The sequence below is a fragment of the Bombus vosnesenskii genome, unplaced genomic scaffold (genome assembly GCF_011952255.1).
Source record: "Bombus vosnesenskii isolate JDL3184/JDL3185 unplaced genomic scaffold, Bvos_JDL3184-5_v1.1 scf7180000016264, whole genome shotgun sequence".
Lineage (NCBI taxonomy): Eukaryota > Metazoa > Arthropoda > Insecta > Hymenoptera > Apidae > Bombus > Bombus vosnesenskii.
Window position 1 is genome coordinate 1 of NW_022884333.1, and position 59,202 is coordinate 59,202.

Here is a 59,202-nt window from a genome sequence, read left to right on the forward strand (position 1 = left end):
AAGTTTATCTTTCTGTGGTCTAAAAGAATCTGCAAAAAGAATATATCATTCTATTTATACCAATGATCTTGAAATCTCTGGAGAAAATGACCTTGTAAAAAAAGGTAATCTTACCGCAACATGTGCCATTTGATATATATAATATTTGACATATAGAATACAACTTTGTCCTAAGGACTTTTTCCATAAAAATTAGAAACAAGGGAATACCTAAGTGTTCACGTTTAAATGGACCACCCTATATATTCTAGATATTGATGGAGCACGATAAATGTAGGATACTTTAGTATCAGTTGATTTAATAATCGAATTTTACTTCGCGTGTCTCTACGTGTCGCAATACGATTTAAAGCAATTTACAAGCACGTTCTTCCGAAATATCGGAATATCTGACACAATTTTGAGGTTAACCAAGATCGCAGAAGGGTGCTTTCGCTGCAAGGATGAGCAGTGGCCACTTGATCTTAAGGTCAGCTCGTTCGATGGTCAGCGGTCGTACGCAAAGTGTGTGTGTGTGTGCGAGAGAGAGAGAGAGAGAAAGATACGCCTTTATCAGGTTTCATTGTCATTGAAATTGAAATCGTCCGGCTACTCCGGGAAAGAGGAAGGAAGGTAAGGACTTGCACAATTTCCGGTGGCGTGGAGGAAACGCGACAGAGATAGAAACAGAGGAGAGAAAGAGGAGGCGAAACGACGAGCCATCCGTGGGGACGGCTGCAACCCTCGTAATCCCACGACTGAAAGCTTCGTTTAATATTTATGATTTATTTCGGTTTAATTCGACGTGCAAACAGCAGGACGCATTTAGGATTCAGCAATGTTTGCGTACTAGATCGGTAGACAGTTCCCGACGTTTACTTGACATGTGCTAAAACAGAAATATCAACATTAAAATCGCCCGCTTTAATATTATCTTCTGCAATGTAAGGTGATATACGTCTGCCCGGTTCATACGATAGAAACTTCTTTCGATTTAACGTGTCATCTAAAATTCATTTATTCTATTTTATAAATTAAGATCGGCACGCGTGTATTAAGAAATTTAAATAAGCGATAGATAATTCGATTCAATTGAGATTTGTCGAATATTACCGTAGATAGAATGTTGAGTCGAGATAGAATGCGACTCATTTCCGCTTGAAATATTTTGCCTAATTTTGAATCTTATACAGTTAAATTTTATACGTTTATAGTTGAAGATATTTTTTTTAATTTGGAAGTAGTTTACAATCAATTCTCATTGAGAATTATAAGTAAATCATTCTGGCTTGCTACTATAACGTGAATGATAGTAAATGATTATCGTATGTTTGGTTCTAGCTGAATCTAACGTTTAAATCTAGAGGGTAATGTCTTTTTAGCCTGCGGATCTGATTCGTCGTGTCAAGCAATTGAGTAACTGGTGGGTTTTGGTGGTTGTTAATTCTTATTTTATATCTATTACTGAATTTGGATATTTCTTCTTTACCTTAAGATCGCGATGTATTGTTTCGTTGGTAGCATTGGTATGCACCTTGGTAGGTGCATCTATTAAGGATCTTAGAGTTTTTGATTGGAATCGTTGAAGAATATCCATGTTGGAATTACTCTCTGTTCCCCATAGTTGGATCCCATAGATCCAAACCGGTTTTAATATGGCTTTATATAGCATTATTTTACTCTGCACGCTTAAGTTGGAACGTCTGCCAATGAGCCAGTAGAATTTTTTTAATTTTAATTTAAGTTGCTTGGATTTATCTACGATGTGTCGTTTCCATGTCATTCTTCTGTCCAAAATTATGCCCAGATATCTGACTGAATCTTTGTTTGGAATTGGAATATTATTTATCGTCATCTTTGGGCAGGATTGTTTTCGCAGCGTGAAGGTTATATGACTGGATTTATTTTCATAGTTGAAGATATATGACGAATGAAAGCTTGCGCATTCTGCATTAGTAAATAGGAGAATCGAAGTTTTGAATACAGTCTAGAAAATTAATATCGGTATTGAGTATGCACGAACATATACCACATATGTTGGAAGTTTTATAGGATGATAAATAAGAGATCTTCGCTAGGATTAATATTATACAGGGTGTCTCCGAAATCATCTTACAAGCGTTCGGGTAGTGATTCCACGTGCAAAACTAAATCGAAAAAGAAAGAATAATATTTCTTCATTTAAGACTTCGTTTCCGAAAAAAATAAGTTTGGAATGTCAATCAGCTAGCCGTGTATTACCTGGAACTTTCGAATTATGAAACTTTTGTTTTCGCTCGTGTCTGTATTATTAACCATGGACGATGTCAAGACTTGTTTCTTGTTATTTTTGTTATCTTATCTCCGCCACATCGATTATTACTTTCCTTTATTCTATGTTTAATTTGAATGGCTTCACACATAAGGATAACATTGCTACTTTTTTAGAATTCTCTGATTAACGTACCAAGCGTTCAAAATGTTAACTATGTTGCTGTATACACAGCTGCACCCTTTGAACTAAATTATTATATACTAAATTAGTATATAGTAGTGAATTATGCATATTTTTTAAATCTTTGACAGCCAAAACGATGTTTGCCTTTAATTCATCAACGTCGTTATTATGCTCGGAGTACACTGTGGATCTAAATATACAAACACAAGCAGAAATAAGAGTCTCATACTTGGAAACTTGTAGTCAATACGTATCATTTTTTCAAAAACGAAGCCTTAAACGAAAAAATGTTATTCTTCTCTTTTCGATTTATTTCTACGTGTACAATCATCAGCCGACTTGCTGTATCATGGTTTTCGGGACACTCTATATAGAAGAATTGGAGAGTGCTCGTAGAAAACATTATAAGTGCCAGGATTGAAAAATTTTGAGTTTCACGTGGAAAATGTCCTGCATAGCAATGAGAATACCATAGTATACAATGGAATTTCAATTTCCTTTCCCAAAAAAGTTATTAACAATGGTAGAAGATAGTGTCACAACGTCGTTTCTGTGAAAAAAATATAAACGCCAATAAACGTTAGTTAATTGTTTCTTGATTTTTGTCCATGCCATCCATCAAGACGAATGGCACATTAGGTTTCCTTTACAACTAAGCGATGGCACAAGCAAGCTTTTTCTACAGATACATTTTTCTTTTTCATAAATTTGAACTTAATGTTAATGAACAAGTTGACGTTTCCTCCTGAGAAGCTTGTTTCTTGACGCTTACAGTGTTTTCTATGAACATTCTTCAATCGTAGAATATTAAACAATAATAAGAGAGAAAGTAATCTAATCAAAATTAATAGAAAATTGTACAAGTACTTAATAATAACCGTAAGAGTAAAAAAGTTTTTTAAATAATTAAAATAATCTGCAGTCTTTTCACGTAAAGACGATTAACGAGAGAGGGTCCTGTCAGTAAACGGCGATAAATTTCAACGACGTTACGATCGCACTTTACACGAGCGAAGGTGGTTCCGCAGAATCGTCATCGTCATTGTTCCAGCGACAATGCCCGATAGAAATGCCTTCACCCTCGTATCCGGTTCCTTGCGAACGCCAGCGGCCAGGGGAGAGAATTGCCCTCGGTATTAACTCACGTAATTGAGATTTATTAATCCGGAGGCCGGCTGGTGGCCACGTTGCAACCGTATCTCTCTCGCTCTCTCTCCCTCGTAGCTGGTTTTACGCTGTAACTTTATTATTATTACGGTTTATGAATTTATGCCTGTAATTGTGTGCGACAGCAGAGTCACTTTTATCGCGTTATCGAACGAAAAGATTTCTCTTCCCTTCTTACATAAACGAGTTTCTCATCTCTGTTTCCTCGTTTTATTATGTTTCCCGTAAAGAAACAAAAATGTAATTTTATCGAACATTCTATCGTTGATCGTTGTGATCGGTCGTTGAGCGTTGTACGCAACGGTGAATTTTTTAACGAGAGAATCAAAGAATTGGATCGAAGAGTTTGTTAGGGTTTAGTTACCCTATAACTACTATATAGACTCTATAATTGAATTATTGAATATAATTGAATTATAGACTCTACTATATAGTCTATAATTGAGTCTATATAAATATTAACGCGTCTAAATTTATTTCACATTGATTTATATGAAATTACGGATTTCATGTCACATAAAATATAAATAGTTTATGGTGCACAATTACGCGGCTGACATTTATGTGGACAATAATATAATAATAATAAAATAATATAATTTCATGTAATATATAATTCGTAGAGTTTCGTATTTTGTTTGATAATTTATAAAATCTATAATATGCTACAAAATAAAATATTTCTCTGAAGATTCTCACACAGACTGTCCTATAGAAATCTCCATATTATGTACATGGAGAATATAAAAATAATAGGAACTTTTTTTTTATTATTTAATTTGTACTTTACAATTTGTCCAGCTGGACATTTGATAAATTTTTCTAACATTATTGCTAAATAACATGTGGACGGTTACTCCCAGCGGGATCTTCGAGTTTGTCTATTTTATTTTTTTAGTGATGTCAGTGGAGTATTTTTTTTTTTAGTCTTCTTTCTATGAGAGTTTTGCTCGCATCAGCAGCCAGCTGATGTGAATGTGTTGCCGTTCTTTCCTTGTATTTTTCTGCGTACCTGTCAATTTCGAATAATAGGAACTTGAATGTAAAGTAGCAAACGCTAAAAGCAGCAAATAGAACATAATTTACTCAACTAATCTTTATTATAACACGAAGTATGTACTTTGGCAGTTATAAAATCCTCTTTATGCACACGCAACCGTAGAGACAGCTCGCTTTAATTACATCAGCTACGTAGGAGCACGTTTCGAGAATATTACAACGAAATGTTCGCGGATTAGTAACGATGGTGGTCGCTGCCAAATATCGGATCTTCTCCCGTGATTAAATCTGGTTTCATCGCTGGCCGTAATCTAAACGAGACAAAGCGATCCGTCATCTAGCCGTTTAATGAAAGTCGTGACCATAACTTAGCAGGTTCAGGCTTAAGACACCGAGCAAGGAAACAGAGGCAGAGTCGAAGGTGGAAGTTGAACGCTTAATCCAGCAATATGAAACTCCCTTGCGGCTTACCCTGTCGCTGCTCCCCTTCTCGCTTTGTATTCTGTTTTCTTATTCGCATTATGCCACGCGCTGGTAAATATTCGACGCGATAAAACAGGTCGTTGGGATAAATAACGATATCTATACGATAGGATACACGTTGCCCCTGTCCTATAAATTTTATTTCGTCGCTTATGGTCGTGATCATATTTAGAATCTTTGAATATTCTGCTTGTCAGTGAATAAAATTAATGGCGAAAGAATCGGAGAATTTGTTAAAGTTTGATAATTATTTACGAGAAGTTATCCGCCACCGATTTCAATGAACTTGAAATATGTTATCAAGGACATGGCTGTGAATAATTTTTCTCTATACATGTATACGTTCCAGGTATACGTAAAAATATTTTTATTATTATGTAATTTTAATATTACGTATTTCTTAAGATTTTCATTTAAAGAGAGACTAATTTGTAACAATCTGTATATTAAAATTTATGATTATTGAATTTATTGCTATATATTATAATTCATATCATGTCACTAGAAACATTTTTGCTATTATATCGAGAAATACAGTTATTCGATTATCAAAATTGTATTAGCGTCGAAATAAGAATTTTGCATTATGACTAACATGATGTTGTTTACGAGTACATTTTGTTTGTCTGTTCATATTAAATGTACATGTGTATGTATTAATTAGAGCCAGTAGATACAGCGCTGTGAATAATTATAGACTCAAAAATATTTTCTGCATTATTTCTCCGATATTTTCAAGAAGCCACCGATCATACCTGGATATGTTAAGCGAAATTGTTTTTCTAAAGGATAAATTAAACGCTATAGGATATCGGGAGATGTTACATGATGAATTATTACCTTTCATAGCCGAAATAGGAGACAACAAGACAATTTTTCAACGACAGAATACTTTTCTTCGTACAGCAGCTACTGCAAAATAGTGGTTACAAGATTTGAAGCTAGAAAAATTGACCGAATGTCCAGCTGGATAAATTGTAAAGTACAAATTAAATAATAATAATAATAATAATAATAATAATAATAATAATAATAATAATAAAAGATTTGAGTCCTGATCTGAACCCGACCGAGAGTCTGTGGAGGAACTTCTCAGTAAGAAAAATTTACGGTCAGAAGAAACCACCTATAGAAAATATCGTTCAATTTAAAAGAAAAATACAATCCACGTGGGCGGATATTCAATAGGAAACTTTAAATAAGTTAGTGGATAGCATATCAAATAGATTAATAGCAGTAAAGAGAAATACAGAAAAGTTCACTAAATATCGAATGAAAAGCTAACAAAATTAACATCGAATTTATATTTATTCACACCAAAAGACACAACCATAAGAGGAAATTTAATTGTTTCCAGATTTCGAAAGAAGAAAAGTTTTCTTCATTGCATCTTTAGTTTTGTTTTGTATCATAATATGAAGTTATATAAATAGAAAATTTTCGTCAGTTTTTGGTTGAATATTATGAAACTTCTAAAAGTAGGGTTGAGTTTATAATTATTCATGGCGGTGTATGTACGTATACATGTCCCCAGCACGCAACCTAATAATAATCACGCACGGCCTTAGTTTTCGCGTTATACATAAATTTACATTTAGTGGTACGTATAAATAGCAATGAATGGAAATTACTAATTGAATTTACGATACTCTTACGAAATCAAATGAAATAAAAATTAAATTATGTTAGCGACCGAATGTTATTTAGTTTGCCATCTAGCCTAATTATAACCCATTAATTTACCTTTTTCTGTTCCATTATATTCCATTATATACTAAAAACCATTAGCATTAGTGAGTTGAGTTTAAGGTGGGCTATATAAAGATGCGTGCAGCGACCACCCACACCAGCTGTGAAGTGTAATGGCGATTGAATTGAAGTTTTTCTGGATATCTCGAAACCAAAATTTACCGAATGTGCAGGTGAACAAATTGTAAAGTACAAATTAAATAAATAATAAAAAAAAAATCTCGGTACATAAGGCTGAGCGACGGTAATGTATTTAGGGAAAAGTAGTTCAGAATAACGAGCTTCACAACATATTTCAAGATCATCGAAATGAATGGGGGAGTCATTTCCTGTGATCAGGAGTCATCATGTTTGTAAATAATTACCTTTAGTGTGTATTTACGTCTTCGCTCGTAAGTACAGTCGGACCTCAGTAACTGCAACCTCGAGAAAAGAGCTAAAACCTTCGAGTTCTACAGATTTTAAAGTTTCGACTTATCGAAATTTCCAAGTGAAAGCAATGTAACGAATGAAAATTCGACATACGGAAGCTTTGTAAGAAGACACAGTTACCACACGGTTGGTCGTGTGTTAGTTTAATAACGAGATTACTCGATGTTGAAACTGTCAAATATATTTTAAAATAATTATAAATACAGAGTCAACCGTAGATTGCTCGCTACGGGTCGTTAAAAGAACGTTCGCTAAGACGCTCGGTGTTGACTGACTCGCTAAAAACTGTTGATTGCTGAAAATCAATGAAACTGAAAAACTGGTCACCTTACGATCGTGTTCGTTTATTTATACTGGTCGAGGTGGTATCGAAATGTTTCCATTCACCTTTGTTTGACGGTTACATGTAGCGGCGACATTGTTTTGCCCGGAGTTGGTTTATTCTTACATTATGTATATTCTATCGATGTTGATACTCCAGGGCGATACAATAACGTGACTCGAATTGTCCTCTAGTTCATGTGCCGCTACATATATATAATTTATATAATATATTATAACATTGCTCGAAACATCCTAATATCCCGGAATATATGTAGTTACAAGTTATTCATGAAAAAATAAAAAATTCGTTGAAGCAAATACAACTGCAACATAAATCCTAAAAAACTGTTCTTCGATAAATAACAGAGTTCTGTATTTATTTTTATAGAGGGATGGCGAGATTCAGTGTTGGGGGCTTCGCGTCGGTTATTGGTGACTCTCGGCAGTCTCTCCCGGGACAGTTCGCCATGTCCTACCAGGGTAAGTACTCGCATTATTTATCCTTTGTTAGGAAAATTGGTAAAAATGGTGGGTCTTATTGTTAGTATTTGCTCCCATTCTTTCGTCGACTAGAAAATTAACAAAGAAAAAAATAATTAATATTTCTTCGTTGAAAACTTGTTTTCTATTAAAATTACAAAGCGACATCAGCGACACGTGAAACTTGAGCAAACGTTATTTACTCTTGCCATTCTGCTTAAGCCACGTTAGTCACCTGGGGGTAGAAGGACCGTTTCGATACTGAAATGTAAATCGAGCCGCGGTTGCCACCCTTCTGCATTTCGCATTGCCAAAAGCAAGGATCTACTCGATGCCTCCGGCTGAAATATGCAAATGACACGCAACGCCGTCAGATACGATCTCGTTACCAACGCTACCGAGGGTGGATAATATTTATCGTAGGGAGATCAAGGTCCACGCGATATAGGATTCTGCAATCCTTTCTGAATTAAAAATTTCATACCAACAGCACCAACTTACCGTAATACACATTTGCTTACAATAATACTTCGTCAAGCTACGGCGTATTTTGCCAGTTACAACGTACATTTTTCCTTAGAGGAAACATTTGCAGTTATTTGATCTTATCTAATCTACATTCGTTAAGTTTATATATGCAGGGTGCCTTTGAAATCACGGTACAAGCTGTCGAGTGGTGATTCTACGTGTAAAAATAAGTCGCAAAAGAAGAATAATATTTTTTCATTTAAGATTTCGTTTTCGAGAAAAATGAGATTGAAGATCGGTCGGCTGACCGTGTACTAATTATGAGTTTCGAGGTATCCGACTTCTCTTTCTCCTCGTGTTGATATTTATATACATGGACAATGTCACAATTAATTTCCTATCATTGCTGTTATCTTATTTTCACAGTATCCGCGTTTGAAATGGTTTCATAAATAAGGATAAAAGTATTACTTTTACTAATAAAATTAAAATTAAATACTAATAAAGTAAGTATTACTAATAAAATTATCATCAGCACGAGCAGAAAGAGAAGCCGGATACGTCGAAACTTACAATTAGCGTACGCGTACCTGAAGGATCTTCAAACTCATTTCTCTCGAAAACGTAGTTTCAAAGAAAAAATTGTCATTCTTTATCGTCGACTTATTTTTACACGTAAAATCCAACCACCCAATCGCTTGTACCATGAGGACACTGTGTATATGATAATAGTAAAATAATTATTCTACATTAATCTACGCTATCTCTGTCAGAAATTAATTTTACAAAATTGAGTTTAAGTTTCGAACCAACTGGGAATATAAAATAATCTCGATTTCCTGGCTGTTGGTTTATTGAATGGCAAAGTATTAAGATTGACTTATCCTTCATCGAGGTTGCATTCTCGGTTTACATACCTTGGTTTTCATATTCAACATCTCGCTGGGTTTAATCTCTGCTTAGATATCATCTACGTCTATACATTTCTCGGATTTTCATAGTATTCTTTTACCTGAAAAAGATATTCTAAACGCGACTGATGGTAGCGAGAGTAATATATGATTCTGTGATGTGTGTGAAGCTACGTACGTTTTTATATTGATGGATAATGTATGTTTTTGGATAGAGGATACGGTAGATTTGACAATTTTAACGATGATATATGACCTTACGTCACTAGTCGCTAAAAGGAATTTTATTATCGTCGAGCATGTAACGACTTCACTTTGTTAGATTCTTTTACGATAAATCGAAGACTCGTAACAAAAAATTTTCCATGTTTTTAGATGATAATTTGTTCTTTAAAAAATGATTTATATGTGTCTTGACTTATTATGGAATGAAAATTAACAAATTGTATAAAAACTTTTGTTGTGAGATCCACAATTTTATGATCCAGGTAGACGTATTTTTCTACAATATATAGGATGTTTCAAAAATCATGATACAACAGACCGGATGGTGATTGCATATACGAAAATAAATCGAATAAGGAATAGCATTTTTTTCATTTAAAGCTTCGTTTTTGAAAGAATGATACGTATTAACTGCAAATATCGAAATGTGAAAAAGGTGATTAGTTTCCAAACTCATTTTTTTCGAAAACGAAGTCTTTAACGAGATAATGTTGTTCTTTTTCTGATTTATTTTTGCATGTAGAATAGAATTTGCATTCGGCCGATTTTAGGACACCGTGTAATGTATGTAATTACAGATATACAAATTATGTATCATTTCGTTTAACAAAAATTAGAATATGTTCAAATATATTTTTGCTCTTCTGAAGATAGACAACTATAGACAATAACGTGATATTTTATATCTTTTAAGCATTTAATGTTTTGATATTAACCTGCTAATTACGGAATTTAGTTTCAAAACTCCCTTACGGCGTGCGTAGTTAAAATCAAGCAATTAATTAAATAAAATTTACGAAAAAAAGTAAAGCAAAACAAGGAAGGATTACATTGTACTTCAATAGAAAATTAACATTTCATTGTTGAAAGAGGCATCGTTATTAAAAACTTAAAAATTACCAAAAAATAATAAAATTCATAAACGAGAAAATTTAAAAAATTCAGTTAGTTCACTGTGGTAACGTGGCTCCGTACTGATCCCATTTTTTTAGCAGACGGCAAATCTTCGAAGTGGATTTGCTTTTCATGATATAGGTGATATAAAGTTACATAAGCTGGTTATAAAGTTATACGCAGCAGAGTATACAAAACAATTCGAGGAATAAACGGTATACGCACTAAAGAGAATAATCAAATAATCAAGCTTTTTGGTATAAAATACACAATGGGTTTATTGGAAGTATAAAGGAAACATACCACTAAATGTTATTTATCTTACTTTTTACTAAAATTTTGAGTTTTTATAGTCAATGGTAATTTTTTATTTCACACGACGAGTATACACGTCGAACGTAGTTAAGGGAATCCTTTAAACATCGAAATAAATTGTTAATGGAGAAAGCAATATTTGATACGAATCTGTAAACTGATTTTCTGTCAACCATTAAAGAGATACATACGTGGCTTCTCATTGTTTCATTGAAATAATTCTTTCCAATACGTCCAGCTGCAAAGTAATATTATTTGGAATTTATCGTCCGATTCTTTGTCAGGAATAATACCAGGTTACTTTTAAAGTTTGCCAAATGTGTAACATAATTTGGGAGCAAAAATTCACCTTGGCAGGTGTTGGTGGCACATATATAGTTCGCTTCATATTGGGTTTGATTATTATTAGCTTGAAATTGATTGCAACTTTAACTGTTACGACCGTTCGCGGAGAGACGCGGTCGCGAGGAAAACGCGTCAGCGAGAGGCGTAAATTCTCGCTACGATTCGGTGAATCGACGCCGCGAAGTAGTCGTTCCCCTGTTTCGTTTAGGATAACAGAGGTAGTTGATTTGAATATGACACAGTAGTAAATTATATTTCACCGTTTATTCCACAACTTATAACGAGGATAGTTACACTGGTGCGTATGTACGAGATGAGTGAGTGACTGAGTGATCTGCGGGTGTGTATACCCGCTCGAAGGATGTTGACCGTTCGAAGGATGCAAAAACAGTACTCTTGGAAGACGATGCTGTCTCGGAGGAGAGCTAAGGATGAGTGTGTCTAGCGCACGGGACCATCGGATTTGTTGGTGCCGATGTTATTTAGGAGAGTGAGGGAATAGGCTTCGTTTTTAATTGGTTAAACGAAGGGCCTTAACCGCCCTCGAGAGAAAGTGGTTAGTGGGAGGAAAGTTGCAGCGGACGTGACAAAAACTGACTTTCCCTTGTTAAGCCGTGGTAGACAATAGTGTCTAGAAATTCCTCCGAACCAGATGTTTGTTTCGTTTGAAGGACCTTTTCTAGGAAATCTATGTGATTTATGGAAGGTCCTTGAAATCATGGAAGATACGCTGCGAGTATCCGAAGACATCTGGCTGCCATATTGCCCGCGGTGTGTGGCCTCGGCTAGGTAGAGTGTTACGCGACGTAACATTAACATTAGTACTACCAATAAATAGTTTACGCGAAGCTATTTCTACCAAAACCAGTCAAAATGACTGTCTTTAAAAAAATACGTAACAATAGAATATTTTTATATTTATTGATTTATTACTTTCTTACAGAAGCAATTCCATGTTATATAGTACATTTTTGGTATTATTGATCCATCTGCGACCATGGACCTAAACGAGGGTCGACACATTTATAAAATTGTCGAACCAGTCGTTTTGACTGGTGTGGTATTTCTAATGTTAGCATCTAGCGATCGAATTTTCCTGATAACTGATATCATCATATCGAATGATACGCAGTAAAAATTTTAAAAACGTGTGCGAAGTACAAAACGGGGAAACTGGTTAGTTGGGGTTCGATAAATAGATTACAGCACCCTTTTACACTTTGACAAGTACCAGTCATTTTGACTGATATTGGTATAAGTAGCCTCGATACAAAATTATTTTGATACAAAAAACAAAATAAAATTCATTATATTATTCTTGTAGTTATCGTTGCGAAACTCGTTACAACATTGCGGAAAAAATGTAACACGAAGTAGGAATTTGAAAATAAATTTGTAAAACCAGTCACTTCGACTGGTGTGATAGTTTTAGTGTTTAATCGACGCATCAGGTTTCTCCTCGGTCAGGTTTTTATGGTTATCATACGGTTTTGTGGATGATGAATTATGGAAAATCTCATTCGCGAAAAGTACGACAATGTATCACTGTCCGTGGTGGAGTGAATATGGGAAAAGTTTTATAAGAGTTGACAAAGTGGATTATGATACAGCAGTTCGGTATAGTCGGGATCGTGACAGAGGATAAGCGGATTCACCACTTGCTACTCTTAAGTTTAATAGTTTTTACGAATACTACCATTCCATCCGAAATAAAAAATCTCTTCCTATAATATTTTCCTCTATGTTGATACAAGTTGAATTACAATGAAGTTAGAGGTTCTAATATAAATGTTCCATTTCATTTGTAACTCTCAGATGAAAAACCTTATATAAATTATAATCTTTAATTTTTTTCCAATTTAATATTTACTTGTATCTGTATCATAAAATTTACAAATACTTATAAATGTTTATAAGTAGTTAGTATAATTATTAAAGTTAGTATAGTTCATAAATAGTTATAAATAGTTAGGGCAAAGAGTACCTGTGGCTTCTGCTACTTCAAGCAACAAGCACTCTAAAAGTCACATGAATAATATTATTTACAGCAGTATTGTTGTTTGTATGATGAATGGAAAATTATGTTAAGAAAGAAATTATATTAAGTCTAAAGAGTGTTTTCGTTTCAGTCTTTTAAATGTAGTAAGACTAGTGTAACAATGTCAGTAACAGTTTGCCATTGTAGTTTAACTGCAATGTAATAGTTAGTAAAATGCCGCAATTTGCCACTGAGGAATTTACGTGAAATTTTTTTTTTTTTTTTTTTATTTATTTGTTGAAATTACAATCAATTCTCGCGTTGAGAATTTTCAGTAATTTTTCTGGCGTGGCGCAGTGACATGGCTGTTTATTTACAATAAGTTAATACTTATTATAGATAGGTATAATTTATAAGTATTATAAGTAAGTGCATATGCTTAATTTGGATAATTAAATAAATCTGACGTTTAGGTCTAGCGGGTAGTGCCTCTTCAGCCTGCGAGTCTGGTCCGTCGTATCGAGTAGTCCAGTGATTAGGGGGTTACGGTGTTTGTTGATTCTTTTGCTGTATCTGTCGCTATATTTTGCTATTTCCTCTTTGACGGTGGGTATCTTGAGGTCGCGGTGTATTGTTTCATTGGTTACATACCAAGGTGCGTCAATTAGGGATCTTAGCGTTTTCGATTGAAAGCGTTGGAGTATTTCAATGTTGGAGTTACTTGCTGTTCCCCATAGTTGGATTCCGTAGGTCCAGACAGGTTTTATTACGGTCTTGTAGAGGGTAATTTTATTCTGTATATTTAGTTTGGAGCGTCGGCCCGTGAGCCAATAGAGTTTTTTTAGTTTGTCCTTTAGTTTCTTCCTTTTATCTGAGATGTGTGTCTTCCACGTTAGTCTCCTGTACAGGGTCATGCCCAGGTATCGGACTGTGTCCCTGCTAGGAACTGTTGCATTGTTGATGGTGACCTGGGGGCAGGTTTGTTTTCGGAGCGTGAAGGTTACATGTGTGGATTTCTTTTCGTTGACTTTGAAGCCCCATTTGTGAAACCACTTTTCCATGGAGTCGAGACTTCGCTGGAGAGTGGATGAGGCTATTACCGGGTCAGCGTGGGAAGCTAATAGCGCTGTGTCGTCTGCAAATGTCGCTATTGTTATATCATTTGATATAGGTAGGTCGGCAGTGTAGATGGAGTACAGTAGGGGTCCGAGGACACTACCTTGGGGTATGCCGGCTTCTATTGGGAATGTTGCGGAAGTGGCGTCTAGGTATTTAACCATGAATTGCCTATTGGTTAGGTAAGATTTTAGGATGGAGTAGTAGGGGTGGGGTAGGATCTTTTTAAGTTTGTATAGTAGCCCTTCATGCCATACTTTATCGAATGCCTGTTGGATGTCTAGGAAAACCGCTGAGCAATATTTTTTCTTTTCGAGTGTTTGGCTGATCGTATGAGTTAGGCGGTGGATTTGCTCTACTGTAGAATGATGTTTTCGGAAGCCGAATTGGTGATCTGGGAGTGTTTTCAAGTTCTCTAGGATTGGAAGGAGTCGGTTCGTGAACATCTTCTCGAATAGTTTGGACAGGGTAGGTAAAAGACTGATTGGGCGATAGGAGCAGGTTTCGTATATCGGTTTACCGGGTTTAGGGATCAGGGTAATCAATGAGATTTTCCAAGCCTTAGGATAGTGCTCCAGGCGAAGGATAGCATTAAAAATCGATGTGATGAGTGCTATCCCTTTTGTGGGAAGTTCCTTGATTGCTCTATTGCCTATTAGGTCGTGTCCTGCTGCTTTCTTGGGGTTTAGGCGACTGATTGTTTCTATAGTCTCAGCAGAGGAGAAGGGTTCGATAGGAGGGGACATTTGGAAGGGGGTGTGCAGGTATTCAGTAACGTCCGCGGCGGTTTGGGGGGAATGGGGTTTGAATACTTTTGACAAGTGTTTTGCAAACAGGTCGGCTTTTTCTATAGGGCTTCGCGCCCATCCACCTTGCGGACGGCGGATAGGTGGGATTATTTGTGGGGGGCGTGTGAGTTTCCTGGAGGCCTTCCATAGTGAGTAGTTGGCGTCGGCTGTGGGGGATAAGCTGGCGAGGTATTTATGGAAACAGTCGTTTTTATAGTTTCTTAGGGTTCTGGATAGCTTTCTAGTTGCGTTGTTAAGTTTGCGTTTGTCCTCCGGTGTTCTATGGGTCTGCCATACTCTTCTTAGTCTTCGTTTTTCTGCTATTTTTTTTAGTATGTAATGGGGATATTCTTGTTTGCTGTTAGATGGCTTTGTCGGTGTGGAGAGGCGGATTGCGTTTATTATGCTCGTGTTTAAGTATTCCGTGGCTGCTTCGATATCTTCCTTTGTTTTTAGTGGGGTGAAGGCTGAGGTTGAGTGTGTAAAGACTTCTCTGAAGAGCTGCCAGTTGGTGTGTTGGTTGTGAATGGTGCCATTAGGTGTATTCTCGATGATTGTTGAACTGACTGTTGCTATCACGGGAGAATGATCAGAGGAGAGATCAGCCGAGGAGTTGATCTGGACGTGTCTTGATGGGATATTTTTAGTTATGAAGAAGTCGAGAAGGTCGGGTATTTTGTTGGTGTCAGTGGGCCAGTATGTGGGTTCGTATGTGGTGAGGTAGTTGAGGTTGTTGTTTGTTATGCTGTTTAAGAGGTTTTTGCCTCTTGCTGTAACCAGTCTGCTGCCCCATTGGATGTGCTTGGCGTTATAGTCTCCTCCAACTATGAATCTGTTGCCCAGGGTGTCCAGGAAGTTATCAAAGTCTTCTTTGGCGATGGAGTGTCTGGGAGGGCAGTATACTGCTGAGGTGGTGATTGAGCCATGACAGTCTTCTATTGCTACGTTTGTTGCTTGGAGGTAGTCTTTCTGGAATGATGGGAGTTCGTAGTGCTTAATACTTGCTTTGATTATTATTCCGGTGCCACCGTGGGCCTTTCCGCTGGGGTGTTGGGTATGGTAGAATTTGTAACCATTTATTTTCAGGTAGCTCTTGTCGGTGAAGTGGGTTTCTGACACGAGCATTACGTCGATTTGCTGGTGTTTTAAGAAGAGTTCTAGTTCAAGTTTGTGTTGCGCTAGACCGTTGGCGTTCCAGAGTGCTATGCGCCTTGGTTTTATTTTGAGTCGGGGCGTGCTAATTTTTCCACGATGAGTGTTAGTAGCGATAGCAAGTGATTTATTTGCTCCGATTGTTTCTCTATTAGCTTTTCAAGCCTTGAGGAGTTGTCTGTGTTTGGTGGGTTGGGGTCACTGTTTTGGGGAAGGTTCCTTTGGCTGTTCGGGTTATTTTGGATGCCTTGTACTGCTTGGGCAAAGGAGGTTGAGGTGGAGATGAATTTGGTAGGACTGTGCGTTTGGTTGGTTGAGGGGGTTGGGGTAGTCGTGAATTTCGGCGGGCTGGGCGTTTGGTTGGATACCTCTTTTGCTCTGGGCTTAGGGTACCTGTTCGTGTATAGTGTTTTGTATGCTGGGCAGCCTTTGTAGTTGGCAGGGTGGTCCCCTTGGCAGTGGATGCATTTCGCTGGGGTTTCCAGTGATTTGGCGCACTGGTCAGTGGAGTGAGAGCCTGCGCATTTAACGCAGCGGAAAGTATGGTTGCAGTATTTCTGCGTATGACCGTACCTTTGGCACCTTTTGCACTGCACTATTTCTTTTTTCACGAGCGGTGGTTCGATCTTTACTATCGCGTTCATTAGGCGGCTGATGTTATATATTTCCTTATTGTTCGGTTTTTGTTTAATGTCTAGGAAGAATAAGGATAACGGGTCTTTCGAGACTCTATGCCTTATATTACTTACGTTGACGACTTCGTGGCCGAGTTTTGAGAGTTCGTATTTTAGTTCGTCTATATCTGCTGAGTGGTGTATGTTTCGTAGGACCACCCGGAAAGGCCTTTCCTGTTTAAGTTGGTAGGTGTGGAAGTTGGCGTTCAGGGTCCTGAGTGTCTTGGTGAGTTTTCTGTAAGCTTCTGGGTTCGTCGGTAGTATTTTCACCTTGTTGTTGCTTATCTTAAGGTTATATTCCTCCTTGCTGGTATCTCTCTCTAGGGACTTGGTCATTGTCTGTATGTCAATGACGTCGTCCACAAAAATTGGTGGGGGAGGGGGGATTCTCTGTGAGTGTTGGTTTGATGGCGGTTCTACGATTTCCATGGCGTCGTTTGAGGATTCCAATACGGCGAACCTGTTGTGTGTGTTTATTTGCGTTGCTGGTTCTATTTTCCTCTTCTTTGTAGTGTTAGCGTCGTTAGTGCGGAGAGTTCTGCTACACTTCTGCCACGGGGGGGGGGTAGCTCGGGGTAGCTGCGAGTCTGCTCCGGAGAGCCTGGTCGCGGTTGCTGGGCCATCATCGAGCTAGTTAATTCGGAATGAACAACTAGTCGTGAGGCTGTGAGGCTTGTATTCGTGTTGGGGTTAGGTGCGTGGGATTTTCTTCTCCCTAGGGGGTAAGGGGCACTTAGCTGTGTTCTCTTTCGACGGTTGGGCGACACGTGTTGTTTTCGAACTACGCTGGGCACTAGAGACACGTCTGCACGCTTCGGCACTCCACAGCGAACTGCGATTACAATTGTGATCCTTAAAAGTTGAAATAAAACTCACTTTAACCCCTTGCCATACCATTTAACTCGAAAGAACCCGGGCCCAAACGTTGCGCCTGAATGGTCAGGAAAAGAGCCGAAGTAACGGAGACAGAGTGCCGGAACTTGAAACATCGGATCGTGTGACTGAGTGCGTAGATAGTTGCACTCGTGTTTAGAAAAAGGACACCATCCCATACATTTATACTTGGCTCGAAATTAAGACTACGAGTGAGACTCGTGATATTCATGTTTGACATGAAATTAGACGAGCCTGACTCGTGATATTCAAGTTTGGCTCAAAATTCTCATCACGACTCAGACTCGTAAAAGTATAGCAAGGAGTTAACTCGAATTATTTGCCACGTACCCAGATGCGTATTTTACCTCTATAACCTCTAATTTATTGGGTTGGCAATCTATTTGATTGCGGATTTTGTCATTAGGTTGTAATTACTCAGTTACCAACTCAATAGAATAATCAGAGCTCTACAGGTCGAAGTTTACCTCCATAAATCGAAGTTCTCTGGCCGCTGCCTCTGCAACTTGAAGTGTGCCTGTAATTATGCCGTGTGTCTCAAGATGCGAGGAACCAATCATTCGATGTTGTCTTCTTTCTTCCAATCGTTAGCATTGTCTCGAAAACCAAGACAAGCGATATCCTGCTTCTTTGGCCTTCAATTCCATCCATATCCATACAAGGTAATTGTTCTTCGTCGGCCGAACGCGTAATTGCCATAGTCTTCCGCGTCTTTAACTTTCGCATTTATATACATCGAATAAAATGAGCTCTAAGAGAAAGCTTAAATTGCCAACACTTTATGAAAGGGTGAATGTAATCTTGGTGTAAAAACCGACTCGAACAAGTGCAGATTTTAAAACTGAATCAAATACGACTTTTTTAAGCAATCACGCTAATATTTCGGATGTAAAAAGACATTAATGTGACGAATGATAAAAAAATGATATCTATTACGTTTTTGAAAAATGTCCCTGGGAAATCTTCCTTGATATTTGGACTTGCCCGGTTCATGTACCAAAATACTGGAAATTTGAAATGAAATATTTCGTTTCTTCGCATCTTTATTTTTGCTTCACCTTTTTTCGTATTCCATAATCAGTTTCCCAAATAAAACACTGACAACTGATTGGCACGTATTTACTGCCAGGTGATTGATATAATTCTTGTCAGCCCGAAAAAATTTCGAATCGATAAGAAGAAAGACAGGCAATTAATAGAAAAGATTTACTAAACGTTTGAAACACATTGGCTGATAGATTGACGCTACATTAACACCATCGTTGACGCTGTATTTGAGAATAAAAGCCGGGTGTAAGTTCTGGACATGACCGATTCTTCTTCCCAAAGATCACATGGATAAGTCCAGGAATTGTTATGAACGCATTGGACTTCTCTGATTCTTGTACGGATCAATCGGCGATGTATAAAAATATATAAAACTTCAACAAGTACAATCTTTGTAAAAGATGGACTTGCCCGATTTTTGTACCAACATCTTCCATTCTATTCAATTCAATTGAATCCTGTGTGAACATTAAAATTGTCAAGAGGGATTTGAAGGGCTACAATTAGAGAATGACAAAAGTAGTAATTTAGCCATTAGTTTCTAAAGCCTACTATCTTATTCGTCCGAGAACGTTATATCGGGATTCTGTAGTGGCGGGCGAATAAAGAGCAGAAATATATGGAGCGTTTATTTTAATAGTGGTGTAAATCCATTTTGGTAAAAAAATGAGATGACATAATTTGTGATTAATTTAGTGTAAACTTTTTATTTATAGCTAGTTAATATTTAATATCTTGAAAAATGCCAATGCTTTGTTCAATTTAAAATTGGCCAATGAAAGACATTGCGTAGCGATTGATTATGAAAGTGGTGTAAGTCCAATTTCCGTAGACATATGCGTCTATTTCTTATACACACCACAGGATTATGATGTTATAAAACATTGTCGACAAAATAAAAAATTTGCTTTACACGAAATGGGACGGGCGAATTTCGTTTCAGCAAAAAATTTACAAAACGCAATTCAAAAGTGGGCAAGAAAAATAGTAACGAAGAAAAGGTAAACTGGCTGAAAATATATTGGATGAGGTTTTGCAAAAATGGACCGTATACTATTTTATATAAAATATCGATGAAGGACACAGAATTTAAGACGTTAGATTTATGACCTACATGTCGAGAAAGACCGCAAAAATTTGAAAAAATCGCCTTGGTGTCTTTATATAACAATGCAAAACCTATTACATACGAAAAATATAAGTTATGCCAGTTATTACCTTATATATCTCCTGTGCATCATGAATATTTCAAAACACTGCCACATAAAGAGAAAAAATAAATAATATCAATATCTGATGTTAAGTTTAACAATTTATAAATATAATTAACGTTCAAAATAAAAAATACTACTTCTATTTTATTTCTTGTTCTTATTCATAAACAAAATTGGATTAATACAAAATACATTTTGAGTGATATTTAATTTTTCATAATTGAAATTAAATGATTTTTACAATCGACTAATTATGAAAATGGTGCAAGTCCATTTACAGCTCGTAAATATACAGTGACGAGCAAAAGTGTAAACACACTCCGCTGATTTTATGTAAAAGGCGATACTACGACTAATTTTTCAAGTGATCGGTAAAGATTAGGTAACAGTAACTACAAGCTACGTCTGATTAACGAAATGTAGTAGTTCATTTTCATTAACATTAATAATGTACAGAATATTTTATAATAATTGTGTTTTGAAACAATGTTTAGTTTTGCACGTTTCGTCAGAAACGTTTATGATAGCATGTAAATGTCAGGGAAACGAAACTGTCAATAAGCACTGATTGCCCACTGTTTCGCAGTCAACTGTTCCACACCATTGTTAGATTACTTTTCAGTTTGATATGCTTAATCCAAGATGAAGCCACTTAGTGAAGATAAAAAGAACGGTATTATTTGTTTGTGTGATAAAGGTTTGTCGTTGCGGCAAATTGCAGAGAAATGTGGTGTCTGTCATACGATAGTTGCAAGAATAAGGAAAAAGTATGTTAGTGCACCAATTTCTTCACAGAACGGTAGACCGCAACTTATTTCGGATAGAGCAGCACGTGAAATTGCACACTGTATTCGGTTGGATAGTTACAAAGCACCAAAAATTGCTGCTCAGGAAATCGAAATAAGTGCTAGCGAGTGGACTATTCGTCGCTCTTTAAAGAAAATTGGTTTACGAGCGAAGGAAAAAGAAAGTAAACCAGAAAGAAAGTAAAAGAAAGTAACTTTCAAACAAAAATATTAAATTACGAAAACAATTTGTTGACACCTACAAAGAATGGACGACCGAAGATTGGAAAAGGGTTATATGGAGTGACGAAACAAAAATTAACAGATTCGAATCCGACGGAAGGTCCTGCTATTGTACTTCATCGGAGAATAATGATCAACCAGATGGTATAAAGCAAACTATGAAGTTTGGAGGTGGCTCAATTATGTGTTGGGGTTGCTTTACTCACAGAGGTGTTGGTCCCTTAGTTCGAAGGTATAATGCGAAAAGAGCATTATTTGACCATTCTACAAAGTAATTTACCTTTTGTAGTTAATTCTATTGGATATAATGAACGTGAAGTAGTATTTCAACAAGACGGATCCTAAGCATCCTAAGATCACTTGAAAAATTAGTCGTATTATCGCCTTTTACATAAAATCAGCATAGTGTGTTTACACTTTTGCTCGTCACTGTATATTGTTTTAGTTAAATTCGCCTAAAAGACGTTTATATAATCAAATTACATATTAATAAATTAATAGAAATATTGCCAAACTTGACATAATTAATTTATATCTGTAAATTGACTAATATGCTAACCTTTAATTTTCCCGAAGCAGCAAGAAAATACTTTACCACTTTCAAAATAAACAGCTCATATTTCGTTTTGGCATTCGATGTTCATCGATAAATAGAAGCACACGGTCGCGTATATACATGTTTTATTTTTAGAAAAATTTAATATAAAAATTTAAATATCCAGCTGGACAAATTGTAAAGAACAAATTAAATAATAATAAAAAAATGTTTTATTTACGTACGTCTTCAATCAATCGGCAACGTATAAAAATACATAAAACTTTAATAAATACAATTTTTCTAAAAACTGGGTCTGCTCAATTTTTACACCCAGATCTTCGATTGTGCCTTTGTACAAAGTTTCTGTGCGTTAAATTTTTGTTCGTTAAACTTCCTTTACTCGGAAATTTCGCTGAGTCGAAACCTCTATAACTCAAAGATTTTAGCTCTTCCCTTGAGGTTCGACTCACAGAGGTTCGACTATATTATTAAAACTTCTTTATGGCTCTTAAAAGCACAAAACTCTCGTTCGATCATACCGTATAGCACATCGAAGAGAAATAACTGCGACTTCTGTTTTGCCAAAAGTTTCGACGTGGTCGTTTGAAATGTTGTTAATTGATAAGTGGGCGTGGTGCACCTGGCTTGCTGATCGATAACAAAGACCCCTACGCTCACGTATTCTACTCTATTTCTACCTCTATTATCCGACCATTCTATATGTATTCTATCCCTCTTTTTACCATTTTACCTCGTATTCGTTGAAATGGACAATCATCTATTCCGAGTTCTGTTCTTCGAAGAAAACTTAAACTGAAAGAACGCCGTCGAGTTGTTTCAATCGCCGTAAAACACGACCGAAAACCCAATTTAAAAGCAATATCGGATGTGACATTTTCGCGAATATATCTCCCCTTTTCTTGGAACGTGTGCATTCCAGGTGCACGAGATATGTCGATCATCATTAGTAGGAAAAATAATTTTTTACGTGGAATTACAGTTTATGACTTTTGGCATTTCTCGCTTAAAACGCCTGGACGTGGCAAAATGAAGAAAATTGAATTGAATGCTGAAGAATTAAGATACGCGTGAAGACGAGTATAAAGATGGAATTATAGAAAGATAAATATCAGACGAAAGGAGATCTCTTTAGCTTAGAGAATTACGTTATTTTCATTTCAGTTTGGAATTTATTTTTGTTACCTTCGATTATTTATGTTACCTCCTTATGATAAATATATCTATAAAGTTAATATTTCTTTTTTTTTGATGTGGAATATTAATTGAAGAGTGTTTGTGAAAAATTACCTAAGTACGACGAAACAAGTTTTTCAGGAGGAAAAGAAAACTGCTTATGCGTTTAAAGTAGTCCAAATTGATGAAAAAGAAGTGTATCTGCAGAAAAGCCTGTATGTGCCACCTCTTAGCTGTAAAAGGAAATGAATGATCAATTCATTTAGGTAGATGACATAGACAAATATCTAAAAACAATTAACTAACGTACACTGACACTTATATTCTTTCTACAAAGGCCACGTTGTGTTACTATTTTCTAACATTATTAATAACTATTTAGAAATAAAAATTGCATTGAAACTCATCGCTATGTAGAACATTTTCTAACAAAAAATCAAAACTTTTCAATTTCATCTCCTATCATTTGTCTTCTTCACTTACTTTTCAATGATACATATACCTGAGTAGCCTTGTAATAGTAAAAGGTGCAAATAATTGTGTACTCGATTCTCAATGGGTTACTTAATTACCGTGATTCGAAATTAGAAGGAAACATAAAATTGACGGCGTCCGACAATGCGGTGGATGGAAAAATGATCGTTGTTAAACGGCGAACCGCAAAGTCCACTTATTCTACCTGAACGCACCCCGATTCACGAAGCGGCCCGAGTCGATCCCTTCTATTGCATTAAGATTAAGCGAGCCGAGCGATCAGCTTTACCTGCGGCCCGCCACTTTTTCCTAAGGGTGCACCGTCACGAGCTGACCATAAATAACGCGTTATCTCGAGATCCGATAGAGGCTAATTTATTTACGAATCGCTGCCGCGACGGGGTGGCTCACGGAGTATATCACGGGAGTGGTTAACGCGTGAGTCACGTGCCATCTGCTACGCACTACCCACTCTATTATGACGTGGACTGTATATATCATTATTCTCAATGACTCGGTTTTTCGTGAAGACAGTTTCTCGTCAGCAATCGTGAGCGGTGGAAAATCTAAATATCATTTCTTCGTTAATTGCTATCGATTTTTATCAACTTTTAATTTGTTAAAAGCGATATCCTCGTCTATATGAATTTCTTTAAATTTCAATCTTAACCCTTTGCACTCGACAGCCTTTTCGGTCGAGGTGATTTTGCGATTGTCTTGTAGGTAATATAAAATGATTTTATATAAAAATTAACTTAAAAAACATTATATTTTAATAATTTATATACATTTACATCTTTCAACATAACATCTTTTAATATTTTTTTTGTATTTTCTTTACGATGATTTATAAAACATCTGCCAAGATGCATCCCTTTGCTTGTCGGGACAAGTATCGCAATTATAAGTTGTGTCGTGTCCTTCTTCTGCTTTGTTTCGGTAAAAACACACCTTACAATTTTGTTTTCTTCCTGTTAAAATTACATGGAGCTTCTCATTTAACCGAATTTCATCACAATTAGCAGTCGACGTGAAGCTCAATCTTACGGCTGTCGAATACCTCCTCTCAACTGGTCTACTAAAGTTTTTATAAATCGCAGGTGGTTCTTTCGTTCCTTTGCTTTTTTACAGTATATATGAATTAATTAAACAAGTTTCCAAATCCATTTTTTTAGAGCTTCTAAATTTACGAAACTATAATACTTCTGCCACGATCGTCGAATCTAAATTAATGTCGCAGACGTTGCCAGAACCATAGTTTCGGAAGAATTTGAGCATAAATATTTCATCTCAATCTTACAGTATAACACTTTACACTTCATAACAAACAATATAAAGAGCTAAGGAACCTATTTACGCAGCAATATTGCGCTCTCATCAATTGGAGAGGTCGAAATCTAGCATAAATAGGGATTGTCGCCTCTCATTGTCTTCTCGAATTGCCATACGAAACGCCGTGGTGACGGAAAATAGCCTCTCGAGTGCAAAGGTTAATCCATTGCTTCTCAGAGTTGTATAATTCTCGTTGAAAGTATTTTGGGAAACGCTATACATCCGTCTTATTGTGTCTTTGTCCTTCTTCGGATGGAACTGTAGAAAGACTGACTACTCTCCGATTTCGACGATTTTTGGATATACTGTAGAAATCGGTATTTTGCACAACTTTTTCCTATATGACTTCACTTAGACAACTTATATGGAAACAACATACTAAATCAATTATAAACAAAATACGAATAAGAGGAAGACAGATGTACTGGCTAGTTAGTGGAAACTCTAAACTCAGGATAAAAATAAACTAAAAATTTACAAAACGAGAATAAAACCAATTTGGACGTACGAAATACCGCTATGGGCGACAGCAGCAATGAGCCACATAAATAAACTAGAGTCGCTACAATCGAAGATACTGAGAACAATAGTCAATGCCCCATGATATGTCATAAACAAGGACATACGCAAAGACTTAAAAATACCAACGGTTAAAGAAGAAATCTGCAGGTACGCAGAAAAATACAAGGGAAGAACGGCACCAAATTATATACTGGTAGAGGAATGCAAATTAATAGAAATGAAAGAAAAAGCATTAAAAAGAGCAGCGAGGTACGAAGAGAAAGGCCTTAAATCAAAAAAGGAATTAGTAAAGGAGTGCATAAAGGAAAGAGAGAGAGAATGGGGGAATGGCCAGGAAGGGAAAAGAGCAAGAAAAAGAAAGAAGGGACTAGAAGAGGTGAGAAAAGGAGGGACGCAGATAGAAACAAGAGAGGAGCAAGAAAAGATGACAGCAGATCAAATTATAGAAGAAAGAAGAAAGAGAGAAACAGAAGAGAAGGGGAAAAGGATAAGGGAATCCAAGTATAATATACACTACAGAAACATAGCTAAAGAGAAATTACCAAAGTACTTGGAAGGGAGGATGAAATGGAAGGACAGAAGAATACTGGCAAGATTCAGACGTGGAAACGAGACCAAAGCAAGGGAATACTGGAAAGAAGAGAGGGGAAAAAGATGCAGATTATGCAGAAGGAAAGAAGAAGATCTAAAACATGTAATAGATGAATGTGAAATAACGGGAGGATAAAAGGACATAGGAAAAACGCTGAAAGAGACTGAAGAAGGTTTAGCAGAACTGAAAGCAATAATAGAGAAGATAAGGACAAACGACAAGAAGGAGGCACAACAAGGAGGCTAAAGATCAAAGGTACAATAGTTTTTAGTAATTAGTTGATAATTTATAGTTCCTAATGCTTAGTTTTTAAAGGTAGAATAAGCCAGATAGTGCAATAGAATAGAGTGGAAAAGAGGGGAGGTAGACATATAAGAAGAGAATTAGATGTAAGAAATGTAAAACCGAAAGTTCGTCCAAAGCCGAAAGGCACGGACTAAACAATAATAAATAAATAATAAAATAATATAAGGGAAGAACGGCAACACATGCAAACCAACTGGCTGCTGAAGCGAGCAAAACTCTCATAAAAATAAGACAAAAAAAAAAAACAGCCACTGACCTCACTAAAGAAATAAAATAGTCAAACTCGAAGATGGTATCTCGCTAGGGGTAGACATCCATATGTTATTTAACAATCAAGTCAGAAAAATTTACCAAATGTCCAGCTGGACAAATTGTAAAGTACAAATTAAATAATAAAAAAATTTCCTCTCTCTATTTCGAGATAAAACCTCAACAATTAATGCATGTATATGCGTTATTAATAAATAATGAATAAATAATGTTCGCTACAGATTTTAATATCTCTACATCGTGATATAGCGGCTGTTAAAAGTTTCTGCTGCAGTCGGGACTACATTATGCCGTTGAGATAAAAGATTTTTGAAATTAATGCATCGTACGAGTGCAGCATATAAATTTACTTTTGTCCAGTTTTAGCAGTTGCAGCATATATTTCAAATTTTACCAAGTTCCTTCTAAGACGAATGTTATTAAAGTCTTAAATGGATAATGATATTAAGAAAGACATTTCCAAGTTACTGTTTTAAAGCTAGAAAAATTTACTGAATGCCCAGCTGGACAAATCGTAAAGTAAAAATTAAATAAATAAAAAAAAAGAAGAAGTTACTGTTTGGTCAGAAACTTTTTAAAATTACCGCGTGTGCAGTATTTTACGATACTTCTTAATAACGTATAAATCCTATAATGCGAAAAGGTATTATAAAAAGTAGTATTATAAAAGTATTATAATTTGAAATGCATAATGTGCAATTTCAAAGAACAGGAGCATGAAAAAGATAAGGGTAGAAAATATTTTCTGCAAGAAGCTACATGTAATACTGCGCTATAACATAAAAATAAATATCAAACAACGAATTTGTAGCAAATTCACATAAAACTTTACACCTATACGTTAAGTTTATAGCTTACTGCATATAGGTTCATTACATTTTGTGATGTATCATAAACTACCTTTTTGCGTTAAAGCAAAATGTAAAAAATATTGACAATTATTAAAAAGAAATACAGAGAAATTCAATTTACTTTATTTACAGTTCCAATTATCTTTTCCCATATATGCACGGAGTATAATATTTGATACTCCAGGACGTCATTTATTTTTATGCGATGTTTTTTCTGTCAGGAAAGATTTTTTTTTCTTTTACTTCTTCTTCTTTTTTATTTAATTTGTACTTTACAGTTTGTTCAGTTGGATATTCGGTAAATTTTTCTAGCCTGTCAGGAAAGATGTCGTCAACTTCACGTAGCTTTAAAACTCTTCGTCTCCTTTATTAAAAATAGAACAAAATGATGTTCCAATAGAACAAAATGGATCATACATAATTTAATAAAATAATATAAAACAAAAAATGTTGTGCATCTATTATTTCCTTTTAAAACAAAAGAAACTTTTGGAGCAACCTAATACTTTTCAATTCCAATATCATGTCCCGTGACATTTCTTTTCGCCATTAATTGAACCAGAGCTTCGCTAAACAATCCATTGTGATTCCTTAATTTAAGCAACATTAAGAAAATTACTTTTATTGAAGCTTGGGTAACTGTGTCATAAATTGCTACACGATCAGGCGATACGAAATTTATGTCGAATCAGATAATAACTTTGGAAACATGGTACGGAGTACGATTTCTTGGTTTTTCTGGTTGCGTGGGTTGCATTGCAAGGAAGCCTTCGAGAAATCAGACACGAAACTAACCGACTACGACAGTAGGAAGAATTCCAGCTACTTCCGAATCTAACACGCGAATCATAATTGTCAGCGGCGAAATTTCCACGCTAGGTGTGTTAAAATTAGTCTGTCTTTGACTAGTTATTATACAATGCCGTGAATAAGTCATAAACATAGACTCGTTTTTACATTTTTTGTATTATCAAAACCGGAAATCGACAAAACCGTTTATATAATTTCACATTAAAATATAATACAAAAATACAAACTAAGATTTTCTTCTTTCAAAGTTTCCAAGAAATGAAATTTCCTCTTGAAACTGTGTTTGTAGAATATAAACTCTAAACTAGAATATAAGAATATAAACTCGATGTAAATAAAATTTTGTTACCTTTTCATTCAGTATTTAATGGATTTTTCTTTATTTTTGATTATTTTTATTAATCTCTTACGTACGCTATCCCCTAAACTCATTTAAAGTTTCGTTTTGAATATTCGCCCACGCGGATTTTATTCTTCCTTTAAATTGGTATTTTTTTTTTTATTATAGGTATTTTCTATAAGTGGCTTCTCCTGATCGTAAATTTTTTTTGCTAAAAAGCTCCTTCACAGTTTCTCGAGCGGAATCAGCTTACGATTCAATGCTGGATACGGAAACAATTCTATTCAGAAATCTTGAAACCACTTTTTTGTACTGACTGCTTTATCAAGAAGAGCATTGTTTCGTTGAAAAATTATCTTTTTTCCTTCCATTTCGGTTATGAAAGGCAATAATTCGCCATGGAGCATCTGATATCCTACAGCGTTCAATTTTCTCTTTGCAAAAACAATTTCACTTAACGTATTCAAGCATGACCAGTGGTTTCTTGGAAATATCGAAGAAATAATGCAGGAAACGTCTTTGAATCTATAATCATTCACAGCACTATATAATAGCCATTCCTGTATGCTGAATACCTGCGTGTAATTAAAAGTAAATTCTCTAATTTGCGAAAGATCCGATCACTTGCACGCAAGAGATTTGCAGTTAGCGATGAGAAGTGTAAAATATTAAAATCGTGTTACAAATATAATTACATATCTAGGTGTGAGAAGTAAAAGATATCTTGGTTGAAATAGGAACATCTCTACAGTAAATACATCGTTGAGTATGAAGCTAACGTAGTGTTCATAAATCGTATAAACTTTTATAAATTCATAGAACTTTTGATAGTATAATGTTGTACGCGTATTGACATTTAATTAATTATCTTATCGGTTGAAAATTTGATTACCTGCTTTCACAATATCTGGCTGTTAACACTTTCGTACCGCTCGTGTTAAAATTTTGGAAAAAATGAAATTACGCTAAAGCTGAAAACACCTCGAATAATACGAAACTTCGGCAAAAATAAGACTCGCACAAAGAAATTTCTTTCATTCAGAAATCGATACAGCAAATAGATGTAACAAAGAGGAACAGTGAATATCCCATCTACATATATAGCCACTCTCACATTAGTTTAATTAAACGATTCTAATTATTCAAATCGTCCTACGTCAGTGAAAAGGCTGATTTTATCTGAAAGCTGTTCGATACCGGAAGAATCGGTCGAACAGGTCGAGGCATTTTCGCTAATAAGCACGATCATGGATGGAAAGAGGGAGCACTAGCAAAGCTCGTTCAACTTCAAAGCGCATCGAGTGTCACTAACTAAAGTTTGAGCGGCGTGGGCTGGAGAGTTTGCCATTTCCAATCCAAGTCCATTTCGTGATTAAGGGTAAACTTCTGAAGTTACCCTGGAGGACGTACGCAAACATAACATGCGTACACGCGACCGTGTGCTTCCTTTACACGAACGAGGACTGTCCATTTGTCGATGAGCATCGAATGCCACGAAATATATTTCTGCTCTTTATTCGCACGCCACTACAGAATCCCGATATAACGTTCTCGGACGAATAAGATAGTAGGCTTTAGAAACTAATGGCTAAATTACTACTTTTGTCATTCTCTAATTGTAGCCCTTCAAATCCCTCTTGACAATTTTAATGTTCACACAGGATTCAATTGAATTGAATAGAATGGAAGATGTTGGTACAAAAATCGGGCAAGTCCATCTTTTACAAAGATTGTACTTGTTGAAGTTTTATATATTTTTATACATCGCCGATTGATCGGTACAAGAATCAGAGAAGTCCAATGCGTTCATAACAATTCCTGGACTTATCCATGTGATCTTTGGGAAGAAGAATCGGCCATGTCCAGAACTTACACCCGGCTTTTATTCTCAAATACAGCGTCAACGATGGTGTTAATGTAGCGTCAATCTATCAGCCAATGTGTTTCGAACGTTTAGTAAATCTTTTCTATTAATTGCCTGTCTTTCTTCTTATCGATTCGAAATTTCTTCGGGCTGACAAGAATTATATCAATCACCTGGCAGTAAATACGTGCCAATCAGTTGTCAGTGTTTTATCTGGGAAACTGATTATGGAACACGAAAAAAGGTGAAGCAAAAGTAAAGATGCGAAGAAACGAAATATTTCATTTCAAATTTCCACTATTTTGTTACATGAACAGGGCAAGTCCAAATATCAAGGAAGATTTCCCAGGGACATTTTTCAAAAACGTAATAGATATCATTTTTTTTTATCATTCGTCACATTAATGTCTTTTTACATCCGAAATATTAGCGTGATTGCTTAAACAAGTCGTATTTGATTCAGTTTTATTCAATTTCCCACGACTTTTAAAATCTGCACTTGCTCGGGTCGGTTTTCGCACCAAGATTTTCGATTATTTCGTATTATGACGCTCCTAAAATACACGTTTCATTCAAGACATTGAATGAAATGGAAAAAATGCGAGACAGGACCTATAACGACGGAGGCCAGTGCATCAGAATTAATTCGGTGGCTTTTCACAGACGTTAGCGAGCAAAATCGATAAGCAACAACGAAATTTTGTGTTGTCCCTCTTTAAACGATCCAAATAAACTATATCAAAGGCGAAAAGTTCCCTCGCAACCGATCCGATATCGGGTTGCTAATGACGAGAGCCGACCGTCATGCTGCAGCATAAAAACGTACGCAGGGATAATTGAAGGGAAGGATAAGGCTATGTGTATATTATTTAGCAGCTTTCTATACCTTCCGTACTAGCTTCGACTCCGCTCTCGCCATTCTCTCTTAATTGCTGGCCAAATTACTTTTCCCGTGCTATAGTTAAATCGTACGGAAATTTATGTTTCCGTTCGATAGAGGCCGGATATGTTCTTCTGTAGTCCTATCATCAAAGCAACAGAACATTATACGGTGCACAGGATGTGAACGCGAGACCCGGTTCCTCGGGACTATCTGTTTAGCGTAAGATTTCATGGCATCGCGATTCTCCATAGTAATAACGACGAATAGTAATAATGAATATAATAAATAATAATATAATAATAATAATATAAAAATTGATACATGTTAGTATTATTTGGGATTGCATTTGAACTTCAAATTGACATGGAAGAGGCACATTATCGTAAAAATCCAAAACAGATTTGGTTGAAAAAGAGATACGTGGCGTGGCTGATCAACGAAAGAGCAAATGCTCGATGTGAGAAATAAATTGCAGATCTATAAAATTATAATAAAGTTAATCTAGCCATATGGTCAAGGTTTTCCTCGAAATAACTAACCGGTTTCTGGTCCAAATAAGCAACTGGTTTCTGATGTGAAATAAATAACTGCTTTCTGAGTCAAAACAAGCAATTGGTTCCTAAGTCGGAGTAAGTAACTAGTTGGATTCCAAATAAGCAACTAGTTTCTAAATTCAAATAAGTAACTCTTATTTATTTGGAGTTGTCGACAGACTGAGAGATCCAAAAACGAATAGAAAGCCATAAATTTTGTGGTCGAACGAACGGTGACATCGTTCAGTCGAAAGAGAATAGAATATACGGGGTGGTTAGTAACTGGTAGTACAAGCGGAAAGGGGGTGATTCTACGCGAAAAAAGAAGTCGAAAATATAGAATGAAAATTCTTTTTTTTATTTTTTTTAATTTTTTTAAAAATCTATAGTGAGATCCGTTATAACGAGACGCGATAAAGTGCACGCGTGCCGAGCGAAAATTCAAAGTCGATTTTCTCGAAAACAAAGCCTCAAACTAAAAATTTTTATTCTATATTTTCGACTTCTTTTTTCGCGTAATTAGTAGCTTGAGGATGTTTATGCATTTGTATATTTTTATGAATATAATTAAGGAAACGGAATCTAGATAAAAATTAAAATAAGAAATAAATAAATAAAAAATAATAAAAATAGTAAATTTGAAGTTAACAAATAAATAATAATTACTTAATAATTAAATAAATAAATAAAAAATTAATATATATTTTTGCATATTATATGCGCTCTGTTGATTTTTGAAACCTTAAGGTTCCCAAAAATGGAGAAACATCCGTGATGTGGTAATAAACAACTGATCTGTCTCGAGCGTGTTGCTTATTTCGAGGCGAAACTGTATGTCACAATGGGAGTGTGGCGGCGAAAAGCAACAACTTGAGGTCCAACAGTCTATTGTCTGACGCCCAATCGTTTGCGCCGTACGATTCGTTAGAAACGAAGAAATGAGGAAAGATTTGAATGTCATTACAATAAGGAAAGAAATAATTAAAGCAACCAGCAGTTACAAAGAATGAATAGAAACTCGTGTTAATCAATATGTTAGTCAATAACATATACGATCGATATATGCCGCGTAGGCTTAAAAGAGCACAGCCTACTGACCTAATAGACGAATAAACATCTGCAGATAAGCCAGATCGACTGATTATAATAATAATGACGTTGTCTCAGTGCAGACATTCATTGTCGTGCTGTTTTTTCATATTTAAAACAATTTGCTTAACGAGTATTGACAACTCGCAATATTTTTTTCTTTATTATTTAATTTGTACTTTATAATTTATCCAGCTGGACATTTGGTAAATTGAACTTGCAATATAGCGCATAAAAAAATATTAACGGATGCATAACTTTTATGTTCTCAAACTAAAGTAACGAGTTTTTTATACAAATTTCACTATTACTATGGAATAAACTGGACTGTAGAATTAGTAGAAAACAACAACAAACGCTAAGGAAAAATAATAAATTTGTTTAACAAAGGAATAAACTACTGCGTCGATTACTAATAAAAGAATAACCTTCGACGTACTAAATTTATTAAAACATGTTATTGAACAAAAAGGACACCGTATAAAATATTGAACTTCAAAACAATTGCCATTTCAGCTTTCTCAACATCAATTCCTAAAGCGCCTGAATATTTTTGAGACATGAAAATTCACTTTTAGTCAACTTTTTTAAAAATATTTGAACAACGGTTTGTTTTAAGTCAAAAGTATTTTACTTTCTGGTTATACTTCGATACACTGCTGTTGTTTAAAGGCAGTAAATAAAAAGATATAATAATTCTTGTTGTAATAAATATATAATTTAATTAATTTCTTGTTGACAAAGGCAAGTCTATATTTCTGATTTACTCTTCAAAAAACTGACTGTTGCTAATCAACAAAAAAAAAAAAAAAAAAAAACGGCAGGAAGTCGTCGTCTACTCATACTAAATAAATGATTGCCATGCTCCTGTCCCATTCGTGTTACAATCCATGCGTAAAGGAACATTTACAGTACGTTGATTAAATTTTCCCAGTCACACACACACACTCGCTTCTTGCAATAGTCCAACACAACTGCAAAACATTTTTACTGTTTCACCCGCATCTATTTCAAATATAGAACATAGAAGTCAACGTTGTGCTAACATACGAATATGTTCGAGGCTCGAGTGTTGTAATTATATGTTTGTGTGTATGCTTGTAATTGAACAGCAGCATTTACTGTTTTTTTCCTTTTTTATTATTTAATTTGGTACTTTACAATTTGTCCAGCTGGACATTTGGTAAATTTTTCTAAGTTAATTGCTAAATAACATGTGGATGGCTACCCCCAGCAGAGGACACCATCTCCGAGTTTAACTATTTTATTTCTTTAGTGAAGTCAGTGAGGTGTTTTCTTTTTAGTCTTCTTTCTATGAGAGTTTTGCTCGCCTCAGCAGCCAGTTGGTTTGGATGTGTTGCCATTATTTCCTTGTATTTTTCTGCGTACCTGCAGATTTCTTCTTTAACCGTTGGTATTTTTAAGTCTTTGCGTATGTCCTCGTTTCTGACATACCATGGGACGTTGACTATTGTTCCCAGTATCTTCGATTGTAGCGACTCTAGTTTATTTATGTGGCTCATTGCTGCTGTCCCCTATAGCGGTATTCCGCACGTCCAAATTGGTTTTATTATCATTTTGTAGATTTTTAGTTTATTTTCTATGCGGAGTTTAGAGTTTCCACTAGTTAACCAGTACTATTGAATACATCTTAAACACGTTTCGATGTAAAATAATGGAATTTCCAAGACCAGTTGTAGTGTATTTTAGTGAAAATATCGGCGTATCAATGCCGTAAAAAGTAGATTCCTAACGATATGATAGTACGTGCAGTGAAACACGCGTGGCGTGAAAGGGAAATAAAGATACAAATCTGACGCCAGCCTGCATGTATATGTATATGTGCGGTATAAAAAGGTTTATCGTCAATCTAAAACGCAAAACGGCGAAAATAAATTCGAGAAGGGCGTGAAGCATACTTGTACAAGGGTCAAGTTCTCGGTCGTCTCATTAGAAACGCGAGTATAATCCCCCTGTTGTCGGTTCGCTCTCCAATTACTGTTCACTCGTTCCTGATTCGAAGCAGGTTCAGTAGGTAGCCAGTGGCGTAGGCAGCCATACACATTTCATCACCGAGCGTACGATTATGAGCACATTTACAATTACGTCACGTTAAACAGAAATATGTCGGTGTCTCGCTTAATTAAAATTAATACAGATTAATATTTCTACAATTACTGCTATTGTCTTCGTCGTTTTAATAAAGAAAGACCTGCGACTTGGCTGCGGATGTCCACGCGAATTTATCATTTTGTAGATGTATTAGGTTGTTCGGAAAATGTCTTTTTTTCGCAAACGTATTTTTTACAACACTACACCTTCATACAAACGTGAAACCAAGTCTGTGATATGTCGCGGTGTTTATCTCAACAGAACAAGATGTATCATATGTAATTCGACAAAATAATATAAAACAAAAAACGTTGTGCGTCTATTACTTCCTCATAAAACGAAAGAAACTTTTCGGACAACCTAATAATTTGACAAGCGTAAGCTAGGTATGATGCTTGCACCGATTAAATGTTCTCATATATTATTACTTTCATCGTATATTCTTATTTACATTTTATATTATTCATATATATTTTATTATATATTTATTATATTTTCGTTATGATATTATATTACGTACATTAATTATATATTTATTATATATTTTTGACTATTATTCTTACAGTGAGATGCCAAAATCCGGCAATATTTGTCCGATCATTATCCGAAACCAATTATGCATAATGGCTTGGTCACAAGCTCTTGATCCAAATTATTATTAATTAGAAATAATAACCAGTTTTAAGCAGCATACAATTAATCGCCGAATTAATTAGTCGAATATTAAATTCTGACAGAATTCAAAGTCTAAGTGTAACATACATATACATTCCCAATATGCAATATAACAAAAGAAACACAAAATTGAATTGTAAAATTCTGGAATTCACGAAGTAACTCTTTTTCTGTTCGATTTAATCTTCCTTTGCTACCTTTTATCGTTCATTTTTGCTATTACATGAAATTCTTCTAGATCGATGGGCCCTCGCATTGATTGTAAGAAAGTGAGAAACGCACTATATTCACAGGCTGATTCTCCTCTTTTTTTTCAGAATTAATAGGAAAGCCACTGGGCTACGCCATTGTGCCGTGGCTCAAGGAAATTCTGTCGGTCCTTTTCGCGCGTGTATAAAGAGTTTGCACGCGTCGTTCACGCAAAATCCGTAATTGCTTCGCACGGTTGCACATCGCTGACTGTTTGCCAATTTGTTCGGTTTGCCGGTGTTTGCGTTCCGCTCCTTCCGCGACCCTCCCTTTGCTTCGGGGATTTCGCCATCCGCTATGAGCGCGACGTTATTTCTATCAGACGTATGACACGACACGACAAACAATGTTTAAAAGAACTTGCAGTTTGTTGGTTGCTAAGGAATTCCGTCGAGTTAAGGCTTATTGCTATGCACCGCTCGAAGTCGAAGTTGGGCGACTAAATTTATTAGTTCGGTATAACTTTGATGATGCGGACCTACTTCGGATAATCGAAAACGTGGATAATACGGATAGGTCTATTAGTGTTCATAAATCGTAGAAAGACGGAATAAACCGTACAAAGCATAGAATAAAATCTTAGAAAACATTTTGATAATGTAATGTTGCGCGTGTATTTAAGTTGAATTAATTATTTAATCAGTTGAAAGCTTGATCAACTGTTTTCACAGTACCTTTCTATTTACATTTTCGTAGTTGCGTTAAAAGTTAAATTTTTGAAAAAGAATGAGGTTATGGCATAGTTCAAAGCACCTCGTATAATACGAAACTTCGGTTAAACGGGACTAGGATAATCGAGACTCCGCTGTATTTGGTCGTTTGAAAAATCTGTAAAAGTTAAGGAAATTTGAAAACTTCTCTTACCTTTCTGTTATCTGTTAGGTAACCTAACGATCGTTTCTCGGAGAAATCTTCGTCTTTTTCGCAATATAGGGTAAGTGAGCCAAATCTCGTCCACTGATTAATCTCTGTTATTGATTGCTGCAGTCTGCAAACGGCAATTGGAAATTAAAATAGAAATGCCGTTAATTAGGCGACAGCAAGAACATAGGAATTCTTAATATTTGAAGTCGTATTTCAGCGTCTGAAGTACGTAATTCTAGCATTTAGTTTTGGTAATGCATAGTATGTTGCTTCTATTTTCATATTGCGAAGTGGTCACATCTCGTCCTGTCATTTATCAATCAGAACTGGCAATTATATTAAAAAATGGCTTTGCGCCTAATGTCGTGCCCCTACGTAGATGGCCGGGGACGAAGTTAGCAACACGTTTTTCGGAAAGAAATTCGAAATAGAGTCATCGAGTGAAAGCGAAGCGGATCAAAATGTGATCTGTTTTATATGTGACGAGCAATTTTCAGACGATGCTTTAGATGGTGTTATATGCTGTGCACATCTACATCTCAAATTAAGAAATCTAATGTAGTTTCATAATAAAACATATTTCGAGCGCATAAGAGACGAATAATATAAACATTTTCTAACTGAAACTGAGGAGAAGGAAATAGCTTTTTTAACAACCTAAAACGCATATGTTTACATATATTTTTTTACTTCGTTTGTATGGACTTTTATAAATTGACTTTTATAATCTGATTACAGACCTTCGTTGCTAAATTTTCAAGATAATTACACAAATTTTGTTAGATTAAGAAACGGATTCAGTTTTGGATAAATGTTAAAAAAATTTTCAGAGGATGAAATTTGAGCAGCTTATCCTGTTCTTTCAAATAGTTTTTGCAAGACTATAGCGTATTTCAAACTGTTCAAAATAGTTACAAAGACTAGATTGTGAGAAAACTATGCCTATGGTCAGGTGAATAGATGGTGCAGAATATTCTGAGAATAAAGTAAGGCTTAACGCTTATTGCTTGCACGGCTCTTTATCGTCGACTTATTGACTATTCTTAGATATTTTTCTCTAATTGCCCCACTAAACGTCCAATTAGGAACGTTATTTATTTGGAATCCTTTTTTTTCGTGGAGGAAACCTTCATAGGCGCTCCGCGCCCTCCAGGAAGAGGGCGCCGGGTAGTGCCGGATTCGTACCGGCTAAAACCTCCACGGTGATCGTCCTGACGATAGGTAGGAAAGCCCCGAGGTCATCTTTTCGTCTCGTGCTACCCGCGTCCGTCCTCCGGTCAAGACCAATGTGTCGTTTGCGTAACACACCATGCCTGAGTCTGGAGGCATGGGGCAAAAAAAATTTTTTTTTTTTGTTTTTAACGTGGAGGAAATCTTCATAGACACCTTCTTACCTCACCTGCGGAGGCGGGCACAGAAGGTAGTGCCGGATTCTTACCGGCTAAAACCTCCACGGACAGGACGGTAGACCAGTGCGAGTGAATTCGTCGGGCCCCTGTGTACTTATCCAAGCACATTTAAACCAAGCACTCCTAGAAATTAACAACCCAACAAACGCAACGGAGGGGCTGGCCGCTTGCCTGTTGTATATTGGACTTCAAGAGAAATTTTGGTTTCTGTGCCGTACAATTTATCCTTATAATACCGAGGACTCGAACTCGCAACGCATCGACTTCAGCTCTGAGCTTTAGTGACCGTAGCTACCTGCCCCGCTTGTTTATTTGGGATCTAACGTTATGTTATAGAAGTCTATAATACATAATTTCTTCATCTCAATCAAATCAATTTTTGACAAACGTTACGATGAGCGATCTGTGTGTAAATATTCTGCATATAAAGTTGATTACTGTAGCTACACCATATTTGGCAATTTTCATTTTTATGTGAATTAAAGTTTGAGCTTATAGATTACAATTAGAATTAAAGTTATATATACCTGCATATATGTATAAACTTTATGGCAAATGCAATGCACATTTACAAAGTTTGAATTATTTTTGCCATGAGTATAAACATTGAACGTTAAAAGCGACAAATATAGAAATGAAGTAAATTATAATCAAGAAAATCTTTGGTTTACTTAATTATTCAAAATTGATGTGGAGGCGTTTTTCGAGTCGATACGACGAGGTGCCTTGTTTATGAATCATAATTGACATTATTTCAAGATTTTTAGACGATAAATTTTAGGGAAATGAATCTACTGAAATGTTTTAAGATGCTTCCGTAAAATATTTCTCTTATTTAATATGAAAGTGAGATAAAAATATGTAGTAAAGAAAATATCTTCATATTTACCTATCTTTAGATATCTTATTTAGATATCTTTAAATATCTCCGTATCTTCGTTCTGTACATTGCGAGAAATAGTGAAAGAAATAAGCTAAGAAGATGCATCAAATAGCAAGAAGTAAGATTAAAGATGGCGAAGTCGAATGAAATTTCCCTTCTGAATTTATCAACGTAGATAGACAAAGAATATTATTCCTTTTAAAGAATAGCGATGATACTCGAGGCCGCGTAAATCGTCTTTGATCGTCATTCCATGCCAGAAATTGCCGCGAGTTTTCACAGCTACCAAGAACCAACTCCCTTTGCCGTTTCCAAAACAGCGGGGAAATTTATTTTTTCCCTCGAAGCGTCTCCTTGGTCGTTCTTCGGAGGCGAAGGAAGAGACTTTATTAAAGCGTAAGCTAGAATACTCCCCGAGGACCGACACGATTATATCAAAGACCCGAGCCGATTAGGCATCGAGAAAAATTGAACACTCTGTCCTTTTCCTCTCTCTCTCTCTCGCTCTTTCTGTCTCTCCCCCATCTCTCTCTCTCTCTCTGTCTCTCTCCCTCCCTCCCTCTCTCTGCCTCCCTCCCTCTCTCTGCCTCCCTCTCTCTGTCACCCTCTCTCTGTCTCCCTCTCTCTGTCTCCCTCCCCCCCCTCTCCCCCTCTCCCCCCCTCTCCCCCTCTCTCTCCCTCTCTCCCTCTCTCTCTTTTCCAACTCTTTTTTACTTTATCTAGATTCCTCTTCTAAAACGAGTACAAAACATTTTCGCTCCTTCTATGCGAAGAATTTTTTTTTTTTATTTAATTTATACCTTACAATTTATCTAGCTGGACATTCGGTAATCTTTTTTAACTTTATTATTAATTAACATGTGGATGGCTATACCCAGCGGGATACCATCTTCGAGTTTGTTTACGCGTAGAATTTAACTTACAGTTAGAAAGGAACATCGATAGTCGATACACGTCGATTGTAATGAAACGTTGCACAGTTGTTCAGTGGATCAACCAAGGAATTTTATTAATTTTGGTTAGTGTTACTTTTTTGTTTTAAAAAGAGAATATTGCATTGTAGTATCAGGTATTATTTAAGTTCCTGTAAATTGTAAAGGACATATTGAGAATTGTAGATCTTAATTGCCGAAATAAGAGTAAAGGTTACACTTAGAATTCGTAATAAAATAGTTTTAGATTTATTTAATAAACGATTTCCAGGATCTTCGTCGATACACATTTGCACGCATCTCAGCAGTCTCTATGTCTCAACATTTTCCATACCACACAGCCAACGGAACAGTTACATTCATCTGTTTTTTTAGACGCCGCGCACACACATACTTCCACACACTCATATTCACATACGTGTATCACTACTACGGGACCAATCTAATCTAGCACGCAAAATTATACATATCTTAATAGGACACAAGATATCAAAAAACAGTTCAAAATCTTTGTAATTCGAAAATTTTTTAACAACTCAATTGTTCACTTAGAAACTACACTCGGCACGTAGCTATACAGAATGTTTCGTTTAACTGAAAATGTTAGAATATCTGACTTAATTGAAGGATATCAGACGGTGGAAATTATTTTTTTGCAGATCCAGTAGTGGGGGCCAGGGTTCAAGGTTAATTTTATTTTTAAAGAAGGCATCATACATTTTTTAATACATCAATCGATCCATCTCGGATTATCTTTGACTTTCATACGTTACAACGTATATGTGTCCTTCGTCTTTCATTTCACGCGTCAAATGAAAGTAAAAATATCTGCCAAACGAATAATTTTTCGACATAAATAGGTTAATACCATTTTTTATAGGAAATACCGAGATGGATCGATTAGTGTAAAAAAATAAGTTGATCTTGAAATCCCTTTCATTACTGCAAAAACTAATCTCCACCGTATGATGTTCTTTTTCGAATATTTTTTTATAACTTCGATCCCTCGTGAGATATTTTGCCGTTTCTAGTTAAACGAAACGCTCTGTATATCTACGTATCTCTACGTGAATAGTATAGTCTCTACGTGAATAGTTGAATCGTTGGAGAAGTTTCAAATTTCGAACTGTTTTTTGATACCTTGTATCGTTTGCAATTTGCAAGTTTGCATCCTGCTACTGGATCTGCAAAAAAAAAAGAATGATTTTCATGATGTCCCCCTTCGAGTCGAACAACTTCTCTTAAAACATTGATAATTAAACATTTGATAACTTTAATCCCTCGTGTCATATTCTACCGTTCCCAGTTAAGCGAAACGCCCTGTATATGTATACAGTGTGTACTGCGAAATTGTGTGCGCAATTTTTGAAGCACTTGCGACTACGTAGCGAAAAAATGTCATAAACGAAAGTTAATCTGCTTCCAATCAGCTACAAATTACGTTGCTTGAACTACAAAATGCAAACTTAAAATCACAGGCAAATGCTTTCTTCTATAACTAATCAAGGTCTTAATTTTTTTAAATAGCACGATGTATTTTTGATTTCATGGTATCACAGCTGGTGTTAAAACGATTTCAACAACCCAAATACTATGACTTCCATACATGAGTTCAGAAGTATTGAATTCATTGATTCACTGATCGTTAAAGTGTGAAATTTGGTTTAATAGCGTGTGTTAGGTCAGACGTTTGCAATAACGTTTGTGCTGTCAAGAAAGAATAAAAATTAAAAAAAATTTTTTTTCTTTTTAATTCTTTTTAAGATCTACAGTGAGATCCGTTATAACGAGACGCGATAAAGTGCACGCGTACCGAGCGAAAATTCAAAGTCGATTTTCTCGAAAACAAAGCCTCAAACGAAAAATTTTTATTCTATATTTTCGACTTCTTTTTTCGCGCAGAATCACCCCCTTTCCGCTTGTACCACCAGTTACCAACCACCCTGTATATCGTGCTTATAATTAACGTCTGAATTGCACGGCACTTTCCAATTTCACGACGCAAAGTTCCGCTCTGTTCACTAAAGTTTGATGTGTAAAAGAAAATGAACCTCGTGGATCTACTTCCCCGCATGCATGTTTTATTTTATCTTGAAGCTTTTCTATAGAGTTTGCTGTTTTGCCGTCAACAAAGGAGCATAAATATCTAATGAAGATAAATCTGGTGAAGGGAGCAGTAATTTTTACTATTGCAATATGTTGACAACGTTACTATAAATGTGTATGAACCAATGAACTCAAGATTTCTGAGCTCATGGCCATCCGAAAGTCATGGTCGTTGTTTAGGTCGTTGAATTCGTCTTCACATCAGCTACAATGTCATGAAATCAAAAATACATCGTGCCATTTAAGAAAGACAAAGTGAAGTAGATTTTTTATAAAAATAAGTATTTTTGATGATTTTTAGTAATTTATAGATGATTCAAGACGTATCAACTTTTCTCGAAAATATTTTTATCATATTATAAGAAATATTATATATATATCGGTCTATATATACCGTAGATCGATAAACAGGAAACTTTTTCGAGAAGCGTCTCAATTTTTAGTTTCAAATTTATAAAGCGGAATCAGAAACAATTTCGAAGACGAACCTGTATGGTGCGATACACGTTACTTGGAAGAATGCGTGAAATATTAAAATAACAGCATACGAAATAGCAGTATTTTCCGCGTCGTCTTGCGGTAGCGCACCGAGCCGCGCGAAATTCGAAAACTAAAAATTGTGTTTCGCGATGAATATCGACGCGCGATTTATCTTCTGGTAGAATATTTCGGATGCAAATAACGTCGACGTGCTCGTAAATTCATTGAACGTGAATTTGGCAACACGAGATAAAAACACTTAAAAAAAAAAAGAGAATGGGAAAAGGGAGAACGTCGAGGTAGAATACAAAATGAAATAATTTTCAATAACTCTTCGAATGACTCGTTACAGGGGTTACATCGGTATGCAAATATTGTCGAGTGACGCGTCAAAGAAAAGAAGACAAGAGATTATCCGTACAAAGGGTCACCGCAATTTTCAAACAACAAGCAATTTCCATCGATCGATCGTACCGCCAGATACAGGCATACAGTCAGATGAAACAAAAGTTCGGGGAGGAGTGGTTGGTTCTTCTTATCGATGCAAAACAGTGCGGAGGGTCGTAGCAATTAAGAGATAACAAGGTTTCCCCCTCGGCACCCCTCCAATTAGTAACACCCAGGGCCCCCTTACCGCTGTCAGGCCAGCAACAACCCCCCTTAGGCTTCCTTTATACTTTATAGTCACTGTACTACCCACCATCCACGTCTCCCTTTTTCGTTCCACTTGCTCCTCTCCCTTGTTTCGCTATTGTTCCTTCATTTTTTTCTCGTAATTATTTTCTGCCCCCCTTCCTTCCTTCTTTATCTTGTATTTCTTTCTTTTTGTTTCGTGCCGATTTCCTCGCGACAATTTGCTTGTGGTAATTGTTTCGGTAGTTATCGATATCGATGATTTCCGATGATTTTCCATAATTTTCTGTTGGATTATTGTGAGATGCGAGTACGTGTGTATGATGTGTGTGAAAAATTTAATCAACGTATTATAAATATTCCCTTAAACATGAATCGTAATACGAATAGGAAAAGGATGTGGCAACCATTTATTTAGTATGAATGGAGGGTGATTTTTTGTCGTTTCTTTCTTTGGCTAGTAACGGCCAGTTTTGAAGAGAAAATTAGAAATACAAACGTGCTTTCCTCAGAAAAAAATGAATCAAATTAAATAATTATTACAACAAGAATTATTAAATTTTTTAATTTATCATCTTTAACCAACATTTTTGATTTTCGATTTTTGATTTTTGAATACGTTGCCAGAGGCGTTATACTGAAGTACTTTGTCTTAAAGCAGAGTGTACCTATCTTTGATGTTCTGACAAAAAAATACTGCAAATAAAAATTAATCGGTGTTTGGCCGGCTAGAAGCTGTAAGAAATGTCCAAGAAATTGTTTCTTCCATAATATACGAAGTTTTTAAATGGCACAATATTGTTGTAGCTGATATCAAGAGGAGTTCAACGACCTAGTATACTGTAGCCTTGAAGTGAACGTACAGGAAGAGGCGTAGCTTCATGTTACCTTTGTCTGTTTAATTACAGCAAACTACAAATGATCCCATAAACGTAATTGCGACCTATGCAGTAAGGTTGTAGCAGTTGTAATACAATGAGAATGAAATCCCATGCGCGCTGTACAGATTCGCTGCTTTGGCTGTTCAATATTTTGAATTGACTCAGACTATAGACCTCAGACTGTAGACGAGCCCATTGAAAAAGGTCTACTGGTGATCTACGATAATATAAAGTCAAAAATATCGTGTCATTGAAAAACATCAAGGAAACCTTCCTATCTTATAAAATCCTATAAAAATAACTTGCAGGAAATTTTTTTTTTTACAACTCGTAGTCCACCAAACACTGATTAACTTATATTTAAGACATTTTTCTGTCAGACTATCAGAAGTACCCAACGAATCATGGCAACGTTTACGTGATACAACCTATGTATGTCACCACCACTCGACCTTGGTTTCCAAAATATTCGCAAAAGACTGTCGGTATCATTGCAGTGAGTTCAACCAATAATTGGGCGTCTAATTATGCATATAATTATGCGGCAGTATGTGTGTACGTGAGGCCTCACGGCGGCTGGTAACCAATACTGAGATGAATTTTTTACAAGAATTTAACGTAGTGGTACCGACAAATTTTGGCGACTATCTCGCAAATAAAGGCCGAGCGGCAGTTACATGTATAGAAAAAAATTGTTCAAAATGTTGATTTCTTCAACATATCTAAAAAATAATAAATATATGATGGGTGATTAGGTGGGTAAGAAATTGATGATTGAAAACTTCTTGTAGACTACACTGTAACACTGCTAAACACCGAACTTTTTAGCAGAAGGAGAAATTTTCTGTGACCTAAAATTATTTTCGAAATTGGACTTTTTTTACTATTATTTTTTACTATTATTATTAAGTGTGCAATAATATAACATAATAATAATACATATAATAATAATAATAATAGCACACAATAATCCAAATGCATCATAGAGTTTCCTACTTTCCGCACTAACATAGTCAAAATTCATAGGAAGGATTGTATTTGTAGAAAAACCACCACCATGTACCATTTTTAGTTGTGTCGAAAATTGCAAGCATTATAAGCACCATTCCCGTTTGTAGACAATTTTTCGTTTCCCATAAAATTAATTCCCCTCTTTTTATTAAGTTCCACTTGTACTAATTTTTTAAATTTTGATTTTTACTGACGTTAGCCCAAGATGTAACAAAAAGATTTAGAGCGACTTTTAAGATGTACAATTCGTAAGATACATATATTTTAATCGTGAATCAGGATTAAATCTGGTGATAATGCAAGGGAGTGTTTATACTAGGAATTTTGCTTTGACGCGAAATGTATAGATGGACAGAATGACACAATGGCGATTGCATTTATTTATGTCAGACACGTTCTGTATTACTAGAGCTTTGCTCTACGAAGACAGTTTCGAGAAATAGCGGGAATAATATCGGCCACGATGCGATGTATTAAGCCTTTGCGCCCCGGAAACATTTTAATTGATCTATCCTTTTCCAATTCAGTAATTCAAAACTGGATTTATGAAAAAAAGTTTAGAATTATTTTATCGTTACGTATTGTGAAGACGAGTTAGAAGGCCAAGTAAACAATAATTGAAAGGCGTTTATGCAATGGCTTGCGACAAATTGGTATTTTTCATATGAAACGCAGCTACGATTTCAATTATTCGATTGTTATCCAACAAATTTCTATTATCCGATGTTTCCATAACTGATTAGTAATATATTAAAATTTAATTAGTATTTATTAATTAGCATTAAAACTATACTGTACAGTATAGTCACTATAAATTTATACACCATAGTTATTACGTATTCAGTTAAAATCAGATTCCGAAATGCTTAATTCAGTAAAGAAGATGCTTTATATGAACTAATAGACAAAACTGTTTTGATAATGGAATTTTCCGATAATAGGACAATCACTTCTCTGGCATGAAATTTCACTTGTTCGAGTACAGATTAAGATTAACTGAAAGTTCCTTTAAATATTTATGCAGTCTGTATCTTTCTAACTGCTAAGTCATATAATTCTTTCAACGCAAGTAACTGAGTAGAGTTACATTCTTTTTTTATTTCGAATCATCGAAGCTCTTTTTCGAACGCTACGGATGCTTCGCCGTGAGAAGGCACTTCTCCGTTACCACTTTCGTTCGCTGTATCTATTTGCGTAAATATAAAAAAATTGTATGTTTAAGGATTTCTTACCGTCACCAGGATCAAAGAAATGAATAATTTTCAGTACCATGTTTTTGTTTTTTAATACCTGCAACCGTGGCTTTTCCAACACAGTCTGTTTTCGCTAATACTGCTGCAGTTGCATCACTTTAGAGTCGTTTAATTCTGTCGTATTTTGTTAACCAGAATTCATTGTCAAATCGAATAAAACAAAGAATACATTATATATGAACACTAATAAAATATCTAAAATGGCTAAAACGGGAAAACGCATCCGTTACTGGGAAACATTATCCCGGAATTTCCTAAATACTAAATATTATAATATACCGGCAATTACTAATATAATGCAATATTATTATCCGGATAATACAAGTTCGAATATTGAGGTACCTAAATAAAGGAGGCTCTACCGTATGTTTAATATTTTTTCTTTCCAATACATTTTATTTACTACGTTGAAAATGTTTTTTATATAAAGAATAGAGTTAAAGGTTATTTAGCTGTCATGAAGAGGAATGGCGATTTGAAAAGGCGTTACAAAACATTGAGCTACACAATACTTTTAACGTTTTACCGTTTCTACGAATCTCGATTTGAATCTCCCCATCTCCCGCTGTCGATTTTCCTTTGCATCCCGCCTGGTCCTGTTTGCATAGAATAGAGGTCCGCAGGGAATTACGGCACAGAGGGAAGGATCGCAAGGTGCCACTCGTGATGGAAGGTACATATTATCCGGCGCGCGTCCACGCGACGACACAACGAAAGGGAAGTGCAAGGAAATTGAGCGTACGTAAAATTTCCGCTCAGAGGAAATACATGGAATCCTCGACGAAGCTTCTACCCTCTATCCTATATGCCGTGAGACTTGATCGTTTATTGCGATTGCACGACACAAGTGTGTGCCCTTGTAATCGAAATATCTTTTGCGAACATTTCCGTGTATAACCGTCGGATATTATTGCGATTTGGAATACCCAAATATTTGGAAAAGATTTATTTTTCCATTTCTTTGATTCGAGACGCTTTGCAGTTGGAAAAAGATATGTGCAACTGAAGGACACTAAAGAGAAATTTTATGTTGTACAAGTAAATGTATATAAAAATAGATGTTTACAGTTATATAGTTGTGTATAGTATAACATTATATAATATTACGTTATAACGTATTACGTTATATAGTATAACGTTATGTACTATTACGTTATAACGTATTATATTATATAGTATTACGTTGTAACGTATTACGTTATATAGTATTATATTATATAATATTACGTTATATGATATAGCGTTATAACGTATTACATTATATAGTATTACGTTGTAACGTATTGTGGTATATAGTATAACGTTATAACGTATTACGATACATAGTATAACGTTACAACGTATTATATTATATAGTATTACGTTACAACGAATTACGTTACAACGAATTATGTTATATAGTATTATGTTATAACGTATTACGATAGATAGTATAACGTTACAACGTATTACGTTATATAGTATTACGTTACAACGAATTACGTTATATAGTATTATGTTATATAGTATTACGTTATAACGTATTACACGATATAGTATTACATAATAACGTATTACGTTATATAGTATAGAGAATCTCTGTAGCTCGAAAACCTTTACGTTCTTGTTCATTCTCTTCCGCTGTGAAAACATTCTGGAAGTGGAGAAAGTTACTTTAACTCGAATTATTTGCCACGTGCTCAGATGCGTTGTTTTATTTTTGCAACTCGAATTTAGGGCAACCAGAGCTGTACGGATCGAAGTCATGTTACGTGTTACAAGATGTAAGAAACTAATCGTTCGATATTGTATCCTTTCTTTCAACCGTTAGGATTATCTCGAATAACGTAAAATGACATAAGCCCTATCTCTAGTTCTTCGCCTTTCGACCACGTGCATATCCGTGTAAGCTAATCGTTTTTCGTTAATCGAACGCGTAATTATCATCGTCTCCTGCGCCTCTAACTTTCGCATCTATGTACGTCGAATAAAACGACTTCGAAGAGGAAGATTAACCTCTTAGGTACGGCTGAATGTTGCACGGAGCTGTTTCTTTGTACAGCAGAGTTTGAGAATTACGCGTAAATGATACAGCACTGCAATATGTGACGGATAATGCTGTTCCCTACGCAAGCACATTGGAACGAAGTTTTTGATAACTAAATTATGATTTTTTTTAAAGATATGATGCATATACTTTTAACTTTAATAATTTACTTTAATAATTAATAATACAATGGAGTGTGATATATTTTAAAGTTTTTCAAATTGCTCTTCATTTTCTATTTTCAAGCTACATTTTGAGGTTAAAGATTCTGAAGAATTCTAAGGATACGGGTCGGTATGTTAAAAAGAGCATCTAACAATGGTATATTTATATTAACAAAAGGAAGCAATTGATACCTGACACTGGCGTATCAAAAACAAAGACTATACATTCTGTCTGTATATTGTTAACACTGTTATAAAACGTTATGAGAGCAAAAGAAGTGTGAAGCAAGACAAATGAAAAAGATCATTTTCCAAACGGTCCAAAATCAAGGTCCAAACGGTGAGCGAATGAGTTATTAGAGTGAGCCACCATAGTGGCGCATCGTACCTAAGAGATTAAAAAACTAACACTCCAAAAAGGTGAACGTAGTTGTACCTTCGTACGAAGCTTCGTATATATGTGGAATATTCGTTTGTTAAACCTTCTTTACTTAAAAAATTTCGATAAATCAGAATCTGTGAAATTCGAGTTACCGAGGTTCAATTATGTTTATGTTAGATTGGAAGTATTATGAGAAATACAAACATTCCATTAGTTCATACTCAATAAGATGCATTCATAAGGAATTTATATTTTATTATTAATTTATTATGTTTTTGTCATATTATATTATACCTCAATTTATTATTAATTTATTATGTAAAGAGTTCATAATTTATCATTTTATCATAATTTATTTATCACGTTTACTATTTTGTATTAATTTATATATTCATTTATATTTTATGTATATTTATATATTTATATATTCATATTTTATTATTATTAAGAATATCCATAATTTAAATTACATCAGATATTGAAACTTGGATGTTACGCGGCATGGAACGCTCGACTTTCCCGAGACATGGCATCATTTAATTATACAAGTAAAATTCTCGCGTCACAATTATCGATGAGATATACGACCAACATGGCACGCTGTACATCCTCGTCCCGACGAGAATGCCTGAATGGCCTCGATCAAGCAGACCTCGTTTGCTCGATTCGATAATAATCAATCGGATGCGCCTTTCATTCGAACGCACTGAATTCGAAATAATTACCCTTCCTTTCCCACTGCCCTCCAATTTCTCGCTCTTTCTCCCTAGCGCTGTTTCATTGCAACATCAACCGTCCTGTAAACGTGATCACACGTTGCTCGCCACACGACACTACTTGCTAATTGCGAAAACAAGCTGTATCGTGCTCGTATCCGGTCGTACAACTCGATAGAGCCTCGTCCAGACTTGTCGAATTATCTCTTGATTCAAACAACTCCAAACTAACTTACCGGATATACAAAAATCTGTCTATTCATTTCACTAAAAATACGCTTTCAAACTTCGATGCTCCTTCAGATTAACCACATTATACAAATTCATAAAGAAAAAGTAAAAAAATAGACAGCTTAGAAAACTGAAACGACCAAACGACATTGTCACTTTTATAAAGCTTTTTAAACTTTTATAAGTTATCGATGTAACCATAACGATACTCAGTTGCTAAAAAATAATGTGACAATATTTTGGTATTCGTTTGCCTCTTAACCGACGAAGGATTAAAATACTATTTTCTAATTTTTCTAATTTTAATATCGTCTTATCAAACCTCGTACATACGCGAAATCACACACGAAGAACCTTCCTGCCCGCTACCGCTTTTATTTCTCCTCTCCTTGTTCTTTTTTAAACTAGGATTTAAGTCGTTTTGAAAATAAGCCGCTGGGATCGAACAAAATCCAGGCTACGGTATCGAATATTTCAAATCCATACAATCGCGCGGCTCGATAAGCTCGTTCCGGATCGAAAAGTCGGCTGGATGTTGGGGCTCTCGGCGTGCAAAGGTCGTTAGCAGAGTTTCGAGCGGTGCATAGCAATGAGCCTTGAAAAGGGGGTAGAAAACCTCCTGGGAATCCAGACACCCGTTACGTTTCGAGGCTCGTACGAAGCGGACGGGCTGGCCCGCAACACCGAGGGACCGGCTTCGGGACAAAACTGACTCATGGCAACCGAGATAATCGAACTCGTTACCGGCATTCTCCGGATTCGTTTCGTGAACGGAATAACGTATACGACACTCGTTTCCCAATTCCCGTAGAGTTCGACTGACGTCGTTCGATCGTCAACGAACGATTGAAATTTAATCATCGTTCTCTCGGCTTTGCGTCGGGCTTTAAGTGACACTGATTCGATCGTTCGCAAAGTACCAAACAGTGATACTAAGCGAGTGTTTCGTAAGCAAATCGATTAGTTAAAAACGAAACAGCTGCGCGCTGGTTAAGATAAACTTGATAAGCATAGACAAACATGATATCTCACTCTGTGTAGGTTAATTTTTTAGCTTTTTGGCTGTTTGAAATCTGAAAGAATTTTATCGATGTTTCTATGTTTCAATCACGTGATGCAGCGGTGAAATCGAACGAAAAATGAAAATGAAAAATGAGAGAAGATAAACCGTTTTATTAAGATGAATGGATTTAATATATAATTTTATTGGTGGCTAAATTTGTCGATTTTTTTTTTGCCATATATTCATAATATAAGTTATTATATTATAATGATTATGATAAAGAGCTGTAGGTAAACCTTAAATCAGAATTAATCCCTTGACATTGATTGATAATAGTTCAGAATTATTCGAGATGATAGAAAGTTTTATACCAACTTGATCGTACCTTATTTTTAATTTTATACTCTGTTGTCGGAAATTGGTGGGCTATTAATTTTGTCAAATAGTAAATGCAAACTTGCTAACCTATCAATGTCAAAATGTAAATTTATGAAAAATATCATGTCTTAATGAGTATATTTTAGAAATTATAAGGTTGCTATAAAATGACACTCAACATCACAAAATGCAAAGGACGTTACGTTAAATGCACGATGGACGAAGTATTCTTTCTGACGATCGTTGAAGTTAAATATATTATTACTATTTTTACAGTCAACTTTACGTCAAGAGACGAAAGTAAAAAGATGAAACATAAATGTCTGCCTTATTTATATGTATGTGTGTATTCTTCTTTGTAAGACAAATCAGAAATTTTTCAGGAATTCTTCTTCGGATATCATGCAGTGAATATAACAAGACAGAAAAGAAAAAACAATAAAATAGCTAGCGCACTTTCGATTTTTATATTTTTACTTGAACTTTATTTTGCAATTTTTTAAAGAGGAAAACAGATGTGATAACTAAATTTTTCATTAGCGATATACCAATACATTACGTGCATATATACATGTACAAATATATAGTCGTTATTGAACGGTAGAGGTTCACTAATTTTCTCACTTACCTATGATTTGGTTGTTCAAACAACCGAAATTCACAAGTGAATGAGCAAATTCAATCGTACGTTTGCACGACTCGCTGCTCGTAGATATAATATCTCATAAATATCTTATAAATTTTGAAATGGTGTGATAGCAATAAATTTGTGACGCTTAGTTAATTCCTTACTTATTTTGTAAAAAGAATATATTTTTTAATAATTACAAAGAAGGTTCATCGAGTTTACGTACAAACTTTATAACTGAAAGTGATTATGATATCTCCATAATATGGCCTCCAAACTATTTCGACATTACAAATCAGTTGCATTTATTGTATTTACGTAATCGTAGCTATGCTTCGAAGCAATTAATGATCGTACTGAATGAACAGATTGTGCCAGTATGTTCCAGAGCATATATATAATAAATTGAAACTGAGTTGCTCTGTTTAATTTTCAGCTTCGTAATTATAATAATTTCTACCCAAGAGATGACTCGACGAAGATCTTAAAACTTTCCTTTAAACCGGAACAAGACCAAGCTAAATTAGCCGAAACTAAAACAAACTCTTCCGCGGATCGTACACGTTATTACGTGTTCAACGATCAGCCATACATCAACGCGAAACACGCGTAGAAAGCGTGTCACTCGACACACCGGTTGTCACATAAATCACTAGCATCCCGCTTCCTCGTTGTTGGTCATGAGTCAAGCGACGCGTGTTGATTCCACAACGTTGTTGGCTGTCCTCGAGCATAGGTCGAAGCACGCTGGTTAATGAAACTAAATACTCGAACAAGCGTGGCGAAAAAGAGAGGAGAGGCTGTAACTGTCCCTGTTCCTCCCTGGCTCCACTTGCCGGAAACATTTCGCAACGAAGAAGGAAGGGTCGAGTTGCGTTCGGTTCGCAGACTCGGTCTTGTTAGGCCGAGGCAAAAGGGGATTCTGATCAACGAACCGTGCCGGCCTTAAGGGCCCTTACTCCCATAGACACGCTTCGTTTCTCGATTGATTCTTTATTTTACAATCACCGTGACATCGTAAAGGCCAACGAATCGCATGTTGGAAGGCTCTTCTCTGTGCACGATGCACCCCTGAACTTGTTGAAACCCGACCGATCGATCCACTTTGCTTCCACTAACGTTTGCCGATCATCCGTCGAATTTTGGATTCAATTCAGTTCTCGTTCACATTCTTTCTGACGATTAGTGTATTTTATTTATAACCGTCATATGAAATATTATATTTATGTAATATTAGGTTGTCCGAAATGTTTTCTGTTTTATTTTAGTTTATCGAATTATGCACGAACATAATAATAGTAATAGAACGAAATGGATCATACGTAATTCAATAAAATAATATAAAACAGAAATTATTGTCTATCAATTATCACCTTATGGAACGAAAGAAACTTTCGGATAAATATTTTAATTGAATTTTATACTTATTATATGTAAAATTATATTTATATAAAATTATGTAATATTATACTGTTGAATGACATTTGTAACAAGCATTAATCGGGTCATTCTTGTGCTGCAAATGTTAATAAATTGGATTGAAATACAAAGTTCAAGCATATCCTTTAGATAGTATATCTTATTTTTTATGTTTTATAGATTGTCGTATTTTGAACTGATCAATTAGGTTTCTAAAATAGGCAACTTTTGAAGGCCGTGATGAGCTACCAGTAAACATATGCAGGTAGCTTGCAATTTATGTCCCTTGACTGAAAAACAGATGAAATATAGAAGGAACATATATAGAAGGAATATATATAGTATAATATAATATATAGAAGGAACATAGAGGAAAACAGGACGTTTGAAAATCACAGCGATTTTAGACGCAATTTTAATGGAAAAATATAGGCAGCCCTTAAAGTCAGGTGAGCAGAAACATTGTACAGTACCGCGAGTAATTATAAAATGAACCCCATCTATAGATTTTTTATAATATTCAAACAAAAATTGACAAAATCTTGTATATTATAATAATTATAATTTTATATTATATATTTCGTATTATAACATAACATAAAACTTGAGATACAACAAACAAAAGCTTTTTCCTCTAAAAGACTGGAAAAAAATGAATTTTCTCTTAAAATTATGTTTTTGGTTGTGAAAAAATATAAACTCAACGTTAATTTTGTTACCTTTGCGTGTAATATTTATTAGGTTTCCCTTTATTTTTCATCACGTCTATCAATCTGATGAGTACACTATCAACTGACTTATTTAAAGTTTCGTTTCAAAAATCCGCTCAAATGGATTTTATTCTTTTCTCATGTTCCACGATATGTTCTATAGGTGGCTTCTCCTGATCATAAATTTTTCTTGCTAAAATTCTTCACAGGTTCTCGATCAGATGGATAATAATTCTATTTCGAAATCTTGAAATCACTTTTTTGTAGTGGCAACTGTATGAATAGGAACATTGTCTCGTTGAAAAATTGCCTTTCTGTGTTCTATTTCGGTTATGAGAGGCAATAACTCGCCATGCAAAACGATTTAAAACAAAACGATTTCACTTAAATTATCTAGGCATGATCAGTGATTTGTCAGAGATGACTCTGACTGACACCATGATTTTTCATTGAAGCAAAACTTCTGAAATTCGCAATATTGCAATTTGTGATCGATTGAAAATTGATAAACTTTCGCTCGGAACATTTTTTTGTCCGACTATCAGAAACGTCTGAAAAATCGTGAGCACTAATTTTTGGACCACTCTCTATAAATATTCACAGCACCGTATTTCTGTAAATATTCGTAAAACGTAAAGATTTCGTTCCTCCAGCGATTCATGCGCGTGATATTACGATATTTCTAGCGATAAATAGTATAAAATGACCTCGACCGGCTGATAAGTGTGCCCTTTAACTTATCGAACACGAAGCTCTTCATGTTTGTTCTGTTTAAACATTTTCAACAACGATCGTTGCAAGCATTCTGCTACAGTGGTAAATGTCAGGACCTCTGCGACCTTTAAACAATGTTGTAAATCAACCGTGAGCCATTTTGAGCGAATAAATCGATCATTCATTCCGCTCCGTTTCCCCTTTCCCATGAATTAACATAACGATTGACTTTTATCGGCGATTTTTATCACGATAATCACCAATTTTCTTGTTCTCACATTACAGAAGGAAGCCACTCTACCGAATCTTCCGGTCCCGGATTTGGAGTCAACCTTGCAGAAATATTTGACCCAGGTCGAGGTAATCGCTCCAAATCATCTGCCGAAAACCAGGAGCCTGGTGAAAGCTTTCCTTTCTGGACCTGGACCGAAGCTGCAACAACGTCTTTTGGAACGTCGACAAAAGGTGTCCAACTGGGTAAGCGAATTTTGCCACTTTTCGTATCTTACGATGGCACAGAATTCTTATTATTATTGCAACTGTTCGTTCTTTGTTGCGACTTATATTGAATGCAGTTGAATTTTAAAGTTAACGTACGAAGCAAAGATACCTTCGAAGACCAACATAAAATATTTAAAGCAGAGGCGAACTTTTCAAACGAGAACATATTCCAGATACATGCTACACTGCTCAAAACAATTGTTCCTTGCATTGTTATGTTGCACGCAATACAGTTATTAAAATGTATTGCCTGTACTATACAAAGTTGAAAATATCTGGGTAATTTTTGCATTTGATATTAGAAACGCAAAAGATGTTGAAATAAGTATTTTCTAACTCGTCTGTTCTCAACTCTTTGTTGTTTTACTACACCGATAAATGATTAGAAGATGATGTTGCGACGCTGATTTGTATCGGCCTTAAGGTTCAGGGTTCTCGTGTGGCAACAATAAAAAAATGTAATTCTCATGAATTTTTTTTAGACTAACTATTAGTTACTATTGGAACTAGGCCTTCTTTGGATGTAAATATAGTCTTCAGGTTCTTCATTATTCCTCTTATTTTCATTTTATTATTCAAATATTCACATTTTTCTCCAAATATAGTCTTCGTTGTGTCACTTTTAAAAACAGGTTCGATCCCGCCGTAAAATATCTAATTTTAAGAAAATTCCTCAACATTCTGATGACTGTGGCAGATGCTATACTGTACGTCAATAATATGTTACGTTACCAAAGGTCATCACAAGACTCGTGCAGTATACATCAAATAATAAGAAGAATTGAAATAAAAAAAAATACCTTTGTACTTCAGGACTATCTGTTTACATTCCCAAAGAAGCTTAAACCCACATAAGCAGTTAGTCTAAAAAAGATTCATAAACATCACTTGCTTTTATTATTGGTGAATGATAGAGTACCTCCGTTGCGAAATTTAAATGATGTAGCATCATTCTTTTTGACCGGGTCTGAGATTGAAAATTTCTAATATTCCTTTCCCCACGCTGAAATTTGTTCACTTTTTGAAAGGTTTTTTTAGAAAGACTGTGTTCAAATAAAACAACAATATAGTAGCAAAATCATAGAGACCGTAACGCAAATAATGCCTGAATTATTTTGTCTAATTTTAAATCTTATATCATCTTATACATTTATAGCCGAATATATACGATAAATGAAAGCTTATGCATACTCCATTAATAAATAGGAGAATTGAAATCTTGGATACAGTTTAGAAAATGAATATAGGTATTGATCATGAATTATCATGAACCAAATACATTGGAAGTTTTATAGAATGATGAATAGGAGACCTACATGTTCGGTAAGATTAATATACATGGTATCTTAGAAAGCATAGTACAAGCGCCCGAGTAGTGATTCTACGTGCAAACATGAGTCGAAAAAGAAGAATAACATTTTTTTGTTTAAGACTCCTTTTTGAGAAAAATGAGATTGAAGATCGGTCGGGTGACTGTGTACCAATTATTAGTTTCGAGATATCCGACTTTTCTTTCCCCTCGTGTTGATATTTATGTACATTTAGAATGATTTTATGAATAAGGATAAGAGTATTACTTTTAAAAAATCTTTCTATTAACGTAACACGTGTTAAATATATCGCGTTGCTGCATGCATAGCTCTGCTCGTCTAATAAAATTAACATCAGCACGAGCTGAAAGAAAAATGGGGTACCTCGAAACTTAGAATTAGCACACGGGTACCTGACGGATCTTCAAATTCATATTTCTCGAAAACATAGCTTCAAAGAAAAAAGTGTCATTCTTTTTCTTCAACTTATTTTTACATGTAGAATCACCATCCAACCGCTTGTACCATGATTTTAGAGACATTCTGTATAATATTTATGTAGGAATAAAATATGCATGAAGTCGCTATAGGAATAAATTAACAATGTTTTTAAAACTTTGATACATTATACATGTATACAACGCTTTTAAACGAAAGGTTCGCGAAGAATATAATGTTAAGAGGTAGATATTTTGTAGTAAGATAAGTGGTGATTATATTTTACTAAAATAATCGGCGATATAGCGATTGAAATGCAGACACAAGCCTTCAAACTATAGATACATTGCATACATATATCTTTATCCTGATAAAATATTGAAAAATATTGTTCGAATACAAAACAAGCTCTTTTAAACGAAAGTCATTTAAAACAGAACGGATGGAAGTAACCCCAAAAATTTGTCATATAATATTTTAACAACTGTATTCGTATTGGAGCTAATTTCTCTCCACGATAATAAATTTTAATATTGCAAACACCGAAAAAATTAAACCATCTTTATCATGCAACGATAATGAATCTTATTTAAGTGAAAAAATACCTATTTTGAAATTTTTAAAGAATAACTTAATACCACAATTTTAAAAATTTTACCATAAGCACATTTAAACTATTTTTGTGAAATAAATGTATTTCTTTTTTATCATCGATCGTTGCACATGGCGTTTACGTGACATTTAGTGGGAGTTGCTTCTTATAGATGCAAAAAGTAAATGTCAATCTGCCATTCTCAAAAATCTTCAAACGACGCGACGCAAAGCTTACATGACTGTTTCGTTGAATATTCAGAGTATAAAAGATATGCTTCAATCCGCACCGTCTCTCGAGGATACCTCACTTTTCCGATGTACATCTTTTATATCGGTTATTTTGATAACTATAAATGTTTTCAGTTACGTTCAAATAGTTCTGTCACGTTCATGCGAATGACAATATATCGACTCAAGCGGATTTGAATTTATTTTAAAAGAAATATTAACTGAATGATGGCATTCAGATAAATGCAAAGGGACTTACAAACAATACTTTCAATATAAAACTGTATATATATAGATACTTAAAATTGTCAATTCAATTTATGGTTAGTTTTAAGTACGTTACGATAATTGTGCTATATTTTGCAAAGTAACAAACGAAAATTATTAAATGATAGATGTACGTTTGAATACAATAGAAAATTTTTAGTTCCTTTTTAAATTATTGGACATTTGAATTTTTATTAGATTAGATCATTTATTTTTTAAATTAAAATTTCATTAATAAATTATTCATAATAATGAAAGATGAATACGTTATTATAATTATCAAAGATTTCAGGATAATTCTATTTTTCCTGTTTAATTTATCAAACTACAAAGAAACGGGACAAATGTACGTACTTACGTATTATTACGTAGCTACCGAAGTAGAGTAATTCTCGTTCACTACAAAACAAATGATCCGTAAATCTATGTTGCTCATATTGCGAATTCTAAAATGCCTGAAACATCACTACGTTTTCATCACATCAACCTGATTATCCTTAATGCAAAATGAATTGAACGAGCAAAATAGCATTTGCAAACAGTTCTTTGTAGGAGATTCCTATGAACATCGGTGATAAATTAACCGTTGCGTTTGCCTTACGATAATGATTGTCATTTGTTATTCAGCTAAACATCGTGTCATGGAACAGAACTATACGGAGAACATTAATGCCACGAACATGGTAATGTTAAAATGAAATAAACGTTAGAAATTGCTGTTCCAAACTGCCTTTAGTAGATATAATTTGTTATCAATATTTAAGTTTCTTTTCTTTTATAAGGAAATAATGGATACACAACATTTTCCGCTTTATATTATTTTATCGAAATACGTATGATCCATTTTCTTCTATCAAAATAGAGATCACAACGTTCGACAGATTAGGTTTCATGTTTGCATAAAGGTGCATCATTGTAAAAGACGTGTCTGTAAAGAAAGACACTTTTCGGACAACCTAATCATATTTATATACAGGCTGTCTCTAAAATCGTGGTAGAATCAGCCGGGTGGTGATTGTACATGGAAAAATAAATTGAAAAAAAAGGAATAATATTTTTCCGCTTAAGACTTCATTTTCGAAAAAGATGACGTGTATTAGTTGCAAGTTTCGAGGTATGAAATTTGTGTTTCTGCTTGTGTTTGTGTTATCAAATCCAAAGTGTACTCCAAGAATAATAACAACGTTGAAGAATTGAATGTAAATATCGTTTTGGCTCTTAAAAATTTTAAAAATACGCGTAATTCAGTATGAAAAGTTATAGCAATTTAGCTCAAAGGGTGTACAGCTTTATATGCAGCAACGCTTC

The 59,202-nt window shown here is 35.2% G+C and overlaps 2 protein-coding genes across 2 annotated transcripts; both read left to right on the top strand.

The window, feature by feature from the left end:
* Positions 1–7,934: 7,934 nt before the first annotated feature.
* LOC117242180 lies at positions 7,935–55,140 on the top strand. The gene is made up of 2 exons (XM_033508651.1): positions 7,935–8,050; positions 54,842–55,140. The coding sequence occupies exons 1-2, from the start codon at positions 7,963–7,965 to the stop codon at positions 55,123–55,125; spliced, it is 372 nt and encodes a 123-aa protein (XP_033364542.1). The 5' UTR covers positions 7,935–7,962; the 3' UTR covers positions 55,126–55,140.
* LOC117242179 (vicilin-like seed storage protein At2g18540) lies at positions 25,266–25,997 on the top strand. Its single transcript, XM_033508650.1, is given in 1 exon segment — positions 25,266–25,997. A coding segment is annotated over 1 exon segment (621 nt). The 5' UTR covers positions 25,266–25,376.
* Positions 55,141–59,202: the final 4,062 nt, after the last annotated feature.

Coding starts and splice junctions, on each gene's coding strand:
- LOC117242180 (XM_033508651.1), top strand. CDS start 7,963: ATGGCGAGATTCAGTGTTGGGGGCTTCGCGTCGGTTATTGGTGACTCT. Junction 8,051..54,841: donor GTTCGCCATGTCCTACCAGG/GTAAGTACTCGC, acceptor CTCACATTACAG/AAGGAAGCCACTCTACCGAA.